Source organism: Desmodus rotundus, chromosome 3 (genome assembly GCF_022682495.2).
Source record: "Desmodus rotundus isolate HL8 chromosome 3, HLdesRot8A.1, whole genome shotgun sequence".
Lineage (NCBI taxonomy): Eukaryota > Metazoa > Chordata > Mammalia > Chiroptera > Phyllostomidae > Desmodus > Desmodus rotundus.
Window position 1 is genome coordinate 152,423,742 of NC_071389.1, and position 62,118 is coordinate 152,485,859.

The following is a 62,118-nucleotide window of genomic DNA, read 5'->3' on the forward strand; positions in this document are numbered from 1 at the left end:
TATATGATGATTAGTTCTCTTTTCAGCAGTGGCCGTTTAGAACCACCTATTCCACTTCTTAAGGATTCAATGAAGGAATTCATCTTTGGGGAAGGAACTCCTTCCTGTTTTATTAAGGAATTCATCTTTGGGGAGGAGGTAAAAAGGAGCATCGGATATAAACCTTCGAATTGCCTCTGTGTGAGCAATGACAGCTGTGTCTGGAGTGCCAGCGTCTAGCGAAGCCTCATCACCCACCTGCTGGCAGGTTATCTTAACTGCAGGCTGGGCGCCTGAGAGGACCTGCCTCCTTCCAGCTGAGCTTACAACTCCAAACCGAGAAGGGCAGTCGGACATGCTTTGCAAACTTGTTTGCTTTGTTTATTTTTCAAAACATCAGTCCAGTTTCTTGTCCTGAAGAATCATAGATTCCAAATTAGTAGAGTCAGAATTAACGAGATTTTCCAGCAATAAGCCTGAGACGAAAATGACGGAAAATCCACTAATTATAGACTGGGCCGCCACCTAATCAGGACTTGGATCCAGGCCTCTGGCGGGGGGTGAGGGGGCGGGAGGGGGAGAAGAAAGGTTGTAGATGAAACCTGTGCGTGGCTGTCCTTCCTTCCTCTTGCCACTGCCCTTTCCCCTGGGCTCGGTGGCCTCACAGCACCCAGTACTTCCTGCCTCTGAGCTCCTAACTCTGCCCCCGCCACCTGGTTCAAGCTAGGCATTACTTCTAAGGGCTTTGTAAGGCTAAATTCCTGGAAACTACAAAATAGGGCCCAAGTGGAGGTGGGGGGCATGTTTTCTCCTCAGTTCTGGGAAGCAGTGGGGGAGGGGTGCTAGGAGAAGGAAGAGGGCAGAAAAGGCAGACAAAATGCCCATTATACCCAAGCCCGTCAATTTCCTTTTTTCATCTCTTTATCAGTGTTTGTGACTGAGCTTCTTATCAACAGGAAACGCCTGCCTAAGGGGATGAGGCAGGTCCAGGGGGACTGGACGCCAGGGACTGAGAATTCTGGGTAATACACTGCTGCTGTCCAGCCTGACCAATGGCCTCCTGATTCCCAGGACCCAGAAAGGCTCCCAGGCACCTGGCAAACCATTAGGAAGACAGCACACCAGACAGGCCTGAGACCGGACCATCTGACGGGAGCTCTGGGAGGGGCTCCAGACCTAGCCCTCCGTGACCAAGGACAGGTCATCAAACAGCTCAAGCTATGAAGTGACAGCTGCCCTTGCCCCTAAAATCCACCAAACCCCCTCCTTTCTATCTAAGAGGCAAGTTCACAGACGACTTAGTGACAGTCACCCCAACTGGCCCTTCTGGTGTGTGTGCCTCAAGCCCTTAGAGGATGGTGCCTGAGCTGGGCATCCTGGCCTGGGACAATTAGGTGCTTGGCACGGCTTCTGAATGAAGTGGGGGGCACTCGAGCATTGATTGACCTCCTACTGTGTGCCAGGCACTTTAAAGACACTGATCATCGGATTAGGATACTGGCCTCCCAGATGGGTCTCCCAGGAGAGGGACAGACTAGAGATCGGATTTCCCACAAGGCTAAAATCAAATCATAGTGTCGAAAATAAATGCCCATGAGGGATGTCTGGGCCAAGCAAGGCATTATGGGTGGCTGAGAGGAACAGGTTATCTAGATGTCTGTGTGTGGGAACTGGCTGTTCTCCTAGTAGAAGAGTAGGAAAGGTTTGTACAGAACAAAAGATGGGCCACCTTGTTCCTGGCCCCTCGCCCTCTGCCTACCAGTGGCCCTTGAGTAGCCACCTCCGCTTTTGGTGGTGGTGGTAATAAAGGAAATTCCATGTGCCTCCCGACCTGCCCCCGTGTCTCCCTGGACAACCCCACTCTACCCCCACCCCACCACTTGCTCCTGCAGCTGGGGATCTAGGTCAGTAAGAGTGGGTGGGTGAGAAAGAACAGAAAAGAGACTCATCCAGACGTGACACCCCGCAGGGCAGCAGTGACAACACTTTAACCTGAAAACTGCCTGAAAATAGACTGTGTCTATGACATTATGCAAATGATATGCAAAGTCAAGAAGCCCTCTGTCTCTATTTCTAGCAAACTGAATGTGGCCCTGATGGAAGCAGCGTGTTCCAAGAGTCGCCCACCCAGAGTGATGACTGCACAGGAGCATCAGTCCCCGCCCTGGGTGGGCTGGACTCAGGACGTCGTGCAGCCCTCCACCCCACTCCCAGGGCAGGTCTTGAGGCTTGAGGACTTGGCCATCTCTGGATCTGTTAACCTTGATGTGAGTGAGGATAAGGAGGAAACAGAGCATCCTCCTTGAAGGCTGATGTGAGGCAGGACTGAGGAAGAAAAGCAACTAGGAGGGCACAGAGAACTGTCCTTGAGGGCCTGGGTACCACGAGGGGGAAGGGATGCCCATCAATTCCAAAGCTCATGCTCCAGGGACCACCTTCACCCCCACCTGGGTGTGTTATAGACACTTATCATCCCTTAGGGAGGGTCCGCACAGACGATCCTCTCCCTCTTATAAAGGTAAGAAAATCAGAACCTGGGGCCCCCACGAAAGCATGGCAAAGCTGCAAAGTAATCAATGGGTTTTCTTCTTTCAAAGGCCGGTAGGCTCCCTGAGGCTCCATGGAGAGACAGGGCCTTGGACAACGACCGCCCCCTGGGGGACTCTTTTACCCCCGGAGGGACGTTCTTCTTCCCCAGGTCCCAGCCAGACTTCTTGGAACTCATTTTCTGCGATTTTCCTACTGCCTTTCTGTCCATTTGACATCAGGGTGGGGATGTGAGCACAGGGTCTGGCAGGCACAGGGGCGGGAGAAAGACTGCCTTTGTGGGACGCCAGGAATGTCCTCATTGCTCCGTGCTGGCAAAGAGGGCACTCACTGTTGCTTGGACCCCATGTGCGCTGCTCCTGGCATTAAGGCGACTTGGGGGCTCCAAGGGAGTAGAGCAGGGCCTCCGTGGTAAGAGGAGTTGGGTTACCCTTTCTGAATACTCCAGGCGTGGGGGGACCCCATTGGAGGAGGGAATTGAGAACAGGGCATTCAGGCAGGCAAGTCCAAGCTACCTCCGAGTGAGGACACGGAAGGCTCCTTTCGAGGTGTGGTTTTCAGGTGACAGTACCTGCAAAACGGAAGCACCGGGGAGCTCACCCACGCTGTCGGGGGGGGGGGGGGGGGCGGAGCGCGGTAGGGGATAGGAACAATGGGGGGCGCTGAGGAGATTCCCGCCGCCCAAAAAGAAAGCCGACGGGTCTCTGCGCAGGGGCGAGAGGGCGGCCGCTGGCCAGCCCTTCGGCCAGCAGAGGGCGCTGAGGCCGGCGCCAGTGGGCAGCCTGCTCCCAACTCCGTGTGAACAGAAATTTGGGGCGCTGCGGGGATGGGGCGGGTTTAAACAGAAGCCTGCGCAAATTATGAGCTGTCAATTAAGGGCAAAGCCCGGGCATGATACCTGGAACCTTCTTCCCCTCAGTTTCCCCCTACAACAGGTAGGTCACTGCAGATGCACCAGCCTAGGAAGACTCAGCAGGAGCTCAGGATTCCTCCAATGTTTTATTGAGGAGCTACTATGTGCTAAGCACGAGCTAAGTGCTCTCACAAACAATATCTCCAGGTAAGTGACTGTTATTTTGACTCTGGAACACCCTTCTGCACGCAGGCAGAAGCACTGTGCAGACCCTTCTCACCAGTGCCCCCTTTTCTCCCTGGCCTCCAGCTGTCCTTCCAACCCTGGCCCCCTTTTCTCAACCGGGCCCCTGTCACTCCACCTCCTGCTTCAAACCTTCTCCTCTTAGGGATTTTCTAGGCTTTGGGGAGCTGCTGCTTTCAGTTTCTGGCCATGGGTCTCAGAAGGAGCCATTTGTCCCCCAAACCCAATGGAAATAAAATGTTTCAGGGAAGGACTGGTTCCTAGGTGGGTTCCAGGGACCAGAAGACAGGAAGCAAGCTGCCCCATGGTGATCTGGTAACCCAGCAGGTCCATCTAGCTTTCTGTTTTCACCCAGTTTCACTTCCTGGTTCTTCCCCACCCCCACCCCACCTTGCACAATGCTGGGAGAAAGGCCTGGGAAACTGCCCTGGGAGGGCGGGTGGAAACACCCAAGAAGCTGGCCTGCTGAGGTTGTGCTGGGTCATTTACAACAGGAGGAGAGGAAGCTGTGTTTTCTTCATCTCCTGTGAAGAGCGGAGGGGGTCCTTCTCCACCCTGCCCTGAGGGTTGAGGGCTGTGAGTTCAGGTCTTTCCAAGCTTGGGGTCGTCCTTTGTCCCTAGCATGAGCCCCACCCCCACAACCCCCCAGGCCATCCACCCGCCTAGGGTTCAGGGTAACCTCCTCAGGGCCTGGACACACACCCTTGACCTCCAAATGCTGAACTGTCTGTGTGTTTCTCTACAGCCACCAGATTCTCTCTAGGCACACAGTCTCTGGGCCCTGGCCAAGGGCGTGGGCCTGGGCCAGGGGACAGTGGGGAGCAGGAACCTGGGTGCTAGAGAATTATTGGCTGTAGCCAAATTTCTCCCGAGCTTTGGAGGCCCTGCAGGAAGCCAGCCTCAGCCCCTGTCAGCCGTGGGCAGAGAAGGCAAAGCTGCAGCGGGGGCAAGGGCTGGCTTGTCTGCTGAAAGGCCAGTGACTGTCTGCGCCCCAGGATGGCCACTGGCAGGAACTGGAGCCTGTAGAATTAGACTAGGTGGCGTCTCAGACACTCCTGTCCTCAGACAAAGTTATTTTCAAATCCTCATCTTGGGCCAAATTGCCAGGGGCTGGGCATAAGGAGTAGAAGGAACTGATGAACTGAATTCTGAACAGGCTGACATTTCAAAGAACATAAGAGCTGAAAAAACCTCAGAAGACATCAGGAGCAACCCTTTCAATATGCAGATGAAGAAACAGGTCCTGCGACAGTGAAGGCCTCATTCTTGTCACTTAGCAAGCATCCAGGACCAGAACCTGGTTCTCTGGCTCCCAGCTGAGCCCCTCCCCGACCATGCTTGGCCTCAATGTCCTCTCCGTTATTCTGAAAGTGCTGGGCCTTACCCATCTGGCCTGCCAATGGCCTGTGGCCCATGGCCTATGGCTGTGCCACACCTGCAGGACTCCTTGGTTTTAAGGCCCCATTAAGTCAGCTAGAATGGGGGTAGAGGAGAGGCCCAGGATCAGGCCCCAACTCTTTCAGGGAGCTGGCAATCAGCTGGCAGGGGCCAAGGCATCATGGAACAGAGATACAAAGCCACGCTCATGGGCCCTGGGCGTCTGGGGCTTAGGCCAGAGGCTAAGGCCTGGCAGGGTAGGGTGTGTACTGAAGGCTGGAGCCTCTGCCACCATGGCAGCTCTGGTAGGGCAGTGGGGTTGACCGAGGGCAGGGCGTAAAGTGCAGGCTCAGGCTCTCGGCCCAAGAGACTGGGATTCCCTGGCTTGGCCATCCTGGCTCTGGGGCCTCCTTTGTATCCTGCCCTTGGGTGGGGGTGGGGGGTGCACCCAGGGCATGGTGGTGGGGACAGAGCCAGGCGTCAGGGAGCCTGCTGCTCCTAGCAGGCCAGACAGTGGGGAGATCGGGTTTCAGCCCAGCTGTATTTTTGGCTGGATAGGCTGGGGGCCTGAGCTAGGCAGGCACAGCTGCCCCTAGAGGGGCACTCTCCTCTCCAGCATGCACATACCACCTCTACTCAGATAGGCCGCCATCCACCGCCCGCCCCCACCACACACACTGCAGGTCAGTAGGAATCAGGTGCCAGGCCCTAGGTTAGTGAATCCCTTTGGGCTTCTCCAGACTGCTGCTGAGTTTCTGTAGTGTCTTCTTGATCCGCAGCGCAGTGAGGCGGGCGCAGGGGTTGGGGTACCAGCACTCCCGAATCATCTGTGCTAGGCCTGAGAGGACCTGGGGGAGGGAGAGAAAGGCAGAGGAGAGAAGCAGGATGTGGGAAGGGGAAGGTGGGAAGAAGGCGAGGAGAATGGCCCAGTAATGGGACAACACAAGCAGGACAGAAATGACAAGAAGAGGGAGATGGTGTTGAGGAGGAGGAGGGGAGGAAAGATAGAAGTGGTAAGGGGAGAATGGAGGGATCCAGGCAAGGATGAAAAGAGGAAAATAAAAAATGGAAGAGGAGGAGAGTGGAGTGAGGAGGGGTATAAAGAAAGGCAGGCAGGGCAGAGGGAGATGTAAGCACTCAGACCCCCTCGGTGAGTAGTGTCTCACCCCCACCCTCCACCTCCACCAAGATCCAAGAAAGGGGAGATATACAAGCCTTGGGGCTCCCACACCCCCATCAGTAGCCACCCCAGTGTGGAGGGCAGTGTCTCCCAGCCCTCCACCATCCCTGGCTGGGCCCAGTGACCACTGGAAGAGTGGGTGGTGGGCATTGCCCCCAAAATGCACATGTCCAAGGAAGAAGCCATCCCAGGAAGCTCAGTGGCCCCAGAGTGAGCCAACCTCACCTCCAGTTGGTTCTTGAGAGGGATTTTGTGTATGTGTGCATATGAATGCACGCATGGCTTTTTGTGGCTATGCATGTTGTATAAAAGTGTACATCTATGTATACATGTGTGTATATGCATATACAGATATGTATGTATATGTATATATGCAAGTGTACATTTAAGTGGAAGCATGTGCATGCCTATATGTGTTTATATTCACATGAGTACGTGTCTTGTAAAAGTACAGGGCGTGTTTTGAGAAAAGATAAAAACAAATAACAGCAAAAACTTCATAGCAAGAAATGCAGTAGGGAACCTCCGATCTTTCCAGCAAGGTGAAGGGTTCTGAAAACTCCAGATTAATGAGGGGGTCCCCAGGGGGCCATAGGCCAGGGATGTGGGAGGGTATAGCCAGGGAGGTGCCCTGGAATCTAGACCCCAGAATCTATCCCAGTAAAGCAGAGACAAGTTCCTGGCCCAGACACTCCAGCTGTGAGCCACACACACAACCCCCGCCACGCCAGCCCCCATGGAGGCCTCACCGGGTCTGCAGCCAGCCTGTTGGGGATGGTGGGGGTCTGCTGGTCAACACACACCACCTTCTTCATGTCATCAAAGCTGGGATCGTTGGGCACCATGTCATAGAAGGGGGGTCTATAGTCCTCCACAATGCCTGGGAATGGAGGGTGGAAGGGACAGTCACTCGCGGTCCCAAGAAGGTGCAGTACAACCTAGAGGACAGACTTGCTCACCCTCTGACCCAGGGGCCAAGAAACCAGCTGCCTGACCACACTACCCTTGAGAGGGACACCATAATATTCTAAACACATTGTTACATAACAGGTATCACTACTACCACTTATTCTGCACTTACCATGTGTCAGGCATTGTGCTGTAAATGCTTTATATGCATTATCCTGTCTTTACAATACCCTTAGGAGGTGGGTGCTATTATTACCCGTATTTTACTGTTGAAGAAATGAATGCTCAGAGAAGCTGAGGCCAAGGCTGCACAGCTAATAATGGCAGAGTCAAGACTTAAACTCATCTCGTTGGATTCCTCGGCTGGTCTTGTTCCAGCCTTTCCACAGCTGCTTCCCACGCAGGGCCCAGGCACGGCTCCCAGGTCCCCGCTATCACAGATGCCCAACAACACCAACGTTTACCGAGCACTTGCTAGGTGCCAAGCACTGTCCTGACTGCCTCGCATTAAATCCTCACAGTAATGCTACAAAATAAGCAATATTACCAGCTCCATTTCTATGAGCAATGAAGTTAAGGCCAGAAAGGTTAAGAAGCTTATCTAAAAGCACAGATAATAAGTGACAGAGATAGGATGTTTAAGCCCCCCAAAATCTAACCAAAGGCCATGCCCTTGACCTCCAAGCTACACGTTAGGGAGGACAGCTGGCTGACTGCTGGGTGAGGATGTGGAACCAGGAGAAGGGGCAGAAAATGCCTCTCCTAAAGGAAAGGGATTTTTAGCCAAGTCCAAATAATATCCGCCCCCTCTTAAGGATGGCACAGGCCCCCGCTGACCCCCTCCGCCAGCAGCACCACTCCCTCCTAATACCAAGGAGTGAGCAATCCTTAGCGGGAACTCTCTGAAAGTGATGCCTGTGGAGCTGCAGACAGCTCCAGCAGGAGAGGCAGACCTGGAAAAAGTGCCCTGCTCCCCTCCCTGCTGCCCAGGCCAAGGCTGGGGACCAGGGCCACATGGCCACACAGCCACAACGTTGGAGCGCCTTCGCCAGCTGTTTTCCCCATGGCGGCCTTCCAGGCCAGTCCCTGTGCCGCTCGCGCCCTAATCAGCACTGCACAGAGGCCTGAGCGTGTCTAATGGGCCTTTAATCAGCGCCGGGGCTGACACCAGATTACAGTGTTTATAATGCTCCATGAATCTGTGTGGGGCTGACAGAGCTTCCCTCCGCCCCAGGATTCTGCAGTCAGCCTCCCCCTCAGCCCTGGCTGGTCCAGCCTTCCTTTCCTGCCTGCAGCCTGGTCCAAGGGGCCTCGGCTCCTGCAAGGTACCCCCTTCCCTGACCCCAGCCTCTAGAGCTGACTCTGAAAGTTCATGGCTGAAGGGGCAGGAACCTGAGCCCCTTGAGTCTCCCAGAGGGACTGGTCACACCTTGGCCTCCACGCATCAATGACTGCTGAGAGCAAATGAAGCCTGGCATGGAGCTGGCTCCTCATAGATGCTCAGGAAATGAGAATGTCCCTGTCCCCCCATGGAACAGAGCTCCAGTCACATCCTGAGGCTTGTCTCCAAAATGTCAGGACTCCTGGCAGCCCCGCCCCATGGGCAGCCTCCACAAAGACTGACAAGCCTCCTACCCAGTCCAGACACCACTGATCCGTTAACCCACCCCCGGGCTGGGAAGGCACTGACAACAGGAACGAGGTCCCTCCACATGCTCCCAGCCACTCCAAATCTGAGTCCCCTGTGGCACCCACAGTCATAAAGAGGAAGCAGTAAGCAGGCAGTGCGGACACTGCTGTATCCGCATTTTTGTGGGCAAGGAAACCAAGGACTAGAGAGGTTTGAGTAGCACAGTGATGACCAGCACTGGCCCCAGCATCAGAATGCCTGGCTTCAGACCCTGGTGCTGTAGCCAGCGGCTGTAATTCTGTGTCTCGATCCCCTCACCTGTACAATGGGGACGATACTGTGTCAGGGACTCATTATGACAATAATTGCTACTCATATTTACTGAGCTCCAGAACAGCTCCCGATACTGTCCCAAATACTTTATTTGGATTATCTCAACAATTAGAAACTATTTTTATTCTCACTTTACAAATGAGGAAACTGAGGCACAGAGATGTTCAGTAATCTGCCCATGGTCAGGGGCAAAATCAAGAGCTGAATGCTGGCAGTCTGAGTCCCAACCCATGTTCTTAACTACTGAGTGATACCAGCTTTCTGCCAACATGGGACGATTAAACAAGGCAATACATGTATATCGCAGGGCAGCTGGCACATATTTAAGCTCGAAAAATGTTAACTGCTATTAATATTTCTGTTATTACCACTTACCCAGGATGTCACAGCCAGAACCACAGACTTGCAGGCTCAGATGAACTTAAAAGGTTGCTCAGCCAAACCAGCGGGCGAGTAGCAATGAATGGAATACAGGCAGTCTGGCCGCATGCCCCTCGGGCCATAGGCACCAACCATGGTGGGCAGCCCCCATGTCCTGCCGTCTATCCACTTGCCCCATTCCCCTTCCCCACCCTGTGCAGGGTGGGCCCTCACCATTGACAATGGTCCGCCGGGTGATCTCCCACAGCACCAGGCCAAAGGCCCAGATGTCCGTCCACTTGTAGGACTCGAAGCAATCGGTGCGGATCTGCTCATCCAGCACCTCAGGGGCCATGTACCGCTTGGTGCCCACGCGCGGGTTGTTGCCGATGTCCAGATAATCGCTACCCTGTGAGTGCATCACAGCCAGGCCTGTGGGTACCAGGGCTGTCACTTCTGCTGCTCACCTGAGCGTGCAGACAGGGTGGCCCCAGGCTGGGGTCCAGGGAGCAGGGTGGGGTTGGAAGTGAGATACAGAAGGGCAGGCAAATGGAAACCTGCCCCAAGGAGGGCTGGGAGAGCCACTGGCCACATTTCGCTTCACTTGAGCAGCGCTCTAGGTGCCCGAGAACCCAGCAATATGTGAGTGAGCAAAGCAGGCATTATTACGCCCACATCACAGAGCAGAACCCCACGGCCCTGTGAGGAATAGCGATGTAGTCAGCGAAGCCAGGATGAGAACCCGGGTTCCCAGCTCCCTGCCCCTGTCTCCAACTCCTTGAGCCGGGGTGGTGTGGTGGAAGGAGTTTAAGCTCAAAAAGAGTGTTAGGCAAGTTGTGGGGCTCTTGTGGAGGTAAAATGAGAAAGCAAACATCTCTAGGTTTCAAAGCACCAATCAGTGTCATCACCACCACCAGGCACGCACACAGGCAAAGGCAGAATCGAGTGCAAAGGAGAGCGAACCGAACTGCGAACCCCGTCCGCCTGTGAAGGGGCCACCCCTCGTGTCCCGCCCCCTGGAAGGACCCACCATACCCCACCCCACTCCCTGCAGAGGCCCCCCCACCCCACCGGCTCACCCAGGTCCGCGATGCAACACTGCAGGTTGCTCTTGACCAGCACGTTGCGGCTCTTGAGGTCGCGGTGGGCGATGGCTGGTTTGCCCTGAGTGCCGAAGATCTCCACGTGCAGGTGCGCCAGGCCGCAGGCGGTGGACACAGCTAGCTTTAGGGCCAGCTGGGGCTCCAGCGTGTGCCTCTGCAGGAAGTCGTAGAGCGAGCCATGCTCGTGGTAGTGCGTGAGAAGCCACAGCTGTGTGCTTGAGTTGCGGGAAGTCATGTCCGAGGCAATAAAGCCTGTGGGCAGAGGGTCAGGTAGCTCAGCCAAGGGTCTAGGGATGAAGGAGGCTGGACTGGCCAGGGTCAGGGCTGGGACCAAAGGCACAGGATGGACTGGGTCAGGGCAAACCTGGGACTGGGGTGGAAGCTGCTCTGGCCTAGGTCAGAGAGGAGGCCGGAGTCAGAGGCTGGGGCCGAGGGCCGGCTGGGAGTCCTTCAGGGCCTGGTCAGTGTCCAGGGGCTGGGGACTCCAGCCCGGGGTGCAGGAGGAAGAAAGCCCTGGGCCTGGCATAGCGCTCCCCCACCGTCCCCGCCACTTGCCTAGGATGTTGTCGTGTCTGAGCAGCACTGTGTTGTAGATCTCAGTCTCCCGGAACCAGGACTGCTCGTCCCTCGAGGAGAATATCTTGACCGCCACACTCTCGCCGTGCCACAGGCCTCGCCACACCTCGCCATAGCGGCCCTTTCCTGGTCCAGTGGCCGGGGGTGGGGTGGGGGGGGAGACGGTCACACAAGCCCCTGGGCACAGTAGCCCCCAGAAGGGCCTGCCGTCCTGATGCCACACTGACCCATCTGCAGAACCTCTGACACTTACGTTCACCTTAATGCAGACCCAGACCTGCTGGCAGGCCACCCGCCCCGGCCCCTTGTCCCTTACTGGCTCCTTGAGAAGGATCTAGCCCTGACTCATCTCCAAGCTACTCCCTGCCCAGCGGAATTCCCATTCTCAGCCAGGCCTGGTCCTGCCTGTGACTCCAGAGGCTGAGAGCTGTCTTGCCCCTCCAGGCCCTTGGTCCCCAGCCCTGAGGCTCACCCAGTACTCACCCACACACTCCACCAGGGCAACCTGCCGCGCCACTGTCCTCTGCACCAGAAAGGGGAGTCCTGAGCCGCTGCCCGTTGTGCAGTCACTGTTCAGGAGGTCCTGGAGGTGCCAAGAAGCCACTGAGAGGCTGTCCGTCACCCAGCCCCCTTCTCCCTCCTCAACTTGGCCCCTGCTACTGTGTCTCCTCACTCACCCAGCCCCCCACCCACTGGAGTATCTGTGACTGTGCCTTTCTTGGCTGCCTCTGCAACCCCTCTGACTCTGTGGCTTCTGTCTATCCCTCCCCCTGCCCTGTGTCCCAAGGTCTCCGTGTTCATACCCCCAACATGCTGTCCCCCTGCTCGGATGCCTTCAGAATGAGTCTGGATTCACCCAGCTCACTGTGCAGGCCCAGCTGTTTCTCCTGCTTCCGCCGGACATGCCACAGGCCCAGGGCACCCAGGACCACCAGGGCCAACAAGGCTAGCACTGGGCCCAGGATCAGAGGCAGCTGGCCACCTACTGGCGGCTGCTCCGGGGTTGGGGTGGCTGCTGGAGGAGGGGTGGGGGGACATTGAGACCCAGCTTCCATCAGGCCAGATGCCCCCCCACACCTCGCCACTCTGCCATTAGATCCCAGGGTCCCACCTCCCCCACCCCCTGGCCAGAGCACGAGAGGAAAGCAGGGTGAGGAGGCAGAGTCTGAGAGGACGGGAAGGGGTGGCCGAGGCGGCCGGACGCACTCAGCTCCAGGGACACGTTGTGGTTGCAGAGGGAGCTATAGCAGCAGTAGTGGCTGACAAACTCAGTGGGGCGCCCCCAGCAGAGTTCTTCGTGTAGGTTCCCACAGCCTCGGTGTTCCTGGGGGCGCCCACCCTCCTCCTGCACCAGCACGACGGTGCACCAGGCCCCCTGGCAGGTAGGCCCCTTGCAGTGTGGGTTCTCACATGTGCAGGTCACCAGTGGGCCCCTAGGAGGCTTCACGGGGTCTCCTGGGAGACACAGTGGAAGCTCAGTCACTCTGGGCCCAGCTCCCCAGGCTGAGCCCAACAGCCACCACCCTCTCCCTGCTGGCCTTTCAGACAAACCCCTTGAGGCCTTGGTTGCTTAGTCCCACCCTCACATCACCCTTCCCTCCAGAGCCTTGCTGCCACCAAGGGGCAGCTGAGACTATGAGAACCAGGCCTCTGTCCCTTCCCTGATCCTGGGACCTCCCCGCCCAGGCCAGGCCCAGCCCTGGCCCCCAGCCCCAATCCTGAGGGCTCTTCCAGGCCCTCCCTGCCAACATCCCCACTCTCTGCACCCCCCACAGAGGTTCCCACCCTGGAGTCTGGCAGAACACCAGCCTGAAGGTTTGGGTCAAGAGAACAGCAAAGGAGGGTTGGGGCAGCTAGTCTGATTGAGCCTGCCTCCTGCCCTCCAGCCAAGCTCCACAGTCCCTTTTCCCCAACTCCTCAAACCCAGCCCCAGCAGAGCTCAGCCAGCTAGCCCTTTCTCCGCTCAGGCCCGTTTCCTACAGTACTCACCCTGGGCCAGGCCCAAGGCCAACAGTAGCATCAGAAGGCTTCTCCTGGGAGGGTCCAAGGTCATAGTCCTGGAGAGAGGAGCAGGAGAGGGGGTACAGTAAGATCTGTGAAATGTGATCCCCTCGGTGTTTTCAGCCACTGACCGTGGGTCCCTCCCACCCAGAGGAAATCACTGGGAGTGTTTTGGGGGGGACAGGGAGGCCTCCTCCCTACTCCGTGCATCTGGCTTTGGGGCGGCGCCTGCAGGGGAAGTCCTGGTTCACTTCCCCATGGAAACCATCCTGTTAGGGGTAAAGGGTGGGGAGTCATGTTTAAGTGACTGAGAGCTTGGGGGACTCCCAGCCCTGCAGCCCTGCTGATGAGCTGCAACTGGAGGGCCCTGGAGGGCCCAGGGCTGGGATAGAAGAGCCATCTCATCAGCAGCACCCCCTTCTGTCTTCTGCCTCTTGCCCACCCTCTTCTAACCTCCCCCCCTGCCCACTCTGTTCCCAGTGCCCCCCCAGCCCTGGCTGCCTCAAACATAAACAGGCTCCTGTCTTCACTTCCTGCCATTCAGGGTCCCGCCAAGCTGGGAACAGGAATCAAGATTGTTTAGATTGGGGTCTGGATAGAATAGGCAGGAGTCACGCACGGCATGGAGCTCCGGGCGCATTCTCAGGGCAGGCTGGGGCAGGCACAGGGTCTGCCGTGTTAGAGAAGACAGGACTGAGGCTCAGACAGCGGAGGAGACTTGCCCAAGTGCAGATGGGATGCCAAGGCAGTACCGGGAGCATGACCCAGGTGTCCAGACTCCCAGTCCAGTACTCTTCCCACTGTCCCCAGACCCACGGTGGCAGCCGTGCCTGAGCCCTCAGGGCTGTGGCGGCCACACAATGCCTTCACAGGACTGGCTCCCGCTAGGCAGCAGAAACCTCTCTGCCACCTCACCAGAGTATAAGGAGCCCTCTCTGCACAATCTCCTGGCCCCCTTTGCTTTCCTTGCTGTCCTGGGAAAGGGCGGGGGCAGGGCCCATGACGTGAGAAGGGAAGTGAAACACACTTAGACACAGAATGTTTGACCTGCCGTGGCTGGCTAAGGTTGAACTTTTCCAGAAGTTGGATGGAAGTGTTGAGGGGAGTAATTTTGATCTATGACAGTCCCCAAACCTAGTTCCAAACCAACTAGTGCTTCAGAGCCACCCCCTGTTCCATTTCTCAAAGGTTTAGAACAAGAAGGTAAGGCCTGGGGCTGTAGCAAGAAGGATTGAGGTCAGACAGTAAGAAGGACTTTCTGAAAGGTGGTGAATATGCAGGCATTTGCCCGGGGACTGGATGCCCAAATAGGGGCAAATAACATGAGGGAGGGGGAGTGTCTTCTGGCATCACATGGTGAGGCTGGTAGGGCCGGCTGTATGGCCACCTAGGCTGCAGAAGGCCCATAGACTAAGAATGGTGCCAAATGAAGACCCAAGATGCTCAGGCTCTCGGGGCAGGATGGCTGGGAGGGTGGGGGAGCTTCCTATGCCTCTCTGGCTGGTGGCAGCCCTGGCCTTCCTGCCTGGGCTTCCTCTGCCCCAGAGGCCCAGAGCTGGGGGAGGAAATGGAGCCCTGGGCTGCTGCAGCTGTGTCCCCAGTCTTTGCCTGACCTCCTGCCTCTTGTCCCTCCTGGCAGGCAGTGAGGACTCTAGCAAGCACCCTGCAGTGAGAGAGGGAGTCCCAGGCAAGCAGAATTTGTCCACTGGGGTATAAGCAGAAAGCTCTCCTTGGCAGCAGCCTTTGCTTGCCCAGATAGCAGCTAAGGGAAGGGTATAGGGCAGGAAGGAAAGGGTATGGGGCAGGAAGGGAAGGGTATGGGGCAGGAAGGAAAGGGTATGGGGCAGGAAGGAAAGGGTATGGGGCAGGAAGGAAAGAATGGAAAACAATGAGGATGAATCTGGCATCCCCCCAGCATCCCCTACCCGCGCTCCACTCCTCTGACCATGCCCTGTGCACCCGCTCAACTACCTGATGGTGCGTCAGAACCACCTGAAGGGCTTGGATGGAAATGCACACTCTTTGGTCTCACCCCCACTCCACGTTCCTGGGACCAGCAAGAAACATGCATTTTTTTTAAGAATCTCATAGGTAATTCTAATCAGCGGGTTCCTTGATGTCCTACACAGCATTAAGCCTGGTCCCCATGCTTTCATTTCGCAGGGCCTGCTGGGTGAGTGGGAGTGGGGTGCAGAGGACGGGACTCGCACTCCCATCCAGGGACCTACGCTTTTACTGGAAGCGACAGGACAGAGACACTGTGGGGGGAGGGTGGGCCAAGGGCTTTGCTCTTGACATCTCCCCACAGCCCCCCGGGCCCAGAAACGGCACAGGGAGAGCGTGGCAGCATTCGCAGCACTCGCCTCCAGGTTAGTCCTGGGGATATGGTGGAGGAAAAACGTGACTGTCCTATTCTAACTGGGCCCACGGCGAGGGAAATGCAGGAGGGCGCTGAGCCCCGACCAGCCTAAACTCGGAGACGGCCTGTGCCATTCAACCTGCAGCCCGCCTGGAGCACAAACGGGCTCCCGGGGACTGACGGTACCTTTCGTTTTCTAGCAAAACTTGGCAAAAGATCTCCAGCTGACAGAAGTGTCACTGTTGCTGGCCAGAAGTCACAAACGCTAAACTAATATCCAACACTGACTTACGGCTGTGACATCCCTAGTGGTAAGAGTTGGCCTTCTCTGGGCACGGCATGTGCTAAGCACTGAACTTAATGGTTGTCTCATGTAATCCTCACAACAACCCAGTGGGGAAACTGAGGCTCAGGGATGTTAAGTTTCTTGCCCGCAATCACCACACGGGCCTTGATCAACCAAAATTACTGATCATAACTCCTGCCTTCGTCTATTCTTCCAGTGTTTGGAGTTGGGCGAGCCCCACAAAGGAGGAAAAAGTGTGAGTGGGTCTCACCAACACCAACAGGTTGTCCACTGCGGTCGCCATCAAGAGGTGCCCGATTGGGGTTTATTTAGAGGGGGGACAGAAATCATCTGTGAGCTGTAGGCTTAGTCACAGGTGGGAGAAGCAGAGTAGGGCTGTGCTCAGAAGGTGGCTGCCAATCTTTCCTCCCATCACACCTGCAGGATTGATAAAACCTGCTCGCATCAGCAGCGATAGCTCAGCCGGGTACTGCTGGTCAGGGGGCCAGAAGCACCTCACCCTGCCCACCCGCAGGTCTGAACAACACAGCAGAGAGCCAGGCTGAGCCGCTCCTACCACCCTGCCCCTTACCAGACACAAAGCACTTCACCTGCATCACTTCAGCAGCCTTTGACAGCACCAGACAGTGTGACGTAGCACCACACCTGCGTTTAGGGTCTCAGACAGAACCAGAGGCAGCACACAGGTCAGGATGTGGGCTCTGGCTCTTGTAGACTTGGGTTCAAATCCTGCCTCTGCCGTTAGAGCTATGAGATTTGGAAAAAGTTACTGAAACTTTCTGAGGCTTCCCAGTGTAAAATGAGAATAACAATAATAGTGCTCATTTCATAGGTATAATGTAGTGTTTAGTATAGTACTAAGTGGTACCTAGTTGGCACTTAACAAATGTTAGCAAAAACCCAACTGTCATCTACACCATCCACGGAGCTTTGGACAAGCGATTCAAGTCGGAATCTGCTTCTTCTGTAGACGAATATGATAACCCCTCTTCTGCTAAGCTGTGGCAAGGATTACATGAGAAAAAAATATGTCTATATAGTAGGTACTCAGTAAAAGGTAGCCACTTTTAACCGCCCAATGAGATGGAAGGACAGGTACCGGGACAAAGGGGGCAGTGAGGGATTAGAGGACAGACCTGACTCAGCCAGAAGCTGCCCATAAACAGAGAGAGGGGGTGAAGGCTGCTGTCCACTATGGCTCTGACCTTGGAGGAAAAAAGAGGGCGCGGGCTCAACAGCACTGGCCTCCAGGGTGGACTGGAAACCTGGGGTTCCCTCCTGCAGGGAGACTGGGAACTCTCTGGCCTGAGCCCCGAAGGAAGGCCACAGGGGGATGATCCGACCATGCAGGTCAGGGGTGAGGTTCGCAAGCTGGTTCCTTAAGCGAGGCAGATTCCTTAAGTAAGGGCTGCAAGGGCTGGTCTGGGAAAGCTGGACTTCAAGGGGGAAGCTCAAAACGTTTGAGGTGGACCCTCACTCCCAGGTCGTGTGGTCCCTTCTCCGTGAGTAGACAGGGCGCGAATCCTGGCCGTTTGACACGGATTAGAAGAGAACAGAGAAGTGAAGCGGCCCAGGAGCAGTTTTTGACTCCCAGTGCGGGTGCAGTCCAGCGCCCTCCCAGTCTCAGGTGGGCTAATGGGCAGATGTGCGGGAGAACCAGGAGCTGGCGCTCCGGACGAACTGTGGCTGACCCTGCGGCGACCTCTCTCGGGGGCTCTCGGGGATCTGCCCTAAGGAAGGGCCCGCTCGGGGTGGAGTCAGGCCGCCCCCCACCCGGCCCCGCCCGCGGGCCTCTTCTCACCTCTGAGCCTGCCCAGCGGGCAGCGGGGCACAGGCGTGCGGCGACGGCCAAGGTCGCACCACGAACGCTGGACGGCAGGCCGGGGTCTGGGCGCGGCCGGGACGGGGCTGGGGCCGGCGAGGGGCTGGGGCTGGGGAGGGGCTCGCTCGGCGCTGCTGGCGCGGCGGCCTCCCGGGACTGGGAAAGGGGCTGGAGCAAAAATGTTTCTTATTCCAGCGTCTTCCTGCTTGGCCCCGGCTCCACCACTCCCTCCTAATAAACCGTTTCCTATTGCCCAGCTCGCCGACCGGCCGCCCGCTGGCCCCTCGCTGGGGCTGCCAGGACCCGGACCCTCCCCCGTGCGGCTCCCAGACCCTGGGGACGGCCGTCCCCTCAGCCGCCCCCTGCTCCGGGATCGCGGCCCGTGCCCCCGCCCCGAGCCTCCCACATCCGCCGCCCCGAGGGGGCGGGCCTTGGACTCCGGCGGCAGGGGTCGCTTGGGGTCCGGTCCAGAGCCATAGGGGCCGGAGCTCGATGGGAGGCAGGCACCATCGGGTGCCCGGGTAGGGGTAAGGGTGGGGTGGGGTGGGGTGGGGTGGGGTGGGGTGGGGTGGGGGCGCCCCCTGCCGCTCGGAGCCGCTGAGGGCTGACCTGACATCCCAGGATGGGAAGGGTCACAGCGGGAAGGACGTGCCGGGAGGGGTCAGAGGACAGAAGTTACCTGGCCTTCCCCACCTTCAACCCCTGGTCCTCGTCCTGGGAGGCTGACGGCAGCAAGGGCAAAGTTTGGGGCTGGCAGGGGCTGAACATTTTGCCCCACCCCCTCCTCCTGCCTTCGGGGACTCCCACTCGGTCCAAATCCTTCAGCCTCCTCCGGCCCCTTCACTCCCTCTGGCCCCCTCCTGCCTCTCTCCTCCGCGCTCGGTACACAGGCCCAGATGGGGCGGCTCTGGGTCGGCGGTGAAGACAGTCTGAACCCCTCCAGCTGGGGGCCTCCGCGAAGCCGCCTCTCCTCACGGGGCGGGGGGGCCAGGGTGGAGGGGGAGAGGCTGGAAACTTTTTAGACTGCCCCCTTTGAGGCAGGCCCCTCACCCCGCTAAATGGAGCTTCCGAAATGGGAACCAGGGCCTGCCTCTGGACACTGCTGGGACGAGGTGGACGAGGTTCCAGGAGGGGAGCAGAATGGCCTGTCCCCCAGGGAGAAACGAACTCTTCCTCCTGAGGCCCTCACACAGGCTTAGAGCGCTGATACCCTTGACTCGCTTTGCCCCCAACCGGGGTAAGCACCCTGAAGGCAGGACCCCCCTTTTATTCCTAGCCTCCTGGTTACCCACCAAGGCTGAAAAGCCGGGGACTCCAGACTCGTTCCAGAAGCTTGGACAACTGACACCTCTCCATGCCTCAGGCCCCCATCTGCTAAATGGACATAATAAACAGTGCCAGCTCCATAGGGTGGGCCGAGCCTGACACAGGGTAGGCCTTCAGTGGAAGTGTTTAATTAAATTAATAAAGGAGAAGGCTGAGGAGGCGGTGGTGGCCTCAGTCAAGTAGAAAGACATGGATATTAGAAGCAAGTGCAGACCCCTAGGTGCCTTGCTCTAACAGGGACATTCTGCAAGATGGGCTGGGGACCCCCGCCCTGTGCCAGGAATAGAGGCTAAAGACTCAGACAGGCATCAGTTGTTCACTGAACTCACTTCCTTTGCTGAAATCCGCCCCCGCCCGCCCCCGCAGCTGCTTCATGACTTGTGAGCCTGTGAATTCCAGAACCAAGGCACACCCAAATTTCAGAACCGTGTCCTGGAGCCAGTGGGAAGTTGTATGGGATTATAGTGTCTGCTCTTTCACATTTTAGAGGCCACGGCACTCCGTTAGCAGGAGACTTGAGAGTGTGGCCGCTCGTGTGTCTACCATACCCACTCTGCCCGGAGGTGGCTTCTGATAAACCTCTCCCAGCTGCAGCCCATGGGTCTCAGTCCCGGGACATGGAAGTGGGATTTCCCAAGGGAAGCATTCCGTCTGAGACACACACTGAGAACAGAAACATGGACATGGCCAAGAGCTGAGAGTCGCCAATGTGAGTCAGTGGGGGTGGGGGACTTAATCTGGGAACTGTTCGTGATATAGATAAAAGTAGAGTACTTTTGGAGGAGGAAGACTGGGCCTGATGGGGGATGGGCTGTTCATCACTGCCGGAGTCTCCCCTACACTCTCCCCTCCTCCCCTCCTCTGCTCTCCCCCTCCCCCCAGGCAGTGAGCCCTCTGGGCCCTGACTCGTGCTCTTTGGAGCTTCTTGTGAAACCCTGGCCTCCAAAGCACGCAGGGAAGCTGGGGCGGGCATCAGAGAAGGGACAGAGTTGAAGAAAGCAGTGAAGACTGGGCCCAGTGAGGAAAGGGAAAAGGAATTGCAGACTGTGTCCAAGTCTACAAGAATTAATTACACAGGAGGACCAGCTGTTCCCCATAATCAGTGAGGACAGAACAAGAGGAAACAGGCCCAAAGGACTGAGATTTAAATTTAGATATTTAGAAGGATTTCCCAGCAGTGTTCGAAGGAGAGGCCGGGAGTTCCTGGGAAGGGTGTGTGGGTGACACGTCAAGGAGATTCTCACCTACGGAAGATAGGGGACCTGGACCAGCACGAAGGCAGGGAAGTGGACAACTTGACTTTTCAGGACCAGCGCTGAGTTTAAGTATCACTCTTGCCACCAGAGGAGGGGCCAACTTGGTGGTTTTTTAACCTGTGTAGACACAGGGCACCACACTTAATTTAATGTTCTGCTGTTGCCAACTTTAAATTCTTAATAATGTTCGAACAATTGGCTTAGCATTTTCATTTTGTACTGGGCCCCACAAATTATGTAGCCGGTTCTGCAGGATGAGTAAGAAGAAAAACAAGGGAAGAAAATTAGCAGAGGGTGAGCCGGGCTTTGCTTCCCTTAAACTGCAGGGCGGGAGAGTTAGATCAGACAACGCAGGGACTTTTCAAATGCGAGAGGCGTGAAAACAGAAGAACAGGGTACAGGAAGAGGAAGGACTGGGGGTCTCCTTCAGGAGAGAAGTGACAGATACCTGTGAATTCCGTTTTCCACCTACTCAGCAGAGGAGAGTCCCGGCTGTGTGGGCTGCGTGCAGCTAAATTCCGCCTGGAGGAAGATGGAGTGGCCTCTCTACATCTGCAGCTCAGGCAGAAGGCCCCAGTGCCCCAGGTTTCAGGCCGGAGTCACCTCTCTGGGCCTCAGTGGGCTCCTCTGTACACTGAGGCGTTTAGACTGGATATTTCCAAAGGTCCTTCCCAGGCTTATATGATCTTCTTGGACTCCAAGATTCTGGAAACTACCTGCTCTTCAGGCCCTGTCACCACAGCTCAGGTAAAAAGGCACTCTGGCTGGTGCCAAGGTTTGGGGATGGTGGGGACAGCCCAGCACCTTGGGAAAAGCCTGGCAGACAGGGGCCAGATTGCCTGAGCCACCGAGTCACCTTCTTCTTCCTCTCCGGCTCCTCCAAGACGTCTCTTGCATGGGTTCATGTGCTCCTGGCCCAGCCCTAAGCGCTAGGATGACTCATCTCAGGAGGGAGCCTTTTGAGGAAGGGCTAGCATGTCAGGGCAGGAGGCTGAGATTAGACCATGGCTACACAGCGCCTCAGGGTGGGTTGGCGTGCAGCCTGGGCGCTGAGGAGATGCTGCTGCCCCAGGACGACCTCCTCCCTCATAGCCCAGTGACCTCTGGAATGTCCCTCACCACAGGCCTTCTCAAGGCTCTGACTCTACCACACTGGCCCCACCAGAGGTGGAAGAGGAGGAGTGGAAAGAGGCCAAGCTTGGAGTTGGAGCCGATGTGGGTGAACATCAGCTCCCATATCTCTGCCAATTCTCAGAATAAAAGCAAAATATCCATGAGAGTCCTCCGCCAGCTAAAACCCACAGAGACATCCGGTGTATTGGGAGGGAGGGCGGGAGGGAGGCCCTGATGCTGGACAGGGGAAGGAGCACGAAGGAGAGTCACCGAGTCACGGGCCTCTGTTGTCTCACCTGCTCAAAGCTGGGCCCTGAACAGCCTCTCCTACTGAGCTGCCCGAGGGGCGGCTGCAGGGGTGAGTGAGTGACTGCCACCAAGGACTGTGCCGTGCGAGGCAGCCACTCTGAAAAAAAAATTCAGGACATCCCTAATAAAAACAGGGTAAAATAAATCCATTAAATTCTGCAGACAACTTTATAATGAGAGGCGACTGTATCCACTCTCAGACCCTCTCGCTGAGGCCAAGCCCCTTCTCAAAGTTCAGCTATTGGTTTCTCTGACATTTGCTTCGGTAATTCTAAATAGTATGTTGACAATGGTATCTGTAGACTTGGTTCAGCTTTATTGAGGTATAACTGATAAATAAAATCGTAAGACATTTAAAGTATCCATCGTGATAATCGGATATAGGAATACATTGTGATAGGGTCCTTCCATCTAGTTAACACATCCATCACCTCACGTATCAGTTTATCTGCGTGTGTGTGTGTGTGTGTGTGTGTGTGAGAACATTTAGTTCTAGCCTCTAAGCTACGTTCCATTATCCGACCCCGTGCTATCAGCTGTAGTCACCACGTTTTACGTCAGATCCGCAGACCTTACTCGTCTTACAGCGGAGAGTTTGTGCCCTTGACCAGCCTCTCCCTACTTCCTCCCTCTACCCACCCCCCAGCTCCTGATAACCTTTTTTTAACTCAATTTCTATGAGTTTTTATTTTAATTTTTAAAAAGATTTTATTTATTTATTTTTAGAGAGGGCAAGGGAGGGAGAAAGAGAGGAAGAGAAACATCAACGTGTGTTGCCTCTCGTGTGCCTCCCACTGGGGACCCGGCCAGCAACCCAGGCATGTGCCCTGACTGGGAATAGAACTGGTGCCCCTTTGGTTTCTGGGCCGGCACTCAATCCACTGAGCCACACCAGCCAGGGCTGACTTTTCTTTTTAGATTCCAAATGTAAGGGATGCCATGCGGTGTTGGCCTTTCTGTTATTTATGGATTTAAAAACTTCAGAACTTGGGTCACAAAATTCTCTGCCTCCTAATTATTGATTGGTACTTTGTGAACGGTGCCCCTTCAGTTCCTGTTCTGTCGGCATCACACAGTAACCCTTGACTCTCTCTAACTAGGGGTGGTGGCGCCCCACCCTTCCCTGGAGCTGCAGAAGAGGAAGATCAATGAGCTCAATTTGTGTCAGTCAATTAGCTCAGGTGAACCACCCCGCCTCAGGCAGGTGGGGATGTATGCCTGAGGGGCCAGGCTGGGTGTTTTGGAGGCACAGGAATTCCTAGAGGCATTTTCGCTCACTGAAGAAAAGCAGGGCCTGAGTTTGCTGGGGTGAGGGTGGGGCAAGGGGGTGGAGGCCTGGAAGGCCCTTAGGTGCTGCTGAGGAGACCATTGCTGCTTGGGGATGGAGCCTGAGGGGTGAAGGGGACTATTCCCCAGTGGGGAGGGCTTGGTATTTGGACAAGGATGGAGTCCCCAGGATTTGAGAGTAGGTAATGACCCCGGAAGAGGGCAGATTGTTTGACAGAGGGGCAGAGGAGCTGGGCGAGGCCAGAGGCCAGCGGGATATCCTTCAGCTCCAGCCACTCAAGTGGGTGGGACCAGATTGCCGGAGCTGGACACAGGAATCTGCCTTTGTTTCCAGCTGGAGGGGAAATGCCATAAATCCTGCCCCCTTCCCTCCCCTCCAGCATCCGTGCCCAGGCTCTGCCCTTCCCAGCACCAGAGGGCCTGGTACCGAGGACCTTCAGCCAGCTCCTGTCTGCAGGAGCCACTCATCCACAAACCTCTGAGCCTTATTCCCCCGAGACAAATCACTGGCGTGGATGTGGGAGATAGACCAAGGGGTATCCAAGGCTGGTCTGGAGAAAATAGCCACAAAGCAGGATTTAGGTTTCAACCCGCTCACCTCTCTCCTTTCCCTCAGAGGGACCAAGACTTTTCACTGTTACAGCGGACACCTAGGTGTAAAAGGAGGAGCGGAGGGTAAGGCTGGCCCTCCTTCAGCCATCTAACTCCTGCTGCAGATGGTTGCACAGACCCTGGCACTTCGGCCGGAGTCACACAGGCAATGCATGGAGCTGGATGGCCAGGGAGCGCAACGTGTTGAGGGGCAGGGGGACAGGAAGAGGGGACAGGCCAGGAGCCCAGGGGACATGGGGGGGCCCTGTCTTCATTTTTACTTTGTCCGTGGGCCTATGTGTCTGTCTGCGTGCCTTTGGGATGGTTTGTGTGCGCTTCTGAGGACGGCCTCTCTGGGTGCGACCAGGGCTTCACGGGCCGACGGGCCTGTACGCACTTCTGTGCCTCTGAGCCTGACGTGCTGACGGGACCCTGGCTGACTGTGCTCCTACGTATGACACTGCTGCGCGACTGTCGTAGAAGTTTCAGAGTCCATCCACCCCAAGCCTTGCCCTCAAGTCCTCCCTTCAGATTTGGTGTCTTCCTTAGCCACGATAAGGCACTGTCTGAGGAAAAGGAGAAAAGTGAGCAGGTGTGAACCTCTGCAGGAGCCCAGGCCAGATGCGTTTCTCAGCATAGCTGACTGAGACCCGACAGGGGACGTCCTGCGAGATCAGCATGAGGGGGGAACAGGGAATGAGGGGAAATTGTGGGGAGGGTGCTCTTGGCCTGCTGGTTGGTGTGGTGGGCAATGCCTAATATTTTCACCCATTTGGGAGGTAGGACTGCTGGAGGGGGGAATCCTGTCCAGATGCCCCTGTTTGGGGAAGAGGGGACACAAGCCAGTGAGTCCCTACCTGTCCCTGTCCTCTCCACGAATGTGTGCTCCCTTGCCTTCTCTCGACCCAACAGGCCTTTCCTGGGAGAACTGGGGACACTGCCACTCCTGGAACCAGGGCAGACTCTGAGAGGAGGAAGGAGATGATAAAGTCCCCGCTAAGCAGCTCTGACCTGGGTGGGGCCTGAATTCAGTTCTTTTCTATACACATTTAAACAGGCAGGGCCCTGAGCCAGGGGTTAGGAAACAGATGCAGTTTCTGCCCACACAGGAGTGAGGAGAGGGTTCCCAAGGAGCCCCCGCCGGCCTGGCGAACACCCCAGTAGGTGTCAGGACAGCCAACCCTATAGTCCCTTCTGCAGGAGCCCCCCATCTCCAGAGCAGGGGTGGACACACGCACACACAGGGAGCAAGGTGGCAGCTGTCGGTGCCGTGGTGACGGGAGTAGGCCAGGACAGGGCCTGGGGCTGGGGGTGCCGAGCTTGCAGGCCCTGGCTGTCTTGAATAAGCACATGTTTTGGTTTCAGGGGCCACCAGAATAGTGTCCTAGAATCACAGAGGAGGCCACGGGGCTCCAAGGACACATCTGCTGGCCTCCTCCGCAGAGCTGTCCCCTTGGCATTTCCTCACCCTGCCTCTCAGCACAGTAACAAAAGCTGCTGGGCACTGAGCCAGGCGGCGCTCAATGCTTCGCATGCCTCTCAGTGTTTAGTTCGCACAAAAACCCTGGGAGTTATACACAGAGGTCCCTGGTGGCAGCGCCAGGATTCAAACCCAGATTTGTTGACGGTAGTGGGGCGGCTTCGTTGTGGCCTGCGTGCTGCACGGCCAGGGCCCTCGTCCTGGTTTCCTTGGCCTGTGCTGCCAAGAACTAGGTAGGGTCGCCTCAGGAGCTGGGCTGGGGGTGAGGAGAAGCTAGATGTTAGTAGCGAGGCTGACTTTGGACAGCGCAGGCCGAGTAGCCCATGTAGGCCTCCTTCCTCTCTGGGAGCCTGCAAGGCTGTCTGTCAAGAGCTATTAGAGGATTAGAGGGAGACGGCTGGGCCTGGGAGGAGGAAAGGCGGAACTGCAGGCCTGGGACACTAGCTGCCCTGGAGATGGCCGGGGATGGAGGCGTGCATGTTCCCCAAGGCAGAGAGGAAAATGCTGTCCAGCCTGGGGCCCTGGCGTTACTGCCAGGCCAGCCTCCTGGCCGAGGCCCACCCTTTGCCAGCCAGGAGAGAGAGAGCTACAGAAAGTTAGCTGTCTGGTCCCAAGGATGCTGTGGCCACCCCTGGACCCCTGTAAAACTCAAGCTGCTTAGAAGCAGGAGGGAGAAGCTCAGAGAACCAGCAGAACCTGGGCTGTGAGCAGAGACCATGTGCTGCAGGGGAAGCGACACCAGCTTTAGAGTGCCAGACTTGAACTCCAGGAGCCACTCAGCCCCTTACCAGCTGGTGACCTTAAGCAAGTCGCTTCACCTTCATAACCTCAGTTTCCTCAACTATAACAGAACAAAGGTTGTGAGGATTAAATAGAGAGATGATGATATTAATCAGGCCAGGCACAGTGCAAAGTGCTTCATTAATTCACTGAATTCTCACAACAGCCCTGGCGACATGTTATTATTACCTCCATTCTACATATGAGCCTTGAGGTTCAGAAAGGATAGATAACTTCCCCAAGGTCATGGGCCAACTGCTGGATGGAAGTGTGTAACCACCAAGCTGTTCCAAGCCTGCAGACAGTTTCTTTCCTTTGCGCAGTTTCCTTCCCGGTCTGCCGTGCCCAGTGCCAGGGCTGGCTTCTCGTGCTTTGATTGCAGCAGTGGATGGGGAGGGAAGAACTCTAGCTCCACCCCAGATGCGCTGAAGCAGCTCAGTCACACCCAGGTCCCCAGGGCCCTCCCGCCCTCCCATAGCACCTCAGCTCTTGGTAGCACTTTCCCTCTGACAGAGCCTCTCACCTGTATTATGATAGAATGCTCCAACAGCCCTGGTTCCACCCATTTAACAGGTGAGAGGTTAAGAGAAAATTAAGCGCCGTCTGAAGGATCACACAGGTGGGAAATGACAAAGTTAGCCTAGAACACATTCCAGTCCCCCATGGTCGCCTTCAGGACACTCCCGAGAAACCACACACCATCTGCTGTTTTCACCTCTGTGTGTGCGTGTGTGTGTGTGTGTGTTTCCCTCTATTGAAAGAGCAGATTTATTTTTTAATTTTTCAAAATTTGGTAGAGTTGCAGAGACTAAAAAGTCAAAGCATTCTGTGCAGAAGAATTTCAAATCAATCCATAATTTATGTAGATCATCCACCCCCGAGGAGATGGCGCATGACGCCCCACTCCTTTCGTGTGGGCTTCCTACAACGACTCCTTCCACAGAGTGCAGCCTGGAAAGCCAGGGGGGACGTGGCCTCACAGTGGAGAAGCCTGGCAGACACTGAAGCCTGAGGACAGGGACCGCGGTCGGCTCAGCCGCGGTGAGGCACATTCATAGTGCGCCCCTTGATGAGATGTGATGAGAGCAGCACCTCTTTCTCCCGAAAAGCCACACCCCCAGTCTAACCGTGAGAAAAACATCACGCAAGTCCAAGTTGAGGGACCTTCTACACCCAAGTGGTGCCCCTCAAAGCTGTCAAGGTCCTCACACACAAGGGACGTTGGAGAAACTGCCACAGCGGCAGGAACCTACAGAGACCTGGCCATGAGAGGTAATGTGGGGTCCAGGGTGAAGCTCTGGACTGAAAAAGGACACTAAGTAAAAAGATAAGTACAGTATGGACTTTATTAATAATAATGTGTTACAATTGGTTCATTAATCGTAACAAATGACTATACTCATGCTAATAATAGAGGAAACTGGGCGTAGGCTATGTGGGAACTCTCTTCACAACATTTCTATAAAGCTAAAACTGTTCTAAAAAAATTAAGTTTATTTTTTCAGAGTCAGATTTTAAAAAAAAAAGGTAGCCAATGAAAAGTCTCCCTTCCACCCGTAGTCAGCTGTTCAGTTGTTTTCCTAAGAAAATCACCATGGTTCTTTCCAGGGAGATCCCAGGGAGACGCGGGGGTTAATGTTAAGAAACTGGCCTCCTGGCCGGGTATCTCAGTTGGTTAGAGCATCTGATACGCCAAGGTTGAGGGTTAGAGCCCTGGTCAGCCACATACAAAAAGCAACCAACGAATGCATAAATAAGTGGAACAAGAAATTGATGTCTCTCTCTCTCTCCTTCCCCCACCCCTTTCTCTAAAATTAATAAATAAAAATTTTTAAAGATAGACTGGCCTCCACAACTGGCTCTCACTCTTGACCTCTGCCGTTTTCTAGCTGTGTGACACTGGGTATCTCTTTACCCTCTCTGTGCCCCACATCCTCAAAGATAACCTCCTCATAGGATTATTGGGAGTGTTAAATGTATATAGTAAGCACCTTATAAGCGTTGCTTTTATTATTACAAATATACAAGCAAATACATTTATGCAACACACGTGTTAAGAAAAAACATCCCAGACGTTAAGTAGGGCACACAACGAAACTGCTGGGCGTGCGCAGAGGTGTCGGAGCCATTGGCTGACCACCCCACCTATGGGTCATCCCAGAGAAGGCACTGTGCTTGACGCAGCATTTGCTATTGATTGGTGCCCAGACTCTGGAAAGTTAAGAGGCTAACCTGTAGAAGATCAATAAACAGCAAATTGTTTTCCTCTGGTAGAGAAAAAAAGTTATGATTTTATTGCTAGGCAGGAATTAACTTTTTCTATTAGCTTTGCAATCTTATTCCAGCTTCCTTTCTCCCACCGACTGTCAGTGACGGTTTTCGTTTCTTCCTCTGACCCATCCTGGGGCTTCACCCATTAAGTTAAATAGATTTTGGTGCTCACTTGGTATTTGTATGAGTCAAGTTTAGCTTTGTGCCAATTTTACCTTGACGAATGGCGGTATGCCATACACCTCTTGGTTATTTTTCCCTCCAACATCTGGAAGATAGTTTCATACCAGGACATAAAGCGCTTCCTTACTCCTGTTTTATCACTGCATGGAATACATCGTATGGATGTACGGTAACTACACCCATAATCAATCCAGCCAGTCCCCTGTAGACACTTAGGTTGTTTCCACTCTTTCACTGCTGCAAACAGTGTTATATGAATAACCTTGCACATAGGATGACAGGCAGAAGGGGTCGTACAGGGCAGAGGAGGCTATGGCTGATGCCCTGCCCCCAATCTGACCTAGCCATTCTTCCCCTGGCTCTGTGCACACTTGGCCTCCTCCGCCTGACTCCTCCTCCTCTGCATCCTGAGCTCCTGGTGTGGCCAGACAGGAAGGGCCAGCCTGCAATGCCCTGTAGGCCTGGGCTCTGGCTTGCCTTGGTGGGGACCTGAGGGAGCCTTGGAGAGGAGGATCTTGGGGACTTGGGGCCTGGGACTGGTACTGTCCCTGGGCCATAGCCACTGAGGGCACATGCTCAGTACACCCTGAGGACTGCGGTAAGAGGTGAGAACCGTGGGGCCAGGGACTACCTGGGAGGGCTGGGGTGCCGGGGGAGGGTGAGGAGCCGTGCCTAGCAGCTCTGGCACAGACTTACTTCGGGCTCCCAGTGCAGGTGGACGGTCAGGACACAGGGTGTGGCAGGCAGTGGTGAGGAAGGGACTGGCTAGGCTGGTAGTGATGGTCACAAGGTGGTCCAGGACACCCCCTTCCTGAGGAGACCGGGCAAAGGGGAGGCTCAAGGTGGCCTGTAATCTCTCCAGGAGAGATGGGGCAACCTGGGCCTGGGCCACAAGTCCAGGCAAGGCTGGCCACTCCGGTTGGAAATGCCGGCTGAGCTGCTCCACTCGGGGCCGCCGCAACAGCTGCCGGACCCTGTGCACGGTGTCGAAGCTGCCGGTCAGCACTGCCCACTCCAGGGCCGTCTTGCCCCGAACGGGATCTACTGCTGTCAGGTCAGCACCTGGGAGGGGCACAAGGGGTGTGTGTGTGGGCTGGGACAGGGACTGGTGATTTGCGCAAGGGCAAAATCTTCAGCAGCAGGGCTGGCTGATCTGGGTTCAGTTCAAAACCAGAGTCCCACCTGTCTTGCTGCAGCTGGAACCTGGGAGCCCAGGGTCAGGGCCAGTCCCAGACCCCAGCCTCCTGTTTGGGATTGGTGAAGAAAACTGAAGTACCCAGAGAGGGGAAATACTTCAGAGAAACACACTGGGGGGTTCCAAATCTGGAACAGAATAGGGACCCCTGAACCAAGGAACTGACCAAAGGGGTGGGGTGCAGGTTGCCCAAGAATGGGGAGACCCAAGCTGCACCTTCTGGGGTAGGTGGAGGGGCATCCTGCTGGTCCTTCTTTTCCCCATCACACCCTCTCATCCTGGGTAGGGGCGTAGCTGTCACTCTGAGTCAAAGGGGGAAGTGCAAACTCCCTCCCTTCTCACCCCAAAACTGATCTGCTGGACGGGAAGGGAAAAGCTGGAGGCTGGGGTCCCCAGAGTTATCAAGAGAGGACAGCCCCACCTCAGGGAATGATGAGGACCTTCGACTCCACAGACAGTGTGGACTTCACTCTGGAACAACCCCACACAGCCACACCTTTCAACCACACATCAGTGCGACCCCACAACCCTGGCTTGTCAGAGCTGGACATCGCCCCAGAGGAGGCCGACACCCTTGTTATGCTGGTGAGGCCCGGAGGTGGAAGCCATCCATCTGCTCACAGTCACTTAGCTAGAGGCAGGGCCAGGCTGAGAACAAGAGGGTCTGCTTCCAGAGACCAGCCTTTCTGATGTTAGGGTCCCCAGTGGGTCTAGGTTATCTTCTCAAGCTTTCTTTTCTGGGATGTCCATTAACAACGTAAATGGAGCTGCCTGTAGCTGCACTTTGTTGACTGTAAGAAACCCAAGCACACTCCCCTCATCCAGGAAGTCAGCCCAGATTGATCCCCCATCTCCCCCTCTCTCCTCTCTGCAACTATGACAGCTGACTTAAGGGTCTATCAGGCTGACTTGGGGGTAGGGACGGGAGGCCACACACCCTGGTCCATCCAGGCCCTGTGCACCTGCCATGAGGAGGGCGGCCACGCATCCAGAGTGGTCCCGAATGGCGGCCTTCATCAATGCTGTCAGCCCGCGCTGGTCTCGGCGCTCCAAGTCCAGGCCCGTGTAGTAGTTGAGCAGGAGACTCACCAGAGTCACATGGCCTGCTGAGCACCGAAGGCAGATCTTGGATCTCCAGGAAAGGGATGGTGAAGCCTCAAACCTACCCTCCCCCCAACACAGCAGAGTCTGGGGTAGGAGAACACCTGACATGAGTGTGGAGCTGTGACCCAGTCTGGAGCCGGGGAGGGGCAGAGGGTGGGGTCAGCAGCCTCACACCTGCTTGGGCGGCCAGCATGAGGGCCGTGTCTCCTTCTTTGTCCTGGTGGTTCACATCCAGGAAAGGACAGCGGCTGAGTAGGGCCACAACACTCCCAAAGCCACGGTAGCATGCGACCATGAGTCCTGTCTGGGGGAGGGGTATCTGGGTTCCCTGTGCCCTCTAAATTCACACTGGCCCAGAGATATCCCAGCCCCTGGGGAGGCCCACTTTCACCCGCTCCCTTCTTCCTGAGGGTCCAGGCAGTGGGGGTTGACCCTGAAACTCCCTCAGATGAGTGTGGTGTGGCGGGGACACAGAGCTATCCTGGCTGCCCTGGGAAGCCTATGGGGTAGCTCACCCTCCCATTGCCATCCACCTGGGTGGCCTCCTCTGGGGAGACCCCACCATCCAGCACGGCCTGAAGCTGGGCAGAGTCATTGCAAACACAGGCCCAGTACAGGGCCCCTGGCCTGTGGTCTGGGGCAGGGATCTCATTGCCAGGGCAGGACAGTGACTCCGACATGGCCAGTCCTCCCCTCCACAGCAGCGGCTCTCCCTCTTCCAGCCTGGGGACAAGAAGGCCAGTGCCCCCTCCTCACGCTATTGACGTCTGCAATATGGAAAGGAGGGCAATAGCGTCTCCCTGAATCCCAGGGAGGGATTCCAGCATCTTCAAATCACCCAACCCTTGCCTGGAAGGGGGAGCCTCTTCCCGCTGGGGTATCCCGTCCCATCCAACCTTTGAGGGAGGACAAGTGGAGGCAGGGAGGACAAGTGACAGTGGCCCCACAGGTCAGAAGTGGTTCACAGTAAGTGAGGAGCCCAGTGAGATTCAAGAGGAGTGGTCTTCACTTTCCCATGGGGCCTCACCTAGGGTTTGGAGGCTCCCTAGGATGCAGTCATTGCTGGGGCCCACAGCATCCCCCAGACTCCTGGGAGCACACTCACCGGTCTCTGGAGTACTGGAGGTGGACTATCTCTCCCCAGGAAGTGACACAGGTGACAGATGGCTAGACTTAAAGAAAGAGCTTCTGTAAACCCCCCAGTGCTGAGCTGGATCAAGCTGGGTTAGTGAGAGTGGGGGCCGGGAGGGGCGGGTGCTCTCCTGTGCAGACTCCCAAGATTCACTCTGAGGTCCTGCCCAGGGTGGGCAGGGCCCAAATCACCGCGGCTCCTCCCCAACAAAGGTGGCTCTGGGAATAAGACCCTCCTCCCTTCCAAATACACTCACTTTCCACTTTCTAGGGAGACACGTGCACCAGAAACAAACCCTTTAAAGTTGGGTCATGAGGCCTCCCAACACCCAAAGTCTGTTTCCCTTCAGCAGAGTGTGACTTGATGAGGTCATGGTGACACGACAGGGCATGAGTGTGGGCATCTCACTAAATAGAGCTGGGGGAGGTGGGGGGAGGGGTCACCTGGACCTATTTTTTGAGGTTCTAGGGCAATTAAAACAGAAAGAATTGCCTAATTAGGAGGAGTACAAAAACTATGATATATTAAGTTTAATGGACTTGTTTTGGTGTGGTCAGAAAGGAAGGATACACTAATTGAAATAAAGAACTATTTACAGGGAAACAACAGTAGAGTGGATGAAGCCTAGAATTAAATCAATCATTTGAAACACAAGGAAGCAAAACACAACCAATCAGAACAACAAGAAAGAAGAAAGAATCCAAAAAAAAAAAAAAAAAGGATAGTGTAAGCAGTCTCTGGGACAACTTTAAGCATTCCAACATTTGCATCATAGGGGTGTCAGAAGGAGAAGAGAAAGATCAAGAAATTGGAAGTCTATCTGAAAACATAATGAAAGAAAACTTCCCTAATTTGATGAAGGAAATAGACATGCAAATCCAGGAAGCACAGAGAGTCCCAAACAAGATGGATGCAAAGAGGCCCACTCCAAGACACATCATAATTAAAAGGCCAAAGATTAAAGATAAAGAGAGAATCTTAAAAGCAGCAAGAAAAAAGCAGTTAGTTACCTACAGGGGAGTTCCCATAAGACTGTCAGCTGATTTCTCAAAAGAACCTTTGTAGTCTAGAAGGGATTGGCAAGGAATATTCAAAGTCACGAAAAGCAGGGACCTACAACAAAGATTACTTCACCTAGCAAAGCTATCATTTAGAATCAAAGGGCAGATAAAGAGCTTCCTAGACAACAGAAAACTAAAGGAGTTCATTATCACCAAACCATTATTATATGAAATGTTAAAGGGGCTTATTTAAGAAAAAGAAGATCAAAACTATGAACATTAAAATGGCAATAAATACATAGCTATCAATGATTGAATCTAAAAAACGAACTAAGAAAACAAGAACAGAGACAGAAACATGGCTATGGAGAGCATTTTGATGGTTGCCAGATGGGAGGGGGGGTGGGGGAGTAGGTGAAGAGGTGAGGGGATTAAGAAGTACAAATAGGTAGTTTCAGAACAGCCATGGGGATGTACAGTACAGTATAGGAAATGGAGTAGCCAAAGGACTTATATGCATGATCCATGGACATGAGCAATGCTGGGTATAGCCTGAGGGAGTGGGCGTGGTGGGTGGAGGGGGGCAAGGGGGGAAAAATCAGGAAAACTGTAATAGCATAATCAATAAAATATAATTTAAAAATAAATATAAAATATTTAAGTTATATTACTATTAAGATACATTAATTAAATTATTCAAATTATTTATCAACTTAACAATAAATTATTCTTTAAATTAATATTAATATTAAATTTATTTGATTGGTTTTGGACCTCAGGAGTAGAAAATTGAGCCAGTCACATTCCAATGTTTATACCATTCCCAGCATCAAACTGAACAAGATCTCTCTCTCTTGCTTTATTTTACTTCAGTTTATCTCTTGTTCCTTATCCCCAAAGCTCATTCCCCTCCTACTTTTCTCTTTTTTAAATATTTTATTTATTTACTTTTAGAAAGAGGGGAAGGGAAAAAGAGAGGGAGAAAAACATTGATGTGCAAAAGAAACATTGATCAGTTGTCTCTCACATGCCCCGCACTGGGGACCTGGCCCACAACCCAGGCACGTGACCTGACCTGGCATGGAACCAGCGACCTTTTGGTTCACAGGTTGGCTCTCAATCCACTGTGTCACACCAGCCAGGGTTCCCCTCCTACTTTTCTTTACCAATTGGCACAATGTACATTTCACTGAAAAAAGTAGTGTTGATCTGCACAAATTTTAACTAACACCATAGAGTTACATTACTTTTTTTTTTCACTGAATGCTATGTCTTCAAGACCTATCCTTGTTTTCTGCGCAGTGTATCAGTTTGGAGTGCCTGTGGTCATAAGTAACCCAATACTGGCCTCAGTGGTGTGGCTGCTGCCATAGACTGGCTGCTCCACATTAAGCCAAAACTCCTTTTAGTGTTTCTTCTGAACTGCTGAGCTGGAAAGCTAAAATACTTCCCAGATTCCCTTGAGCTAGGAATCTGTGAAGTAGGTTCTGCTCTTGTGCAAGACGTAAATTTAGAACAGAGCTAAATAGCATGGGACATCCGTTTTGCTGTCACAGATCAGGACAGATGCCCTGGAGCTCTGGTGAGCAGCTTCCTGATTCATCGCCTTCCGGTAGTGGTGGCTGTTGTTTTCCTGATCACAGGCAGAGGTCACGTGCCTCTCAAAGCTGGGAGTTGTTCCTGGACCTAGAGCTGCTCCTCCATCCTTTCATGTTTAAACTAGCCAGATCTGTTTCTGTTGTCTGCAGTTGAGCCCTAACTGACACAAGTGACTTAAACAAAGAGATGAAAAGTTCAAGGATAAGAAGCTTTTGGTGTTGATGTAACTTGATGATGTCAGGACCGTCTCTGGAAGTCCCTTGACGTTCCCTCATGGTCACAAAACAGCTGCTGTTACAGTAAAATGTGGTGAATGCCCACTGTGGAATTCCATGCAGCAGTTGAAAGAAATCTACCAGATTATGTGATAGGCATCGCTAATTAGACACACAATCCCCTACAACTCCCCTTTAGTTACCTTTTAGTTAAATGTAACCATGTAACACAATTTTGGCCAATAAAATGCAAGCAGCAGTCTGAGGAGTGAGGCTCCTGGGAAAACTTTGCTGTCTTGATAAAAGATGTGGAACATACCTGTTTCCCTCTTTCTTTTCTCCCCCATCTTCCCAATGCACAGAATTCCATATGTGCATCCATCACATTGTGCTTCTTTACCCTGTCAGTGATGGACACTCAGGTTGCCTCCAACTTCCTGCCACTACAAATAATGCCGCAGTGAACATCCTTGAACGTATCTAGTTGGGGATCTGCACGACAGCATGTCTGAGGTTGCTGGGTCATCGGCACCTACGTGTTATCTGGCACCTACATGCCAGAAACCAACTCAGCTGGCACCTCGATCGTGGACTTCTAGCCTGAATGACTGTGATAAAATACATTTCTATTGTTTGAGTAGGTGGGATTTTGTTATGGCAACAAGACTGGAAAATGTCTTTGCATCTGTTATTCAGTTTACTAATTCTCTCTTTGGTTGTGTCTATTCTGCTGTTAAATCTGTCCTTTAAATTATTTTAAAGTTATATGATTTCAAACTTTGTGAAATGAACTATTATTACAGTAGGCTGAATAATAGCTCCCAGAAATGTTTATGTCCTAATCCCCAGAAACCATGAGTATGTTACCTTACAAGGCAAAAAGGACTTTACAGGTAAGATTAAGTTAAGGATTTGTAGACTGGGAGATTATCTCGGATTATCTGGGTGGGCTGGATCTTGCTGATGGTCTTTTCCTCTTTTGTGTTTAATGGGTTTTTAATTGTTTTGGTTTTGTTTTTTACTGTGACATATTTATTTTCCCTGAAAAATGTTGTTGGAGATTCCTTGAGACTGAGGATAAATGTGGTTTTTTGTTTGTTTGCTTGTTTGTTTTGTAGAGAATATGACTTTGCTTCTGCCAGGCCTTAAAGTGCTACCAGTTCTGAAGCACTTTAAGCTAAATTCCTGACTTGGAGAGTTCTGGATTATCCAAGTTAATAAAAATTTGGGCTGCAGATCAGCTCAAGGATCAGCTGGTGGTTACAACTCGGTGAGAGAGCCTCTTTATCTGTTTAGCCTGGAGGCAGCTTCCCTTCAAGTCCCCTGCAGGTGACAGTGGGTGGATTTATTTCAGATTCAATCTTATATTGAGGGTGTGTGCCCTTTGGTATCTGTTGCTTTTTAAAGAAATCCCTGATTAAATTCCTCACCTTGGTTCTGTCGAAGATAAAGACGGAAGAAATTGAAGCTCAAGTTTACCCAGTTCAATAAATGTCCTCAGACTAAAGTAGATTTGTTGTTCTGCTTCCCTGAGTTTCTGCCTTCCCTTACATTACAACCTAATCAATTCTTGCTATCTAGTCAGCTCCTCAATGTTTTTAAAAATAATTTGCATTTGTATTTTAACTAGCATTCAGAAAGATCAGCCCAGAGTCCAGCCAGTCATATTATTAGAAATAGAATTTTCTCCAATCCTAATTAAATTAAAAATCTAAGAAAATGGGCAAAAGACATGGCATTTAATTCATAAAAGAAACACAAATGGCCAATAAATATATGAAAAGATGCAAAATCTCACAAGTAAGCAGGAAAAGGCAAATTAAAACAATAATAAAATATTACTTTCGGCCCATCAGCTTAGCAAAATTTAAACATTAATGATATTAAGCATTTACAGTATTCTGGGGGAATGTAAATTAAAGTATTTTTGGAAAGCATTTTGACAATATCTATCAAAGTAACAAATGTACATACACATAAACCCAGAAATTCTGCTCTTAGAAATCTTTCCCAAGACAGCAGTTGCATATGTGAGAAAAATATACTGTATGTAATACTTTGCAGCATTGTTTGCAATGGTAAGAAAAAATTTAGAAAGAACTTAAATATTCATCGATAGAGGAACGGCTTGAAAACTATGCACATGCATCTTATGCCTCTACTAAAAAATAATTAGATTCATATGGGCTGCTTTGAGAATATCTGAGACATGTTAACTGAGGAGAAAAAAAAGCTCAGTGAATTGCCTGGCTGGTGTGGTTCAGTGGATTGAGTGCGGGCTGTGAACCAAAGGGTTGCCGGTTCAATTCCCACTCAGGGCACATGCCTGGGTTGTGGGTCAGGTCCCCAGTAGGGGGTGTGTGAGAGGCAACCACACATTGATGTTTCTCTCCATCTCTTTCTCCTTCCTTTCACCTCTCTCTAAAAATAAATAAATAAGTTCTTTTCTAAAAAAGCTCAGTGTATTGATGATATAAATATATATGGTGTGTTTGTGTGAGTGGTTGGCAGCTTACGTGTATATAAACGCATAGAAAGGCATGGAACAGCAGTTCTTGATTTTGGCAGCACAACGTAATCACTTAGGGACTTGTTAAAATTAGTGACGCCTCCAACCCGCCCCAGAGATTCTGAGGTCATTGGTTGGGGGCACACCTTGGACAATGGGATTTCCTAGATCTCCCAATGAGATTCTACTGTGTCACCGAGGCTGAGGACTACCGTAAAGACTGATGCGCATTGAAATGTTGGCACTGGTTCACTTACGGAAGGTGAATGGGAGTGAGGTCAAAGGCGACATTCACATTTTGCTTTTTAAACTTGCACAATGTTTGAATCTCCCACCAAGATAATCACTGCTTGTTAATAAAAGGAAGAGAGAAAAAGAATCAGAAAGATGTCCCTGTTTCCTTCTCTTCCTGCTCAGCGTCTCCTGTACTCAGCTCATCCCTCCTCAGGGCTGCTTCTGCACTTCATTCATTCATTCATTCATTCATTCAATAACTATTCATTGACACCTACCCTGGCCAGGCATGTATTTTGGCTTTTGTGCTTTTCACACTAGCTATCGTTAATCTCGTTCTCGGCTGTTCCCCTCACCTTGGTCAGCTCTGATTCCTGCAGGTTGCAGTTTCAGCTCCTCGGGACAGGTGAGTTCCCTGCAGCCTCTCCTGTGGCCTGAGAGCCTCGGAACCATTCGGGAATGACTGTGGAAGAATAGGAGACTTTAACCTACGTGGAGAGTCCCCAAAGACATCTAGCTAGGTAAAAGGGGATTTCACATTTTGCTTTTCAAATTCTCTTTCCCCGAGCCTAGAGAATCCCCAGCCTAAACCAGGGTCCTGTTTCTTCAAGACCACTCTTCGCCAGCAGGTGGCAGCCTGGGTCAGGAATTGGGAGAGCATCCCCACCTGACCGCGTTGATGCTATTGCAGAGGGTTCTGGGTTAGATGCAGGGGGAGGGTGTTGGCAGGGCAGGTGCACAAAAATGGGGTGGTCGGAGCCCCATTTTTGGCCCAAATCACGAGGTGCAGGGGATTTATTCTGCTAATCAGCTTTAGCGAACCTGACAATTTACCGGGGGTTGTGAGGTTTCTTTTACTTTCCACTGGCAGTCATGTCGCGTTCTGAGGTGCCCTCTACTGGCCTCTGTCCTCAGGGGGACTCTCTGCTGGTTCCCCCACCCCCGCCCCCTCCCAGTACCCAGGCCGGGTCTTGACCCTCCCTGCGCATGTCTTTACTAACAGAGATGACTGTGGTAGAGGAGGAGTGGAGGCTGCTGGTTAATGTGTAAAATAATGGATAACATCCTGGGTGATGCAGGGACACGCCAGTGTCTTCTGGAGTCTTAGTGTGACGCCCTAAGGATTAACAGTAAAGAAATATCCTCCTTTTGACCTCTTGGCTGCTGGGCACTGACAGGAGTTCACCAGAATGCTCCTTTCCTGCCATTCCAATTTCTTTTCAGTGTTGCTCTCTTCACTGCCTTCTGTCTGCCCATCTTCCTTCTGTCTGTCTCACTTTGCCTTTTCTCTATCTTTTCAGCATTCGATCCTTCTCATCTCGCTGTCAGAATCTTTCCATCTTTCTACCCCTCTAACTCCCTCTCTGAAGCCCTGGTACTGTATAGGTGGGAGCATGGGCCGGACTCTCCCTCCTGCTCTCTGACTGTCACGCCTTATCTCCCGCCATCTAATAATCCTTCAGGCTGAGGTTTGCAGGAGTCTTGACTTGCGGAATTCAACCAGAAGAAAAGGGAAGACAAGGGGGAGGTTTGGGGAGAGTGCAGTGGCAAATCCTCAGGGAGAGAACTCAGCAAACTCTTGAGTCTGGTTTGGAACACAGATCTCTCTCCTTTAGGGAACCCAGGGTACTCTCACCTCATCCTCTCCCTTTCTTCCAGGATCTTTTTCCTGCTCAGCCCCCTTCTGCCCACCTTATAGGCACGCGGCAGGTGCAGCTGGGGCCAGCAGTCATCAGGGAGTTGGCTCCATCCAGCTTAAGGACTAGATGTGGGATGGGACCCAAAAGGGTAGAATGAAGAATGGAGGAGGTGACCTCTGACCCTGGCTGTGGCCCTTTCTGGGGGTCCTGTGTGACCTGCCATAGGTCGTGCTCCTCCTCCCCAACCATGATCTACATTACAAAACCCACAGCTCGTAACTCAGTGCCAGCCAGGGAAGCCTGAGATTGATTTAGAGCCCCCTCTGACCAGCTCTCTCTCACTGGACTACAGCCCCTGGGGTGGGGGTGGAGATGAGGGTCATGGGTGAAGTTCAGACAGGGGGTTCTGACCACCAGTACATCATACCTGTTGCAGATTCTTCTGTACCCTTAGTGGATTTGTGGGGGGAGGGGTCCAGGTACAGGAGGTCAAGGTTCTCACTGACCAGTCTGTTTTCTCTGGCTCTGTTCAGGGCCGTGCTGAGGGTGCCGTATATGGCCTAACAGGTGTTTCATTCAGGACTCAGGCCCAAGGCATCTTACAAAGCAAGGAGAGCCTTCTTACCCACTGAGAAGACAGTTAGGTCCTGTGAGCCCCTCCACCCATCTCCGCCATCAACCTCGGTTACACTGAGCTGCTGGGAGCCAGGTCTCCCAGCCCTTTACGTTTACACTTTACCTGGCCCGTTTCGAGTTGTTAGTTCCCACCCTTCTACCATTCCCTTCTGGAGATATCACTAAGGAATGTCCCTACTTGACACATTTCAAACTCTCTTGACCATCAGTCATACTAAATACATCTACTCAGGACACATGAGCCCACATAGAACTGAAAGTAAAGTTTTACAAACCTTTGTGATGCCCTGTGATGTTTTGTACTCTATTCTATTTTTGTTGTAAGAAAAAAAAGTTTTTAAAATGATTTTTACAAACAATTAAGGGGCTAGCATTTACTGCTTATAAGTAACCTCCTACATTTTGACACCTTCACAAGTTGTAAAGCCCATTTTTCAAACACAAAAATCCACACTATCTTCCTAAAAGCCAGTGACAAGGTGAGGCAGGTTTTTTCATTGACCCATTTCATAGATGGGAAAACAGAGATTCTGAGAGATTAACTCACTTGAGATCACCCGGCTGGAGAGTGGCAGAGATGGGGCTCCAATCAGGGCTGTTGAGGGCTGGTGTGTGGTCCCCTCTGCCTTGTCACTTCTCTCTTCCCAATTGACATCATTGCCTTTCCAGTTTGACCACCGTCCCCTTCCATAGGGAAGATGGGGGGACAGAGCAGCTGAGTAATTTTGTTTTCCATGTCATCTGTTAACACTGCACCATCTGCCAGTGCTACTCTCAGCTCCCTCCCTCTCCCCAGAGGCTGGCGTGGGGGAGGAGGCAGTTTTTCTGGACCTCTAGGTCCTCCTCACCAGGGGACTCAGAATGCCGATGGAAAGCTTATTTTTCTGCCCAGAGCCAACAGCAGCAGACTAGAATCACAGGGGCCCGTAAGGTCAGAGCAGAGCTGGCAGGAAGGACCCTGCGACGTGGAGGGAGAAAACAATAGGATTCACCCCTCATCCACTCTCAGGGTCTCGTCTCCTCCTCGTCTGCACACACGCCCCCACCTTGGCGAGGCCCAGAGCTGCAGGAGGATGAGCTCACCCGGTGGCAGGAGCCCTGCTAGGCCACCGGCTGCGAAGGCGGAGGAAGTGCATCTTACAGGGAGTCCAGGCAGATTTATGGGGCCTCGGGTGTGGCCGGCTGTTACTCAGCCTCTGACTTTTTAATTCTCCAGTCTCTTCAGCCACCCGGCCTCCTCCCCTAGAAGGCCTTTGTGCAGAACAATGAGGAATCTATAAATTCCGGGGGATGGAGGTGTGGGGGAGGGGAGCACTGGTCACTTCGGCCCTGCATAGATAACAAGGGGTGGTCTCCATGGACCTGCCCCCTCTCATCTGATCCATCCTGGGGGCCCAGGGAGAAAGGTGGGCCAAGTTTTACCACTGTCTTTTGCAGATGCAGAAACTGAGGCACAGAGGCAGAGGGTGTCTCTAGTCCCTGCTTCATTTACTCCATCTTTCATTCACATCTTTATTTTCCCTCTTACTCGTCCCCTGGACCTTCCCTTACTCCGATGAACATTCACTCAACAAACACATGTAGTCTCTCAACAAACATCCATTGAGATCTAACCGTGGCCCACCCTGGAGGGGCACACAGCAGTGGGCTGTAACTCAGGAGGGGCCACAGCATAGCTCTAACCCCATCTTTCCGGGCTGGCGACCTGCACACCTTCCCTGGTCCCTCTCCCCAGCACGCCTTCTGCCGCTGAGGAAGTACTTCCGTGAGCGTTTTTAATTTAATCCTGGCGATGGCTCTGGGAGTCGGTGTTATGTAAGCCTCCCCCAGCACTTTGCTAGTTTGGCTCTGAGAGGGTACGTGGTTGTCCCAAATCACCCCTCTGGTGGGTGGCAGAATACCAGGGCCCGGGCCCTTGTCTCCACATCACAACAGCACCCTGAGTGCCCTGAGGACCCAGAGCATAAGCTGTGGCCTAAACTTCCTCTTCTACTCACCCCTTGCCCAAACTAGCCCCACGCCCACCTCTCCCCTCATATACATAGCCCTGACCCTTCCCTGTTGTTCTGTTCTGTTCCACCTTCCTGCAGTAGTTACGAAATGCCCCAGGCTCACCCGTGTGATTGGGTCACTTCACCCATCTGTCTGTTGCATGACAACAATGAATGAATTCAATCCTTACGATGCACCTGTGTGTTTGCTGAATGGTCACACATTCTTGTGCGTGTCCTGGTGAGTCTCTGCTTGTAAACTGAGGATGTTAGTATCTACTTCATTGTGCCAATGAAAATTAGTTAAGCCATGTAAAGCACTTAGAATAACGCCTGGCACACAGCAAATACTCAGTAAGCATTGGCTGCTAAGATTATTGTTACTGAAAACCACAGCCTTGCCCACATGTATGAGGCATGTATACAGGTTTGCAGCTGGCCCCTCCCAGTGAGTAGCCCCCTTAGGGCGACCAGATGGGCTAGTGTTCTGTTGGTTCCCCAGGGTGCCCTGCATTCCTTAATGTATGGAGTATGTGGAACACCTCCCAGGTTTGTGCCAGGTGTTGTGCCGGCAGCAGAAAGATAGACCAGGCCCTCACACTCATGAATCTGGCGTTCTGGTAAGTGAAATAGACCACAAACCAAGTGAATAAGGAATATAATTACAGAAAGTGGTTAGCTCTGTAGAAGAAATGGATAAGGTTAAGTGACACGGTAGATCTGGCAGATGGGTGTGGGGCTGCTTTTGTGTTGTGGTCAGGGTTAATAGGGAGGTGACATCCCTGTGAAGGGTCTGGGCAGAGTGTTCCAGGCCAAGGGGCTAGCAAGGCCAAGGCCAGAGGTGGGGAAACGCTTGTCACGTTCAAGAAACAGAAAGGCAGCCAGTGTGAACAGCATCTGGGCAGAGGGGAGAATGATGAAGGAGAGTTTGGATAGGTGGGGCCAGGGTGAGAAGTGGGGGCTTTCTTCCAAGGAAAGCCACAGGGGGGTGTTAAGCCGGGAGTGACAAGCCCCCAATCGCTGTTCTGTTTTGTTGTGTTTTTATTTGTATTTTTAAAGGTCGCCAGGCAGCTGTGTGATTGACAGTTGGGGAGCCAGGAGGACAGTCAGGAGCCTTTGCGGTTGTGCAAGACAGTCCCTGGGGCTCAGCCCCTGGATGGGGGTGGAGGGCGGACACTAATTCAGGACACATCTTAGAGACAGAAGGGACAAAATTTGCTAATGGGTTGGACAACAGAGGGGAGGATGGGAGAGGAATTCAAGAATAGAGAAAGGGCCAGGAAGCCCAATTGGTCTTTAATGGTCCTAAACTTGTCCCTGTCCTGGGCCACTAGAGTCCTCCTGCCCGTTTGGCCCTGCCTCTTACCCATGGAAGCCAACTCTAGCCATTTGCTCAGCCCTTCTGTGTGGTCAGCCAGGCTAGATCAGGGGCAGCCCGGGCCTGCCCATTCGGGCCTTTGTGAGAAGAGGTACTCTGCCTTCCTCCAGAACGAGTCAACACCTGACAAGGCCCAAGGCTTGGATTTCAGATGCCGTTCATCCCCTCCTCATGAACCTTGTTTGGATAACTGCAGGACCGTACAGCTCCCCTCTTCCCGGCCTGGACCACTGGCCCAACCTGAAAATCCTCGGAGCTTGGAGGGCTACAGGAGCGGAGCTTGTTAGGACACCGGTCTGAAACAACTGGGGGAGCGAAGGCGGGAGCGGTAAGTGTGGTGGAGGGGTGGGGGGTGTTGGCATTTCCTAAGGGAATCTCCCAGCCCCGTCCCCAAGGGAAGGAAGTCCCCTCCCGGACTTGCGCTCCCTCCCTCGCTGGATTGCGGGCCGCAAAGGCCGCCGTCCCTCCGCCTGCCAGGGCGCAAGGAGCCGATCTTCCGGCCTCGGGCTAGGGGCGGGGGAGGGTCCAAGCGTAATTGCTGCCATCTGCTCCCTCCGCCCCTCCCCGTCCAGTCCACCCAGCGTGGGGGAGGGGCCGGGACGCGCGCCACCGTTCCCTCTTCCGCGCACCCCAGGCACGTGGTGGCGGTAGCTGTGGGTGACCGCCAGCCCGCCTGGGGACAAGCGTTGGGGAGCCCTGAGGACGTCCCCACCTGCCTCTCTTTGGCGGGGCGGGGCAGGGTGTGGGTGGTCCCCAGCTGGAGTGACACTGTACCGCAGGACAGTCCCAGTGTTCAGGAGGTGCTGCTCGCGGAGTCAGGACTTCGGAAAGACCCTGGGGCGGACCCACACAACTGACTGACGGACGCGCTGGGCCGTGGTTGACGCTGGCTTGGGGAGGCTGACGCATCGATCTCTGAACAGGACGGATGTGACTGGTGTTTGTGGGAGCGGAGGGGGAGGAACCCAAGGCCCAAAGCCGGAGCCCGAGGCCGGAGCCGGTGCGGAGGAGGCACTGCAGCGGCTAGAGACAGAACTTGGCTCTCAGACGCAGCTGGCTGAAATTCCCGCACAGCTACCACTTCCTGGGGCCTGGAGCACGTACCTTCAGGGCTCAGAGTGGTTTCCTAGTCTGTGAAATAGGGAGAGCCCCGGAGCTACTTCTGGGTGGTTCCACAGGGAGCCAGCTGCTCATCCTGGGCAGGCCACAGGCATCAGGCCTGTCTCTGGCCTTGAGGCAGCACAAGGGTAACGGGATGACTGGGCCCTGTGCAAGGTGCTGTGACAGCTGGGAATCCTGAGGAAGCACAGACTCCACCGGGGAAGAGGGAGGGGAGCTAGGGCTCCGAGGCAGGGCAACAAACCATGGGAGCGGCCTCTCCGGCTTCGAGGCTGTCCCCTGGGCTCTCTGCAACCTCAGCTTCAGGCGCCAAGTGTGACAGCACTGGGGGCCGTGGGTGTTCACAGGACAGAGGGGAGTGCCCCACTGCCCTGGGCAGGGAGACATTATACATCTTCACGCACCCCCCCTCCGCCCCCAGAACAGAAGCACATCTAAAGGATCCTGAGAGGATGGGGGTCCGGATACACCAAGCCCTAGCCCCACCTCATCAGGTCAAGGTCCCCTGGGGACACAGGCTTCCAGCCTAGGACCCAGGACCTCACCTGTGGTACAAACCGTCTTGCTGCTGCCCCTTCCTGCAACCTGCCAACTTTGACCAACCTGTGTTTGCCACAGAGGCAAGTCTGGGGGCTGAGTTACAATCCCCTCACGCGACCATCCCCCCACCAAACTGCCTGATTCCTCCACACAGGTGGTCCCTGGGCAGGCCAAGCAGGCTGCTGCCAGTCCTAGGGGGACTGTCATTGCAGGGAGGGGATGCAGTGTGAGATCATCTGGAATTTAGGGACCATTGGGCAACTTGAGGGTACTGCTTCCCTGAGGAGTCAGGGTCAGTGGTTTCTAGGCTGGGTCTTGAAGGAGAAATAGAAGTTTACCAGGGGGAGAAAAGGGGAGGTGCTGTTCCAGGCAGAAGGAACAGCCAGTGCACAGATGGGAGTGTGAAAGTGAGATATGCCTGGGGAAGGGGTCGAAGTTCGGTGCGCCTGGGGCAAGAGTGTTGGAGGCAAGCATTTTCCTGGGATGGGAAGATAGGTGTGTGAAGGGAGGCTGAAGGACTCGTACACCAGGCCAAGAGATTTAGATTTGAGTTTGTTGTAGCAAGTCGAGCTGAGGACAGACAGGAACAGACATAGATAGAAGGAGTGAACCTGACTGGGAGGGTTAGTGCCAGACCAGTGATAAAAAAGGCCATTCACTCACCTGGACCTCACACCTGGGAGACAATAGGGGTTGGTGGGGACTATGGTGCACATGTAGGTCCCACAGACCCCTTCTGAAGGCCAAGTAATACTCAGCCCCGGCCAGGTGCTGCCATGCAGGAATGTGAGCTTAGAGATGTCAGATATTTTCAAGAAAAATTAGAAATGTAGGTTTCTGTGTGTTGCCTCCTGGTTTTTAAATGTCAACTATTTTTTAAAACTTTAAGGTGTGTCCAAAGCACACACAACACGAACATCTCAGGGACGCAAACAGCGACTGCCGCCCAGTTGCTAGAAAGCTGTTGAAAATTTTGTGAGGGAAGTGATCTGAAAAACAGTCCTGGGTTTTAGGTGCCCACCAGGGACACTAGGGAGGAATGGCCTGGTCAGTGGGGACAGCTGCCAGCATCCAGGCCACAGGGGCTGAGGCATGAACCAAGGCAGCCAGGCCAGAGAAGAGGGGAAGGCTCCCAGGCACAAGTGGAGGGGTCGTCAGGGATTAGCCTTCCCAGGGGGGTTGAAAGTTTGTCCCTTTTCCCTCTGACCCTTTAAGGGATTGCAAACACACCACTGAGTGCATGGGGAGGCTCTGTGGAGTGGGATGCCTCTAGAAGTCCCTAAGGTTGCACTCTGGCAGGCTACCCCTAGGAACGGGGTAAGACATTCCACACGGCCGAACGAGGGAGGGGCCACTGGGGGAGGGGCTCAGGAATCTGCCTGGCCTTCAGGAAGACCCCAGCCAGCCCTAATGGGAACCACACGTGTGGGGTGAGCTGGAATCCTGGAGTGCCTGTGATGGTTGGCTTTGGAATCGGACACTTGGCTCAGGTCACTCCTGACCCGCTGAAGCCCGAGGCCTCCCAGCCCCAGCTCCCCTGCTAATCGCTGCCAGACACATTCTGCCCTGCACCCAGCTCTGGAGCCTGTCTTGGTTCTGGAGAAGGGGTGCTTCTTGTGGGGTCCCCCATTTCCTGCTAGGAAAGCAGCTAAACCCTGGGGGATTTGGGGTTCTCAGGCAAGAATTCTAGGCTTTCTGCTAGGCCAAGAGTTGATGCTTTCAGAAGAGTAGAATAAGAAGTCCTTTCCAGTGTTCCCTAAAACAGTTTCCCCTGAACTTCGCAGCCCCCTGGAGCCCTGAGCTGCTTCTGGCCTTGCAGGAACTGGTGCCCTCGGCCTCCACTCCTCCCCTGCAGCAGCTGTAGGGTAGTTTTTGTGGCTCTGCGGTCTCAGCCTCCCCCATGCCTCACAGGGTTCATTTCCTGCAGGACCTGAGGCTCCAGAGCATGGGAAGAGCCCTGTGAGCAGGTGGCTTGCTCCTGAGGTTTCTCTGTAAAAACTGGGGAGAGAAACAGGTCTCCCCTAGCAACTTACCGGTGCTTTCTCTTCCCCCTAACTCAAACATCTCCTCACCCAGCAACTGGAGCTGTGTCATAAAAATATCTTGATACAACGTGGAGGCCTAGAAAAATTTCCAGTCCTTGTTTGACGGACTCACTCCAGCCTTTGAGTCATTCACGCCTGTCATCACACCCACTAAACCTGCTTTATAACACTCCAACCATAGTGCATATGTATGTATGTGTGTATGTATGTACGTGGGGGGGTGCGTTTCCTGTTTGAGTCCTAGACATTCCCAGTGGCCCCCTCTAGGCCCTCAGGTCCAGCCCCCTCCCCCTGGGTACCCTCCTTGAGAACTTCCAGGCAGCCTGCTCAGCATCAGGCTAGGGGCCCAGGAGTGTGGACTGGCTGCATTCCTGGGGGAAGGGGAGAGGAGAGGAGGACCGCACAGAGCCCTCTCCTCTCTTCCAGTGCACGCCTTTTGCTGCCCAGCCTGAGGCTCTCAAGCCATGCTGAAGACAGCTAGTGTAGGGTAGTGCCAAGGAAGCCCCTGGCAAAGGCAGCAAGGCCAGGGACCTGTGGGCCTCTCCCAGACTCTGCTGAAGGTGAAGCCATCTGTGCCCTGGAGCTATTCCACTCCTGGTGGAACCTAAGGTTCCAACATGGATAGGGGCCCAGAGTGGTCACTGGGTGAGGGGTCTGTGAAGTGAGGTGACCAGGCTTGGAGGGGATAAAGGATAGAGGACTCGGACAGAACCTTGGCATATTTTAATACCCACACCTTCTCAGGGTAGCCCAATCTCCCAGAATCTCTAGAGAGGGCTTAGGACTTCCAGAGAGAACTCAGGCCCAGTAGAATGGAAATCAGGCAGTAATAGTTGGAGATGGGAGAGGTGGATGGGAAGGCTTCCTCTGGAGCTGGGGATTCTGGGGATCGGGGTTGTTCCTCTAACCCAATCTATCCCCATCCCCCAGCCCGGTTTCGGGAAGCTCTCCCAATGAATATTTAATAGCTCAGCGCTGGACCTGATTGAATTTTAATGCGGCGACCCGAGCCCGGAGCCCCAGTCCAGGCAATTAGTCAGGAGCCATTAACGCAGACGGAACTGATTTATGGGCGGGGACCAGGCTGAGTGAAGAGGGGAGCCCAGGCGGCGGGAGACCCCGGATTGGGTGGACACAGTCTCCTGCGCTAGCCAATCCCAACAACTGTGAGGGCTCGCTTTGCATCTCATTTGCATAGCGCTGCCGGTGGGCAAATCTGGGTGCGGGCGGGTGGGGAGACCGCAGGGTAGGTGGGGGAGGGCGTCTGGCTGAGACTGGGACCCAAACTTGGCTCTCCTTGGAGGCTTGACTGGCATTCATGGCTAGGCCAATCGCTCCACTTTTGGCATCTGGGATTGCATGAGACAGTCCTGCAGTTTAAAGGCCCTCCTCCCAAATCCTAGTAGGGCCCAATGGGGAGGAACTTCCAAAGGGTAAGGAGGGGAGCAGAGACTAGGGCCGACCTGGGCACTCCAGGCAAAGCTGCTGACAAACCTAACAAAGGGCTCTTCGATTAATACAAACAGGAGCCTTAATAAGCCCATATTGTCTGCCTTGAATTGTGATTCCCGGCATTCCATGACTCTCCCCCCTCCCTGCTCCCACTTACCTCTTCACCTCTCAGAGGGGCTTTTGCACTGATGTTGTTGGGGCTTGTGGGTTTTTAGGGTGCTGGATTATGCTTTAGAGAACTGAGAATGACTCCAAAGGGCACTTGGGGGAGATGGCCCTCCTCCCCTTCCAGCTCCTCATCCCCCTGACCTGTGTGAAAGAGCTGGGACTCAGCCTGGAGTGCTCTATTGAACTATGCCCGACCCCTTAAATCATAGGTCAAGGATTTAGCTGGCCTGTCTGCTGCCATTCTGGCAGGTGGCCTCCTCCTCACCAGCCCCCACCCCTTTCTGAGTCCTCATCCAGGGTTGTGATGTAGATCAGGCATCCTTCACCTCCCAGATAAGCATCCCCGTAGGTCCAGTCTTATCTGAGCTGGAGTGGTCCTTACTGAGGGATGGGCAATGGAAGGGAGTGTCTGGAGCTCTTGACTGGGAGGCCAGCCCCTACAGGGAAGCTTGTGGAGAGGTTGGCAGGGAAGGAAAGAGGTGTTAGTCAAGGAAGCCTTCCTGGAAGAAGGAGGAAAAAAGTAGAGACTAGAAGGAAGGGAGGAACCAGACCAAAGAAAAAGAAAAGGAGAGGAAGACAAAGTGTGAGCTCAGGACTCTCCTACCTGTCAGCCGTAGTTAGCACTGGAGCTGCAGCAGCCCAATGTGAGGCTGGCTGCCTGTCTAGGCAGGTGAGGCAGAATGATCAAAATTATCACTCTTTAATGGGCACCTACTATGTGCCAGGCACTATGTCAAACACTTTGAATATATTGTTTAACCCGGCCTTTACAGAATCCAAGGGGTAAGTATTCTTAGAAATCCCGTTTTACAAATGAGGACCCTGAGGCTCTGAGAGAGGCGGCAACTTGCCCAGGATCACACAGCTAGTTGGTGGCAGAGTCCCTGCTCTTGTTCACCTCTTTACACCGTGCACAGGAACCTCAAATTCAACTTATCCTCTTCTTTTTATTCCCCATGTCTTCTCTTCTCCTTCCACATTCTGTATCTCCTCTGCCAGCATCTGCCTGGGGATAAAAACAGATACTGCCCATAATCTTTGCCAAAAGCCTAAGAAGCAATCCTGTCCACATCGTCACCGAAGCCTGAGTCCTTGGTGTCATCAATCACCCACAGTCCTGAGATCTGCTTACTACGGGTTCCTGGATTCTATTCCCTCCTCTCTCTCTACCTCTGCATGGTGCAGGCCCACGTCATCCTCAGCAGGGCCAGGTGAGGCAACACAGAAGCCTTATTGAGCTCTTAGTATGTGCCTGGCATGGTGTTGAGTTTCCTGTATTTTCTCTTAATTGTCACCAGAAGCCTGAGAATAAGTCCTGAGAGCAGGTGGGGGTGGGGAGGTCAGGGAAGGTGAGAGGAAACCCCCAGCTGTACTGGGCTCACTATGATGGTAGGTGGGGAGCAGAGCCCACCGGATGAAGCAGAAGGATTTCAGTCTCTTGCTTTTTCCACCTGTTCTTCGAAGCTCACAGTTTCCCAGGTTGGATCTGTGTCCTAACCTCTGGGTGCCTCTCCCCCATTTTACAAGAGGGATTGGGCTTCAAGTTACAGAAGATGCAACTTAAAAATGGCCTGAACAGTAAGGATGTTTATTTATTGTGTCACAAAACAAGAAGTCCCAAGGTGGGGGTATTGGTTAATTCAGTGATCAACAATGTTATCAAGGACCTAGGTTCGTTTCTTCTCTTTCTCTTTCTCCTTCCTTCCTTCCTTCCTTCCTTCCTCCCTCCCTCCCTCCCTCCCTCCCTCCCTCCCTCCCTCCCTCCCTCCCTTCCTTCCTTCCTTCCTTCCTTCCTTCCTTCCTCAACTTTATTGAAATATAATTTAGCCCTGGCTCGTGTAGCTCAGTGGATTGAGTGTGGGCTGAGAACCAAAGGGTCACTGGTTCGATTCCCAGTCAGGGCAAATGCCTTGGTTGCAGGCCAGGTTCCAGTGGGTGCCATGTGAGAGGCAAACACACATTGATGTTTCTCTCTCTCTTTCTCCCTCCCTTTCTCCCTCCCTTCCCCTCTCTCTAAAAATAAATAAAACCTTAAAAAAAAGAAAGACATATAATTTGCACACAGTAAAATGCGGATTTTTAAAGTATAGTTTGATAAGTTTTGACAAATGTATACATGGTAGCCACCATTACGATCAAGACATATAGATCATTGTCATCACTCCAGAAAGTTCTCTCTTGTGCCTATACGCTCCCTGCCACAGGGAGTCACTGATCTGATTTCCACCTCCATGGCGCAGCTTTGCATGCTCTAGTCCTTCCTCTGAGTGGAATCAAATTGTACATACTCTTTTGTGTCTGGCTCTTTTGCGTCAGTGTTTTTGAGATTCGCCCTTTTGTGTGTGTGTGTATCGATTCATTTTTATTGCTGAATAGGATTCCATACTGTGAATATTCTACCATATTTCTTTCTCTTTTCTCTGCCATCCTATCATGCTGGGTTTTGGCCTCATACCCTCACTTCTCTTAAAGTCATGAGATGGCTGCGCAGTTCCAGACATTGCACGCAGACAACACCATTCAAAGGCCAGAAAAGCTGTTTCTCCTTTAGCTTCTGAGAAATTTTTCCAGAAGCATCCCAAAGAACATCCCCTCATGTTTCATAGGCCAGAATCATATTACACGTCCATTCTTAAAGCAAACACTAGCAGCGGGAATGGGATTCCCGTGGTTGTCTCAAACTAATCAAGATTTACCCCTGGGGCTGGGGAGGGGTTCAGCCTCCCTTGAAGAACATGGCAGTCTGGTCCCTGAGCGAAATTAAGGTAGCAAGAAAGGAGGGCAATGGTTATCGGTAAATAACCAAGAGTGACTGCTGCTTCTTCATAAACAGAATTAAGATTTTGTTCAGAGCTACCTATCCAGGAACATAACCTTGTGTCCAGCCCATGAGTAAATCCTGATGCATCTACATCAATCTTAGTAATTCTGTCCCTCTGACCAGGGTTGGTTCAGGCAGGAAGGCAGTGGAAGACACTGATTGTGGCCACCTAACATTCATTCTTCCTTCATAATGAAGAGTCAGATTTTATTTAAGGTGATACAGTGCCATGCTAAAAAACATTTCTAGGTTTTCTTGCAGTTAGGTATGTCCATGTGACCATATACTGACCAATAAGATGTGAATAGGGATGTTCTGTAGAATATGTGATCGCTGGAACTCTAGCAGCCATTTTGGAACATGAGGTGAATTTGAGAATGAAATCACATGAGATGGGTGCCACCTGAGTCCCTGATAACACCAAAGCTGTGGTGCTACCTACCACACCAGTACTGCCTATCTTCATGCTCCTTTTCTATGAGAAAGAATAAACTTCAGTCTTATTTAAATCATTCTGAGTTTTGCCAACATATGCAACTGAACCTACTCATGACTAACAGAGGTAGTAGCGATTTCTGGTCAGTGAGACAAGAGGGAAAATCTTTTGGATGTCTCTGGGAAAGATTTTCTTGCTCTTAAAAGGAGACCTGAGAGTAAGAGTTGGGGCCACATGGGATGGTTGGAACTGCATCGGCCACTTTGTGACTTGAGGAGAGCCGTCCAGGGGCACAGCAGATGTGCTGAGGGTGTTAGAGTTGACAATGGAAGGAACCTGAGTCTCTGAAGGAGGTGCTGAGTCTCTGAATTAGCCAACTCTGAAGCTACCATTTCTCATTCTTATGTAGAGTATACTTGATCATTGTAAAGAGCACATTTGGTCACGTTTAACATTTCTGTAATCATTACGCATTTTTTTATGTTAATGATTCTTTCCAGAAACATGGTCCATCTTTCCATTTATTCAGAACTAGTTTTACGCCCTCCAAAACAATGTTATGGTTATGTTTTCACATTGGTACTGTACCCTTCTTTGTAAATGTCGTTTCAAGTATTTTACAGTTTTGTAGCTCATGTGAATGAGATTTTCCTGATCATTTAAAAAATATATATGTTTTATTGATTATGCTATTAGCTGTCCCATTTCCCCCCCCTTTATTCCCCTCCACCCTGCACACCCACTCCCACCCACATTCCCCCACTTTAGTTCATGTCCATGGGTTGTACATATAAGTTCTTTGGCTTCTACATTTCCTATACTATTCTTAACCTCCCCCTGTCTATTTTCTACGTATCATTTATGCTACTTATTCTCTGTACCTTTTCCCCCTCTCTCCCCCTCCCACTCCCCTGCTGATAACCCTCCATGTGATGTCCATTTCTCTGATTCTGTTCCTGTGCTAGTTGTTTGCTTAGTTTCTTTTGTTTTTGTTTTTGTTTTTTAGGTTCAGTTGTTGATAGTTGTGAGTTTGTTGTCATTTTAATGTTCATAGTTTTGATCTTCTTTTTCTTAGATAAATCCCTTTAACATTTCATATAATAAGGGCTTGGTGATGATGAACTCCTTTAACTTGACCTTTTCTGAGAAGCACTTTATCTGTCCTTCCATTCTAAATGATAGCTTTGCTGGATACAGTAATCTTGGATGTAGGTCCTTGCCTTTCATGACTTCAAATACTTCTTCCCAGCCCCTTCTTTTCTGCAAGGTCTCTTTTGAGAAATCAGCTGACAGTCTTATAGGAACTCCTTTGTAGATAACTGTCTCCTTTTCTCTTGCTGCTTCTAAGATTCTCTCCTTCTCTTTAATCTTGGGTAATGTAATTATGATGTGCCTTGGTGTGTTCCTCCTTGGGTCCAGCTTCTTTGGGACTCTCTCAGCTTCCTGGACTTCCTGGAAGTCTATTTCCTTTGCCAGATGAGGGAAGTTCTCCTTCATTATTTGTTCAAATAAGTTTTCAATTTCTTGCTCTTCCTCTTCTCCTTCTGGTACCCCTGTAATTTGGATGTTGGAATGTTTAAAGATGTCCTGGAGGTTCCTAAGCCTCTCCTCATTTTTTTGAATTCTTGTTTATCATTCTTTTTGGTTGGATGTTTCTTTCTTCCTTCTGGTCCACAGTGTTGATTTGAGTTCCAGTTTCCTTCCCATCACTATTGGTTCCCTGTACATTTTCCTTTGTTTCTCTTAGCATAGCCTTCATTTTTTTCATCTAATTTGTGACCAAATTCAATCAATTCTGTGAGCATCCTGATTATCAGTGTTTTAAACTGTGCATCTGATAGGTTGGTTATCTCTTCATTGCTTAGTTGTATTTTTTCTGGAGCTTTGATCTGTTCTTTCATTTGGGCCATTTTTTTTGTCTTGGCGCATCTGTTATGTACAGGGGCAGAGCCTTAGGTGTTCACCAGGGTGGGGTAACGCTGGTCGCTGCACTGTGACACTGTATGTGGGGGAGGGGCTGAGAGGGAGTAATGGTGCTTGCTCCACTCTCTGCTGGATTTCAGTCATGCCCTCCGCTACCCACAATCAAATTGGGCCCTTCCTCTGCTGATTCCTGGGTGGGCTTGTGCATGCTCTAGGCCCCTGTGGGTCTCTCCAATGACCTCTCCTGTGAGGCTGGGAGTTTCTCCTGCTGCTGCCCCAACCCCCATGGGTGTTTTCAATCAGCGGTTTGAGGCTTTATTTCCCCGAGCTGGAACTCTGGGTTGCTCCGTCTGTCTGGTTCCCTAGTTGTTCCTCCCAGTTTTATCCACACAAATGTGGGACCGCCCACTCCACCAGCCGCCACCTCACTTTCCCTGGGCCCTCCAGCCGCAGCCTTGCCACCAGTCCTCTCCGCCCCTCCTACCGGTCTGGATGAATGTTTCTTCTTTAAATCCTTGGTTGTCAGACTTCCATACAGTTCGATTTTCTGTCAGTCCTAGTTGTTTTTGTTTTTAAATTTGTTGTCCTTCTTTTGGTTGTGGGAGGAAGCACAGTGTGTCTACCTACGCCTCCATCTTGGCCGGAAGCCTGTTATGCATCTTATAATCAACAAGATCTTAACCTGCTGTCAGCCACACACAACTGTGTTTAGTGGCCCTTCCACCCACGCTCACTCTTGGTGACTTTCCTGCCGTCGTGACAGCTCGACTCAGACCCTGCGATGTTTCAGTCCTCAAACCGCATGAGAACTCTTGGGTCCTGACATCTAAAAACTTTGATCAGCTCTCTGGCCATGTCATCTGCCAGCATCAAAACTTCCAGAATGGATATCAATGTCTTAGAAGGATGTGGTAGGCAGCTTGCAAAATGGCCCCAAGGGTCCTCACCTCCTGCGAGTCACGCCTTTGTGCAGCCCCTCCCCACTTTGGTATTTTTATGACCAGTAGCATAGGGTAGAAATCATGATGTGTCCCTTCCAATATTAGGTTTTAAAAAGACTGTGGCTTCTGTTTCGAGTGCCAGCTTGTGCTTTCTCTTGGGTCATTTGCCGTTGGGAAGGCCAGCTGCCCCGTCATGAAGGCAGTCGGACCGTCAGATGGCCTGTGGAGAGGCCCACATGATGAATAAGTGAGGTGCCCAGTCAACAGCCAGCTAGGAATTGAGGTCTGCCAACAGCCCTGTGAGGGAGCTTGGGAGGGGGTCCTGCAGCCCCATGTGACTGCCCCTGCCCATCCCCCACCTCTGGCAGCTCCAGTGCCAGCTCAAAAGAGACCTCCAGCCAGAACCACCCGGCTAAACCACTTCCTGATTCCTGACTCGTAGAAACTATAAAATAAGAAATGTTTGTTGCTTTAAGCTTCTATGATTTGGGGTAATTTTTTTTTTTTTACAGCAACAGATAATTAATTCGGTAGAGCTGTTGCAGCTGTACTCAGGACGGTCCAGATGACGAGCCTGTGTGGAAAAGCAGACACCGACAGCACAGAGCTGAACAGGGGTTCCAACAATCAGACTCGGAATTCAATAAAGTTTAAAGAAAACCTTAACCAATTTATTTCACCTGTGTTTTTCTTTTTTTTAAATAGAAACACTTTATTTATTTACTTTTAGAGAGAGGGGAAGGGAGGGAGAAAGAGAGGGAGAGAAGCATCAATGTGTGGTTGCCTCTCATGCGCCCTCCACTGGGGACCTGGCCTGCAACCCAGGCATGTGTCCTGACTGGGAATCGAACCAGAAACCCTTTGATTCACAGGCCACACCAGCCAGGGCTCGCCTGTGTTTTTCTTATTGCACATGTGCAAGAGTAATATATATTAAAAATATATTTCCGCGTAGGTCTAGAACTGCATTTTAACAAATAAAAATAAAGGTCCTATGTGATAAGAAATCCTGTGTCAGTTTAGTTGGCAGTGCTTTTTTCTTTCCCATGGTACCTAGTAACAGTGCTTCTTAACATCCCTGGCATCTCCATTGGATAAAATATGATCATGCATCTTCCTTATTGGACACGCCATTGTGAGGGGAGTTTTCTGGTACTTGCGGCAGAGGATTTCAGTCTGGGGGAGTACAGGAGCAGGGCTGAGGAGGAGGTGGGTAAGGAGGAGAGAACAGGAGTGTAGAGGAGAGTGGGAGGAGGTTAGGCAGGAGCACGTGGCGAACAGCTCAGAAGTGTTGATAGGAAGCCCCCACTGTTCACTGTGTGGGTCAGTGAGTCCTAATCCTCCGATGGGTTATAAGAGCCTGGAATCCTATGCTGTATTGGAAATGCCTGTGTTTCCACCCCAAAATGAAGACATGTGACCTGACACAGGAGTTTTCCTGAATTTCAAATTTTATTTGCCCCCCAAAGCCTTTATAGTTCTACAGCTTTACAACTTCATGGTTCATACATGGGACATGAAACCACCCAAAATGGAGGCTTCCTTGGGCATCAGTTGCCCCTCGTTTCCCAAAGGTATAGCCACCTGTTGGGCAAGTGCGCAGGGGCCAAAATGTGCAGGGGGGGCCTGAGAGGGGCCTGGGGTTGAGGATTGAGCCTCAGAGTTAAGTGCATCAGAGCTAAGTGTAGATCATCATTCACAGTCTTTGCTCAATCAGCCAGTTGTCCCAAGAGCATCCTCTCGTCCCTCCTCAGGACAACCCCACAAGGGAGACACGGGCATCTATCATCAACCCAGTTCACAGGTGGGGAAGCTCAGGCAGGGTGTTAAATTCACAGGGAAGAGGGCAGACGGGAATTCACACTCAGGCAATCTGGCTCCAAAGCTTGTGTGTGTCTTAGCCTCTACATTTGGGCATTTTAGATCTGTGGGGAGTTTAGCGGCTGCTGAATCCAAGCCCCTGATTTTACAGTTGAGGAAGCAGGGGCCTAAGGAGAGCAGAGGATTCGCCGGATATCCACAGGGAAGGGGGGCCTGGGCGCCAACTCCCGCTATTGTGGATTAGAGTCGGTAAAAGGAGGGAGCAGGTGGGAGGGGCTGTAGGCCTGGATGCACAGCCCCTCCCCACCCTGCCCGCAACGCAAGTGCCCCTTCTTTCCATTTTGGAACGGGTACTACTTGGTGGGCTTGGACTCGGGAAGCCACCCGGCCCCCTTCATTCTCGGGATTCCGAGGCAGCCATTGTCCAGGGAGGAATGTTCAGCCGGCAGCCCCAAGGGGAGGAGCAACTTTCCATGCCCCAGACAAGCCGGCTTTGTGCTCTCCACCAAGGGCCCCTTCTGGCCTTCACCAGCCAGGCCTTCTGAACATTTTACAGGGTTTCCAGGCCAGGTCACTGAGTGATGAAGCTACTGGGAAAGGGGTGGGCCTTGGGAGATGCACTGGGCTCTGGAAAGCCAGTCTGGGAGGGCTGCCTGGAGGAGATGTAAGAACACTGGCCAGAAGCCTGGGCACGTGGTTCCTGAAAGCTAAAAATATGCGTTCCTGATATCTCATTACTAAGAGTTTATCATAATAAGACACAGGCAGCAAGGTGGATGTTACAAATCTGTTCTTCAAGCTTTTATTTCGGGAAAAGAAAATTGACAACAAAGAAAAACTAATTGTTGCAGGTTCACATGATGGAATATTAAACTGTCAGCAATTATGTGGTACAATAGTATTTATAGACAGAAGAATACATTCAAAGTATTTGTCTACAGATTATAAAACAGTGTGGAGATCTCTTACTTTACACATCAACATTTAGAAAAATATCTGGCCTGCTCCAAACTCTCACCAGTGGTTGTCTCTGGGTGGTGGGGTTAGGATGTTTGATTGTTTTGTTTTGTGCTTATCTATATTTTCTCACACTTGTAAAAATGTGTCTTCCTTGTGTTACAAAAGTGCATGTGGGTGTGGATGCCAACTGGCTGCTGTCTGGGCTCCGTGCCCCCACGGGGGACGTTTCTCCAACACGGCGGCCGCCCTGAGAGCGCGGCAGCAGAGCCAGCATGGGCAGGGTGAGCGAGGAGCACCAGGCAGGCCACTTCAAGCCTAATAATAACGGCAACAACTCAGCACTTCACAGGGCACTTCCACGCACATTATCTTACGTGAATCCCACCCGGCCCCTCTCGGGTCACATCATCTCCCTTTTACAGATGAGGGGACAGACTCCAGCAGGTTAAGTGCCACCACCCCCTCCTCTGCAACAGCAGGAAAGTGGGGGAGCCAGGATTCAACCCAGGGTTCCTGATCTTCAACCACTGCACTCCACTGCTTCCCCACGCCTGTCCCAGCACCTCACATTTGTTCGTCCGCCTGTCTCTCTCCTCCACTGGGCAGAGTTTCTCCAGGAAGCACTCAAGTCTCTACCCCTAGAACTCAGTACACTTAGCCACCAGTACTTGCTATTGAATGAATGAATGAATGAGTGGGAGAGTGAGTGAGTGAGTGAATGAATATTCAAACCTGGAGCCCTGGTGAAGCAGGTCCTGGCAGATCCACAAACCCATTCTTTGTAGACTGTGTCTTTTTATACTTACTGTGTTCTTTGTATTCATTTCCCTTTTGTTCTTTAATATTAGCAAAGCCTTTTGGAAAATGGCTGACAGCAAGCGCTGTCGCAGGAAGAGCTGTGTCTGGATCGGAACCAAAGCTTTAAAAAGGCAGGAACACTCCACCTCCCTACTACACAGGACAATAGTCAGAGGCAGCCACTGTGGAGGCCAAGGGCACAGGAGAGAGGCCCGGGCGGCTCCCCTCCCTGCCTGGGGAAGGACCAGTGCTCGGAAGCAGTGGGGTTCCACACACCGAGCAGTGTTGAGCGCACGCCCTCCCAGGCCCCAACCCGAAGAGGATCAGGTTCAAGGGTGGGCTGTGGATACTGAGGCTGGCCAATCAGGGAAGTCATCCTGGAGGAGAGGCCTGGGAGGCTGGTTTAGGAAAGGGAGAAAGCCAGAGCAGAGGGGAGAAAAGCAGGCAACATGCCTGGGCAGTTGGGCGCTGGATGATTTAAGTACAACCAGATGTGCTGGGAATCTCCTGTCAGGCGGAGCTCCAGTGAGGGCAGAGTGGGGGTGGGGAGACCTCTGGGCCATTTGGATTTCCAGTTCCCCGTTCTGCCCTGAGTCTGTAAGCCTTAGGGATGAGAGAAGCCCAGTGGGGTTCCAGACGAGCTGGCACTAAGACAGTGAGCCAGGCACCCTTGGGTGGAGTCTTCTGCCTTTGGGCTGGGTTTAGGAAGGGGAGGGTTCCTCCAGGATGCAGGGTATTAGGCCCAACACCTGGAACCTAGAAAAAAGGATTAACAGTGCTCTGGGGTAGGAACTCCTAGTTCTGCTGGACATGAGGGATAGCTAGGAAGGCTTCACAGAAGAGAGCATATAAGTTGGGCTCTGAAGGATGAATAGGAGCTCCCAAGACAAAATAGCTGAAATGATACTCCAGGGAGAGAGACTCTGAGGTATTAAAATGGTGTGGGTGCTTAGCGACAGGTTCTGCGGGGCTGCATTATGAAGGCGTGTGCTGGGACGACAGTTCAGTTTGACGTGCTGGCCCAAGGCTGTGCTGCAGGATGGGGGCGGGGTGGGTAGGCTTGTGCTCACAGACCAAAGGGCAGAATCAGATGCTGGGTGGGGATCTTGGAAGTGGGTACCAGGATCCCCAAGTGTTGGGCTCCTAGGGGAGAGGGAGGGACTAATGGGATGTCCCAGCTCCCCCTCCCAAGCCTTGTGTGGTCCAGCACAGGGCTATATCTGCCCGGAAAAAGGGACACTTTTTCTAATTCTTCTGGAAGCTCTTAAGGGCCTCTAGTTTAGCTGTGGGGTGGGGACAGGACCCAGACACAGGCCACGGCACACGGAGAAGGCAAAGCTGGGACAAGCACACAAACAGTAAGAGTGTGGGTGGTTGGACAGGGATGGGGAGGCCAAACAGATAGAAGAGGAGGGCTAGGACTCCCAACTGTGGGGGTGCAGCCTGAGCCCAGTGAAAGTGGGGAACAGTAGCAGCCAGTTGGGCGTGGTATCCTCCGGGTGTGCACCCCAGTCCCCCAGCCTGGACACATTTCCTTCCTTTCCTGATTCTTAACGACTCCTGAGCAGCCCATACAAGGGGACCACAAAGAGAGCTCTCCCCGCCCTTTCCTCTTCCTCTCTTCCATTTCTTTCTCCCTTCCTCCCCCCACCCCATCCTTCCCCAAGGCCCTTGTCTTTCCTTCCTCCTCAGCCCATCGGCTCCTCCCCTGCCCTCCCTCTCTGGCTTCACACATCTTCCCTCTAACTCTCCTCTCTTCTTTCAAGATGGGTACTGCTGTTTCTCTCTGGGCCAGCTGGGTTATTTTTCTTGATGTTTGCAGTCAGGCCCTGTTGCAAGTGTCTGGATTAGGAAGACGATGCTCTCGCACATCCCTGCACATACACACATGCCCACACCCAGGCCCAGCACCTGCCACCCCTGGGAGCAGGGTGGTGGGTAGGGTTATCTACCTTGGATGTGCTACAAGCAAAAGGGCCCGGAGAGAAGGAAGGGCCCTGTGCCGAAGCCTCACATTATTGCCGTCAGTGCCGCTGTCATTATCCAACCCATTGCCGGGCACCTGACCTGCTGGGGGTGATCACAAAACCCCTCACAGGCGTGTTCTCAGCAGAGGGCTCACAAAGCACAGATCCATTGACTGCAGACAGCCAGCGGAGGGTGGGTCAGCAGGGAGTCCTCCGAGAACAGACCCCTAAGGCCCCCGCTCAGGAGGGCAGAGGGAGAGACATGCTAACGGCCATTTGCCAGGACTGAGTGTCAAGCCCAGGAAGCTGGATGATGTATTAACAGGACTCTAATGAGTTCAAGGCTGGGGGGGGGGGGGTCACACTTCATGGCCTGAGTACTCGTGCAGGATGGGGGGCTGAGGGTGAAGAGACCAACCTTGCCGCCACTTGCTAATGAAACCCCTTAATGTGACCCATGCCAATTTACCCATTGGAGACAATCAGCACCTCTAAGATGCTGAACCTTCCCTCATGGAGTCCAGCAAAGGCCTCCTCTGCATACTGGCCTGTCCTGTAATCTTACTGGGAAGGACTTCTTGAGGCCTGACCTGGTCCTTTCTACCAGCGCTGGGAGGGCCACTTCCCCCAGGCTCCTGGGGAATGAAGGCGAACTGGACCCCTGATGCAGGGGATCACATTATCAGCTCTTCCCTCCATTCTCGCTCTTGTCATCCACCCGTGCCCTGGCCCCAGTGATTCCCAGCCATAGTGCCCTGGCACTGCTGGGCTGGACCTCCTGCTGCTAGTCATGGTGGGTGAAGTCACTTAGCTCATGGGAACATTGGTCGTTCCCTTAACTTCTGCCTCTGACTCTCGGGGAGCCTGGGAGGTGCGGTGGGAAAAGCACAGTGGACTCCATCCAGATCCAGCTTCGTTGTATGATCCGGTTTGTCACTTTTCTGGGGGCCTCAGATACATCATCGGTAAGAAATAATCAGCAGGGTCCTTCTACCTTTGTTACCCTGGGACTGTCCCTTCCACAAGGGATTCAGTCTCCTAGGGTGGTGGCTATAGCCTGCTTCCTCCTGCCTTTCTAGTTTGGAAGCCAGGGGCCGCCCTAGCATTCTGAGCCTTGGTGCACTCATATGGTCCCTGTGCCAGGGTGTGACCCTGGGGGTGTGGATTGGAGAGGATTCTGAGGGTGGAGGTCCTGATCTTGGTGAGTTCTAGAACCTGCTTAGGTGCTGGGCTTGTTTCCATACGTGGGCTGGGGAAAAATGGGACGTATTGAAGGGCTCCCCTTTCCCTTTCCCTGGGTGGCCCCTACAGGGGGGTCATCACCCAGCACTCTCAAAATTCTTCGAAACACAGAGGGCAGAGAGCTACCCTGCAGGCTGGCAGCGAGGGGCGCAGGGACAACCTTCTCCTACCGGTGCTTAGAGGGGCTGAACAGCACTCAAAGAGGGGGAAGAAACACCTCAGAGGAGAGGACCCTCAAGCACTGCCCTTGGATGGGAACGTAGATGGTCTTGGGCCCCTCTGGGTGCTCAACATCTCCAGGAAATCGATCTGGCCCCTCCAACCCAAGCTCAGCCCCGTCTCCTACAGCCTCCCGCGGCAAAATGGGTTGTGCTGTAGGTCTCTCGCCCTGCGGGCTTCCTTTCGACTGGATCGCTTCTGAAGCTGACGCCATGTGTCTGTGTCTGACAAAATTCTGTCTGTCTTTGGACTGAGAGCTCCACGACGACAGGGATGTGCCTTTGGGACCCTGTGGGGTGTTCCCTGCGCCTGGCCCAGTGCTTGAGACGGAGAAGACGCTCAGTACGGGCTGCCTCTGTTGAACGAACGCACCGACCAACGAGCGCCTCTGGACCTCCGTGAGCTGGTCGGGTTTTCATCCCTCTTCTTCGCCTTTCACCATTCAGCCTGCTCGGCTCAGTGGGAATGTGGCCCTCTTGGGGGAGCCCCCCAGTGAAGCCGGTTTATTAGTCACACCCCACGCGCGGCTGCCCACGTCCGGGGCTCGCCAGCGGCCCCCGCGCCCGGGCTGTGTGCGTCCGGCCCTCCGCCTCCCCGACTGGCGCGCGGCCGGTCTGGTCCCAGTAGGTGGTCAGTGCACTTGGGGGCGGGGGACGCGAGCGTGAGTCAACACGGCTTCGGCCAAGGGGCAGAGGCAGCCCTGGGAGAGGGGGTCTGGGAAGATAGCGGACGGCGGGCCGGGCCGGCTGCCTTCCCGTTTGCCCTTCGACCCGGGAAGCCGCTCACAGCCTGCGGACACGCTCGGGGGCCGGGGGCTCCGTCCCGGCCTCCCGCCTCCCCCTGGGCGGGCCGCTCCC

At 53.1% G+C, this 62,118-nt stretch overlaps 2 protein-coding genes across 7 annotated transcripts; both read right to left on the reverse strand.

Annotated features, from left to right (window-relative positions):
• Positions 1 to 3,506: 3,506 nt before the first annotated feature.
• On the reverse strand, positions 3,507 to 21,077 carry ACVRL1 (activin A receptor like type 1). Of its 4 annotated transcripts, XM_053921473.2 has the most exons (12): positions 20,610 to 21,077; positions 17,559 to 17,747; positions 16,348 to 16,504; positions 13,080 to 13,147; positions 12,297 to 12,545; positions 11,894 to 12,105; positions 11,574 to 11,673; positions 11,070 to 11,216; positions 10,491 to 10,766; positions 9,646 to 9,843; positions 6,929 to 7,059; positions 3,507 to 5,847 (listed from the first exon to the last, which is right to left on the reverse strand). In XM_053921473.2, exons 4-12 carry the CDS (start codon positions 13,141 to 13,143, stop codon positions 5,713 to 5,715), a joined length of 1,512 nt encoding a protein of 503 aa, XP_053777448.1. In that variant the 5' UTR covers positions 13,144 to 13,147; positions 16,348 to 16,504; positions 17,559 to 17,747; positions 20,610 to 21,077; the 3' UTR covers positions 3,507 to 5,712. The 4 variants fall into 4 exon arrangements, with proteins under 4 accessions (XP_053777448.1, XP_045040232.1, XP_045040231.1 ...); XM_045184297.3 differs by lacking the exons at positions 16,348 to 16,504; positions 17,559 to 17,747; XM_045184296.3 differs by lacking the exons at positions 16,348 to 16,504; positions 20,610 to 21,077 and having other exon boundaries at positions 11,894 to 12,102.
• Positions 21,078 to 28,445: 7,368 nt separating this feature from the next.
• Positions 28,446 to 31,649, reverse strand: ANKRD33 (ankyrin repeat domain 33). Of its 3 annotated transcripts, none has more exons than XM_045184245.3 (5): positions 31,580 to 31,649; positions 30,990 to 31,241; positions 30,649 to 30,691; positions 30,333 to 30,476; positions 28,446 to 29,237 (listed from the first exon to the last, which is right to left on the reverse strand). In XM_045184245.3, the coding sequence occupies exons 2-5, from the start codon at positions 31,152 to 31,154 to the stop codon at positions 28,516 to 28,518; spliced, it is 1,074 nt and encodes a 357-aa protein (XP_045040180.2). In that variant the 5' UTR covers positions 31,155 to 31,241; positions 31,580 to 31,649; the 3' UTR covers positions 28,446 to 28,515. The 3 variants fall into 3 exon arrangements, with proteins under 3 accessions (XP_045040180.2, XP_045040178.2, XP_045040182.2); XM_045184243.3 differs by having other exon boundaries at positions 30,649 to 30,778; XM_045184247.3 differs by lacking the exon at positions 31,580 to 31,649 and having other exon boundaries at positions 30,649 to 30,774; positions 30,990 to 31,062.
• Positions 31,650 to 62,118: the final 30,469 nt, after the last annotated feature.

What these genes read in the sequence shown, in the direction of transcription:
- ANKRD33 (XM_045184243.3), bottom strand. Translation starts at nt 31,154, where the DNA reads ATGTCGGAGTCACTGTCCTGCCCTGGCAATGAGATCCCTGCCCCAGAC. An exon ending in AGGTGGATGGCAATGGGAGG is followed by an intron (nt 30,779 to 30,989) that starts GTGAGCTACCCC and finishes CCCCTCCCCCAG; the next exon opens with ACAGGACTCATGGTCGCATG. An exon ending in CATGCTGGCCGCCCAAGCAG is followed by an intron (nt 30,477 to 30,648) that starts GTGTGAGGCTGC and finishes TTCGGTGCTCAG; the next exon opens with CAGGCCATGTGACTCTGGTG.
- ACVRL1 (XM_045184297.3), bottom strand. Translation starts at nt 13,143, where the DNA reads ATGACCTTGGACCCTCCCAGGAGAAGCCTTCTGATGCTACTGTTGGCC. An exon ending in TGCCCTGGTGGAGTGTGTGG is followed by an intron (nt 11,217 to 11,573) that starts GTGAGTACTGGG and finishes CCACTGGACCAG; the next exon opens with GAAAGGGCCGCTATGGCGAG. An exon ending in CCGGCGGACCATTGTCAATG is followed by an intron (nt 7,060 to 9,645) that starts GTGAGGGCCCAC and finishes CTCCATTCCCAG; the next exon opens with GCATTGTGGAGGACTATAGA.